The following is a 72,089-nucleotide window of genomic DNA, read 5'->3' as shown; positions in this document are numbered from 1 at the left end:
AGGTCTTCCTGTAAGTTTTCTGATCCCCACAGTGAGATATGATTATATTCATCTTTGAACTACAATAATGCATCGATTACACTTTTGGGGATCCTTATTCTGCCTGCAATTAATAGCTATTTATGCGCAAATCTTTTAGCATCTTAATGAGAGGAACTGTGTCTTTCTTATCCTGGTGTTCCTTTTGTATGTAGCACAATAATGGGAAGATCCTAAACTCTGAATGCTGGGATATGTGAAGGCCCGTTTCAATTTTGTAACTATGCTATAGATAGATACTGTGGGAGTAGAAGACAGGTTAACTGTTTTTGCTTAGAGTCGTTGTGGAGGTCACAACAAAAGATATGGACTCTGAGCAGGGACATGACAAAGGAGCATGTGTCTTGCCACCAGGAGCAAAGAAGTCTATTTTATTCCTACCAGGGATGATGGTACAGATGAAGGTACGGTGAAGTTCTGAAGGGAAAGGATCGTTTTAGTTGGAAGCTAGATTTTGTGAGAAAGATGTGAATTATGGGAGGTGAGGTTGGATGGCAAGTTGAGGTCAGCTGTGAAAGACTGTATATGGTATGTTGAGTTTGGAATTCATCCTTAAGGCAACAGGAAGGAGATGGAGCATTAAAAGTGGGTATGTATGGAAGCAGCCTAAGTGTCCATTAATAGATGAATAGATAAAGAAGATGTGGCATAAGAGAACTGACTGACGGTCGCCAGAGGGGAAGAGGGTCAGAGAGATGGGCAAAGTGGGAGGAGGGGAGTGGGAGATCCTGGCTTCCAGGTATGGCATGAGTAAGTCATGGGCATAAAAAGTACCGCATAGGGAATATAGGTAACGGAACTGTATGAGTGTTGTGTGGTTACAGACGGTATCTACACTTGTGGGGGCACAGCATCAGGTACAGACTTGTCGAATCACCATGTAGTCCACCTGAAACTCACGTAACATTGTGTCAACTCTGCTTCAGTAGAAAGGGGGAAGGAAGAACACAAAAAGGCAAAAAAACCAAAAAACCAAAAAACAAAAAAACCCAAAAGATGTGACAATGGAATATTACTCAGCCATACAAGGAATGAAATCTTGCCATTTGTGACAACACGGATAAGCCTAGGGGGTATTATGCTAAGTGAAATAAATAAGACAGAAAAAGACAAGTATCATATGATTTCACTTATATGTGGAATCTAAAAAGCAAAGCAAAACAAAGCAAACAAACAACAAGAAGAGAACCAGACTCAAAAATATAAAGAACAAACTAGTGGTTGCCAGAGGGGAAGGGGCTGGGGGGATAGCCAAAAGAGGTGAAGAAGATTAAGATGTACAAAGTTATAAGATAAATAAGTTATAAAATAAATAAGTCATGGGATAAAAAGTACAAGATAAGGAATATAGTCAATAATATTGTAGCAACTTTCCAGGGACAGGTGATAATTCAACTTATATGGGTGACGATATTGTAATGCATGTAATTGTCAAATCACTATGTTGTACACTTGAAACTAATATTATATTACATCCAACTATACTTCAATTTAAAAAACAAAACAAAACATGGAAGTGGGTATGGGATGACATCGGATTTGTTTTTTGGTGAGATGGGAAGTCTGGCAGCTGTGTGGCAGGGAAACCAGTGTGTAGGGGGCTGGCTCCCCAGTCAGAATCTAGAGTTGACAATTTCCATCCAATCTACCTAGCCTGGCAACAGGAAGTGCCAGAGCAGCTAATTAAATTCGTACCTGTAAGCACCTGGAAGGCCACACCCACTGACCACTTGATTTTAGAAGACCTTCACAGAAGGGCAAAGCACACAAGGAGTGTAGTGTGCATACTTTGAAACTTTACATTTATTTATTTATTGAAGATTTTATTTGTTTATTTGACAGAGAGAGACACAGCCAGAGAGGGAACACAAGCAGGTGGAGTGTGAGAGGGAGAAGCCGACTCCCCACTGAGCAGGGAGCCCCATGCAGGGCTCGATCCTAGGACCCTGGGATCACGACCTGAGCCGAAGGCAGACGCTTAACGACTGAGGCACCCAGGCACCCAAAACTTTACATTTAATGTATTATTTATATTTCTAAAATGAAGAAATGCCTATATTTGCACACAATTCCATATTTAAAAAAGGATGTGAGATCTTAATGCTCATAAAAGGGGTGGAGGAGAGTGTGTCTTCTGAAAGTCCGAGGAGGCGGCTGGTTTCAGATCGCTTTCAGAGCTCCCAGGCTGAAAGCCAAAGCAAGGTCTGTCTTTCTCAGGCAACTTCCTCATCTATGATGGGCTAGTTCAGTGTGTGCTGTTGTTTATCTAGATAATGTGAGTTTTTGGTTACATCCTGACTCTGCTGCCTTAATCTGCCATCAACCTTCGATATCACTTCTCCTTTCTTCTGTCACCATTCATCAATGTTCAGCTTTCTAGTTCTTAAAATATATGGATCACACACACTTCCCGTTGAAAAGAATGGTCATCTTCCCCAGAAAGAGTGATAACGTTATTCATTCTTTATGATTTATAACTTCTTTTGGCCAAGGATGCCCCTAAACATTGCTTGACAGATCATTATCTGGACAATTTTTTATTCCAGTAAAAAAGAGTTGAAATGATTATTGCCACGGGGGAGACGGCAAAGGTGCTAGAACACGGAACAGGGTGGATCTCACCTTGTGTGAGCTAGAGTTGACAGCAATGGGTCCCGGGTCAATAGAAGGTCCTTATGTGATCCCCAAGTCCTTCATTGCACCAACTACTAGCCAAACGACCTTTAAATTCCTCTACTTATAAATTAAATTCCTGAAATTCCTGACTACTTATAAAATGGGTCAGTTCATAGGAATAGTGAGGGGTTTTGCTCCAGGTTATAACTAGGACTTATTAAAGGTTTTTCATGTAGCGATTAGGAAACCCAACTTGAGTCTGATTAACAGAGAGGAGGAAAGGATCCAACTCCACTGTGGGCTCACATGGAAAGAGGCCATTTTGTTACTTTCTCTTTGGAACATTTTTATTTATAGCCATACCTTCCAGTGAAAGTTTGTCCTGTCTGAACATCTACATCACTGCCAAGCAAACGAGACTCAGATACAGCTCCAAGCCTTTAGTTTCTATTTTTACAACAAAATCTGTGCAGAGCTGCCTGTTTACATTACTTTCATCCTATCTAGGCTTGACAAATGTTGTAAATTAGGATTAAAAAAAAAGAGAGATAAGAGGTAGGGATAAGAAGAGTGAAGTATGTCTACAACTTCGGGTCTCAGAAGAATTTCTGAGGATGTGTGTTTTCAAAGACCACAAGAATTTTCAGAACTCTAGACCCGTGTTCCAAAGTGAGTTTATTTTCATATGCTTTGGAAAGTTTATTTTTTCTAAGTATTGCTCCCTTTTCATTAAAATGTAAATCAGTAGATTTCTATATGCAGGGGATTATTTCATGTGACTTTTATTAACTTCAAATTTCATGAGAACTTAAAAGAGTTTAGTTTTATGATCATGTCCAAATGTTACTTTTTACTCAGTAGTTGGAGCTTTGATCTGTAGGAATTTGTGATTTGGGGGATATAAAAAGTTAATTTTATATAGACACAATAACTATGTGCTTTTTCTGCTGTGCACTAATCCTTTGAAATACAAGTAAATATCAAGTGATAACAATAGAAAAAAAATTGTTAGGTGGCAATTTTTACTGTGAAGGAAAATACATTCTCCTTGCTATGAACAATTCAGTTGTTACTGTGCTGAGGGTTCCAGGGTACTAAACTAGTAAGTTGGAAAGTTCTGAGTCAATAATTTTTATGATTTTTATTTCTGATTATTTTCTGACACTAGCCAAGAAAAAAATACACATGTGCGTGTGTGCGCATGTGCATGAATACCCACTCACCAGCCTAGACACAGACACACGCAGACACGTGCGTACACACACACACACACACACACACACACACACACTGCCTATACCCAAAATCTCAAGCAAATAAACACCATTTTTGTGAAATTTTGACTTGGAAGATAGTGATAGATAGAAATTTTGTGCTTGGAAGATAGTGCCAAAAGCCAGTTTCTAGGAACCAGTAGCTAGGAAACTAGAACCAGCTATTCTTGTCCTCAAACTTATGTAACACAAAGCTCTTTCCTGGTCACCAGCTGTGAATTTATAATATTTCCTTTGATATTCCATAGGGATTTCATAACAAAATCTCTATTTCAAGTTGTTAAAAAAATATTGCCTTCTAATCCTTCCAAACTCGAGAATGACCTGAGTTCAAGGCCTTACCGTTCTTTGAGTTTCATTGAGGAGAAACTCTAATGTTGACTTCCATTTCCCCAACTTCTCCTGTAGGGCTCAGATTATTTTCACTCTCCTCTGCCACTGCATGGTCCAGCCCTTCATGCATGTCTCCTACCTACACAACGAATAAGTTTGTAACTGGGGGTCCAGGTGCCTACTATAAGCTAAATGTTTGTGTCCCCCTCAGAATTCATATGTCAAAAGCTAATTCCCAGTGTACTAGGAGGTGGGGCGTTTGGGAGGTGATTATGGTCATGAGGGCAGAACTCTCATAAATGGCATTCATATTCTTGGAAGCCTATGAGAGCTACCTCACCCCTTCTACCATGTGACGACACAGTGAGCAGATGCCATTTCTGAATGAGGAAGTATGTTCTCACTAGACACTGAATCTGCCAGAACCTTATCTTGGATTTCCAGCTTCCAGAACTGTGAGAAATAAATTGCTATTGTTTCTAAGCCACCCAGTCCATGGTATTCTGTTAGAGCAGCCCAAACGACTAAGATGGTACTTGAATTATAATCCTTTTATTTTTCCAAATCATACTCCAGTTATCTTCCAAAAACACATCTTAGATAAGCTGAATCTCCATGAAGTCTTTAGTGTTTCTGCATTTTTTCAGCTTTACTGGGGTACTACTGACATGTAAAATATGTTAACTTTATGGTATACAAAGTGATGACTTGATACACGTATTTATTGTGAAATGATTACCACAATAGTTTCACCCTCAGTCCCTCACATCATTAGTTTCCCCATTCTTTCCAAAGGCATGGCGTGGAATTTCATGGTTACATGCCCTTCACATTATTATCAGCCCATTAGCTTCCTCTTCCAAACCTATCCCAACAGCTTTATGGTACCTTACTTGGTCCTTTCAGTTACAATTAATGTTAAAAAATGTGATGTATATTGAAAAGATATCTAAAGCTACGTCTGAAACAAAAAGAACAAGCTGTCTTTTTGTAAAACACACACACACAAAACCACTTTTCAAGTCCTATTTTCTTTTGCCTTTTCTACTAAGAAGAATGATCTCCATCCTAGAAAGGATAGCACAGGCAGGTTAAAAGAGAAATGAAAATGATGTACAAGACATCAATAACAGAGATAATTTAAATCTTTTTCATGAGAAGATCTTATCCCACACATAAATGACCTTTGTTCTGATAGATGATTTTAACATACCATTGAGGGCCCATTGTTTAATCTTTATGTTGGATCATATGGGCAGGATGATATTTCTTCTTCTTCTTCTTTTTTCTAAGATTTATTTATTTGAGAGAGAGAGAGAAAGGGAGGGGCAGAGGGATAGGGAGATAAAATCTCAAGCAGACTCCCCACTGAGCACAGAGCCCGGCATGGGGCTCCATTTCAAGACCCTGAGGTCATGACCTGGGCTGAAATCAAGAGTCCAATGATGCTTAACGGACTGAGCCACCCAGGCACACCAAGATGATATTTCTAAAGTCTTGTCATGCCATTCTTTTATTAAAATCCTTCAGTGGTTTCCATTGTCACATATAGTGTCTTTTCCCCATTTGCAGTTTTATTTCTCTAACCTCATCTTTGGCCATTCTCCATTGTTTTAATGCCATAGTCTTCTCCCATAGTACCTAATGTATATCCTAACTGCAGTAATTAGGATAGCATATTTTTTACTTAGTTTATTTGTTCTCCTCCCACAAGGTCTTTACGGCAGGCATTCCTCTTTCCTCTAGGCATAATGGAGAGAGCATGTGTTCTAGAATGATGTAGATCTAGGCTCTGGTTCTGGCTTTTCCCCTTACTAGTGTTGGCAAAGATGATTAGCCAAGCTAGGTTTCGGGGGGGAGGAGGCAAAGAGGGATGGGATGGCTGTCCAGTCAGTGACTAAGAATATTTCCTAAACCTGCTCATGTTTGTTTGTGGTTATGTGATTACTGATTATGGGTTGTCATTGGAAGTGATGTGTATCACTTCCTCTGAGGCTTTTAAGAAGTAGGGTGTCTTCACGTTTTCCTTTCTTCCTTTTGCTAGATAAAAATGATTGTGAGCCAGTAAATTGTAAAAGGCTTTGGTGGCTGAATTATTGCATGGAGGGGAGCTGCCTGATGGCCAGGAACCCTTCACTTCCAATTGTCATTTAGGTGAGGAATAATTTGTATTATGTTTATTTCTTGCTTATATATTCTTATGAATTACTGTGTGATAGTTTGCTCCAAAGATGGCCGCCAATAATTTCTTCACTCTTGGTACACATTTGTCACTCCTTACCTCCAGAGGTAGAGCTTATTTGTCCTCTCCTTGAACCTGGCTGGCTGGCTTTGACTTACAGAATGCAATGGAAAAGATGTGCTAGCTCAGGTCCGGCACATTTTACTTCCTGCTACTTGGGACCCAGTTGCCCTACCGTGAGCAGTTCATGTAGCATGGAGACTCCACAAATGGAGAACTGAGGCTCTCTGGTTGACGGCTCCAGTTGACCTCCCAGGCAATAGCCAGGGCACATTTTCAGCAGGTGAAGGAGCTGGCCCGGTCAAGTCCTCAGACATTCAACCTCAGTGATGATCATGGGAAGAGGGAGAAACTGCCAGTCAACTCATAAAATTATGAGAGAATATAAATTGGTTTTTAATATGCACCAAAGGGCTTTTGAGTCTTTTTTCTTTCTTTTTCTTTTTTTTTTTTTTTTTTTTTGATCAGTGAGCATTAGTCTAAGTCCTACACTTGCTTTGTGACATTGGTACAGTTACCTCAGCTTCCCTCAGCTTTTATTTCATGATTTGTTCAGTGGGGAAAAAATACTACCGATTTCATATGGCTGCAGTGACTCAATAAGACCGTGATGGGGATTCCTTATTTTGTGTCTGACATGTGGTAGGCACTCGATTTACACTTATTTGAGTGAATATTAATCTTTGGTAAACTGTAAAGAAATGTTCATTTAGGAAGAAAAGGATCAACCTCATTTGTAATCACAAAATGCAAAATTCTGTGATAAGATACATCTCAATTCTATACCTTCTTGCCTTGAAAGTAGACCTACATTTTGTGACTGCATTTTGAGTTTCTTCAGCTAGCTTCCTCTCCATCTTTGTATTCATCTCAGCATATTTTCTTCTATGAATTCCCACTTCAGTTTTATATAACACGTCTATTCTTGCATCTTAGTGAGAACACTGAGAAGATATTCTCTTACTGATTTTTTCTCCTGCAGTGTTTTTTTTTTTTTTTAGATGTATTCTCCTTTTCTGTTAGGCGTAGGATTATTCACAGACCTCATACATAATTGTTCTATTTATTAATTCAACAAACATTTAGTGTTTACCCACTGTAGGCTAGGCCCTAAATTAAATTTAGTTTCTCTCTAGACACACCTAATTCCTCACTATCTATCAGTTCCTTTTTTCAGATCAAGGTAAATTATAGTAAGAATATAATTTATAACACACTATAGCCTATGGGTCAAATCTGGCTAACCACCTGTTTTTTTCCAATAAACTCATTGGAACATAGACATTCATTTTTTAAATATATTGACCAGGACTGCTTTTGTGTTGCAATGGCAGAGTTGATCAGCTGTAACAGAGATCATCTAGCCCACAAAATCCAAAATATTTACTATCTAAACCTTCATAAAAAAGGTTGTCAACTTGACTTGTGGCAATTTGAATAGTTTTGATTGGTATAGTTTGAGAGGTTCTGACTACAGTGGTGTGAGCTACTTTGACAATGGAAAGTCTGAAAACTATGCCATGCAGTAAAGGAAAAGGTACAGGGAATTTTTTAGTCTTTGAAAGAGAAGTTTTAGGGGGGCTGTAAAATTTAAAATTGGCAGATTTGATTGATATACATCACTTCTGCTCATAAGTGGCATACCACCGGTTGGAGAATAAACTAGGAAGATATTTAGAAAAGCAACCTGGAGTTTCTCTGAGGAAGGGAAATGTGAATACTTTTGGACTTAGCAATTACACCAGGGAATGATTGCTAGCGAAATGTTTTCCTATGTGTAAAAAGAGGCATGGTCAAGGATGTTGACTGGAGCTTTTGTTCAGAATGGCCAAAGCTGGGAAACAACCCTCAGCAATGAGGAATGGTTAAAAAGCATTGAATGGGTAGACCCATTCTACACATGGTTTTTTAATTGAACAAATGCAGCCATTAAAAAGGGTGAAGTAGGGGCACCTGGGTGGCTCAGTTGGTTAAGCGTCTACCTTCCACTCAGGTCATGATCCCAGAATCCTGGGGTCAAGCCCCGCATCAGGCTCCTTGCTCACCCGGGAGCCTGCTTCTCCCTCTCCCTCTGCCCTCCCCCCCACTGCTCATGCTCTCTCTCGCTCACTCTCTCTTTGTCATATAAATAAATGAAATCTTTTAAAAAAAAGAGTGAAGTAGTTTTGTATTTCTTGGACCGAAAAGATTGTCAAGGTATGTTATTATTCTGCAGCACAACATTTTATACTACTTCAATATTTTAAAAACATATATAAATATTCATGTATATAGTTAAGGCTAACTTCAACTGCACATGATAGAAAATCTCAAATTATAGACCAGATAGAACTTACTGTTCTGGCACATGAAGTCCAGGCAGGGAGTCCAGGGCTGCCATAATGAGACCTCTGTGGTGTGAGGGTGCCACACTCCCATCTCGTTGCTTGGGTGATTTTCACCACGATGACATCTATGTTCCAGGAGCATAATGAGGAAGCAGGTAGTGTCCAAGGAGAGGGTTGATTCTTATGTCACTTGGGAATTTGAAGATGGCCATTGTGTGAAAGAAAGGCATATCTTGGTCACTCTAGTGCTTTCAGATGAACGCAAGATAAGAAGGTAATTGGTTAGATATGAGGTGTTTTCTAACAGGAGGTGGGTCACAGAATTTGGAAATTAACAGGTAAAGAAAGGCTGTTAAAGATTCTTAGCCTAAAGACATTTAAAGCTAAGAGGAATGTCAGAAATGATCTGATTCGACTTAGTCATTTTACATCTTCAAATAGAGTCTCAAAGGGAAAAAGAGAAGCTTATATTCTAAAGCACTTGAAAGATGTTAACCTTTCATGCCAAAAATCTTTAAAAATTATGTGTACACCTATAATTTTTATTTACTTATTTCTATATTATTTCATACATCATTATTAGTGAGGAATAAGAATCTTGCATTGGTATTCAATACATGGACCCTGGAGTCTAATTGTAAGGTTTGGATCCCAGAATTTCTACTCAGAAAATCTATTTCCTGCATCAACTTAGTCATCTTTCTTTGTTTCAGTTGTTTCATGTGTAAGAAATGGACAACACCTCAGAGGGTTGTGACAAATGACCTCATAGGCCTAGAGTGTTTTAATGTTTGATTGATGGCAGTTACCCAACAAATATTGGTTAAAAATAACTCATTTAGCTGAAAACATGCCTTTGTTAAAGAGAACATGATTAAATTTATAATTCAGAATAAACGATTTTATTAGCTAGAAATCCTTTGGAGAACGGAATGCTTTTGTTCTCACGGTATGTACTTTCTCTCATTGGAGGCACACAATGCGTTCACAGTCCTGATGACATTTTTTGACTCTGGCATATATAAAGCTTACATTCAGCATCATAGAAACAAACCAACTTAGCACTGGAAGAAATTTTGGAGGCCATTTATACCATACCATACCATTATACCACAGTCCTCATTTTGCAGATTGGAAAATAGAGACTCAGGGTTCAATGACTGACCTAAACTCATGGTTGGTATCAGAACTTGAATAAAAACATGTCTTTTCAATCGCTTAACTCGGACTTTAAGTATTAGGTAATGTGGCCTCAGGGGGATTGGTGAAGAATAAGATGCTTTTGACATTCTAGACTAAAAAAAAATAAACCTAAGCTTCTACTGGAGATAAGTATTTCCATGACATTTTTTAAAAGATTTATTTAGTTATTTTGAGAGAGAGAGAGGGAGGGAGGGAGAGAATGTGCGTTTTGGGGCAGGGGCAGAAAGAGAGGGAGAAAGTATCTCAAGGAGACTCTCTGCTGAGTGCGGAGCCTGATGCAGCGCTGGATCTCATGACCCCGAGATCATGACCTGAGCCAAAATCAAGAGTCAGATGCTTAACTGACTGAGCCACCCAGGTGCCCCATCCATGACATTTTAAAAGACATTTATTTATTTATTATCTTCCCTTGTGGAACTAACTGTGGCCCATCTCTTTTGAAGGGATAAAGTGGCCAGTTTCTTACCATTTTCTTTTTCACCTCCATCCTTTTTTCCGAGTTGCTTGCTTTGTAAAGTTGCCATTAAGGGAAAATACGGGTTCTAGTATTAAGAGGGAGTCAGCATGGCAGGACCAGGACATCTAGGTGTTTAGGAAGCCAAGTTTTAATCAACTGGGAAAATCAAAACACATTTGAACTTACAGATGTCTGAATTTTCTGGCTCATTGATTTAATTTTAAGAAGTTTGAAGAACTAGAGATAGAATATGAAGAACGACAACTGGCTAAATGCCCAGAAAGTGCCTGTGCCCTGTAGGAGTGCACGTGGCCCTTCGGGACGATGTTCTTGAAGGTGCAGGCAAGACCTTTACAGATGAGTAGGAAAAAAAAAAAGAATGCACACATAGTTCACTGCATTTGGGTAGAACAGTTTTTATTTGTTGTCTGAGATCATTTCCCTCTCACTGAAATTGTTTTTATCTCTAGAAAATCTACACAGGAAAGAAAGAAGTTGGCTATGTAGTATCATTTGAGCTAGTCTACAAATTAACACCTGTATCTCTCAGGATGATTGTTGCAGCTAACAATTCCCAGTCTAACTAGTTAAAGCAGAAAGGGATTTGCTAGGGGGTGTAGGGCTGCTTATATAATTTCCAGGAGTGCCAGATAACCAAGCTCATATGCAACACGCAGACACTGGACTCTTCAGTAGAAATCTACTGCCACTGACGTCACTGCTTCTCAGCCCCCATGGCACTAGGGACTGAACCTTTAAAGATCTCTGCGGCTACCTCCACAGAAGACCACGCGTGGGCAAGCCTGAGGCTCTTGGTGCTGACGTCCACCTTCCAAGTCTCAGTGGCTGTGTCTGCTTAGTTGAAGATTCATGTGCAGAGTCCTCACTTCAGGAGAAGCTATGAAATTCTCAGGCTCTAATCTACAGAAGGAGGTCAGAATGGGGATGACCTCAGCGTAGTCTCTGAGAGGTTAGACAGTAATCCGAACATGTCTGGGAGGGAGATGGGGCTCTAGGAATCCTTTTTATCCTTTTTTTATGAGTTGTTAGTAGGGACAAGTTCATTAGAATGTATATAATTTCCAAAGAGGAAAGTGACAGAGAAACTAAGAAAATATACTTTGTGTAAAATATACTTTGAATGGGAATAGGAGAAAAGTCTACTAAATTCAGCCACAAAACTTGGCTCATATACAGACAATTCTATTTTAATCCTAGGAGGAGGACTAAGGGAGGGATTAGAATAAGGACAGTCCTCACTTTGCATTGTTCCAGTATGCATGCCTTTTACGTACCACCGTCCAGTTAGATAAGACAATATGGTTTAAATTTCAGTTACCACAGTATATTAACTGTGTGTGATTGCATAAAGTAGAAACTTCACTGCCTGCTGTTTCCTGCACAAATCATTATATAAATCAATAACCGATGGGTGTCATGATCAACGACCGATCATGTCACTTCTCACAGAGTCTTTTGGTGACTGGCCACGGGACACTGGTTATTCACACACCAGGAGTGAAGCATGTAGTAGTGTTGCTCTTTGACTTCAGTAATAAACCCACATGAGGTTTCACAAAACTAGATAGCAGGAAGAGGAAATTGGCCAATAAAGAAGAAAGCTTAGTGGAGAAACACAAAGTGATAATATTGACAGCGAAATTCATATGGGAAGTTACATTGTAAGGACCGGCTGTAGGACCGGCTGACCGTGGGAACACGGGTGCTGCCATGGTTGAGAGACCCTGGGTGTGCGCGAGAACAATTTAGTGATGCAGAATTACTCACCTAAATGAGGAAAGCAGTTGAGGTGAAAAGGATGATGTCTCAGAGGAAGTGACGCTAGCAAAACCTTCATAGCAGAGGAACTCAGAGGTATCTCACGACATGAAAAACGTAAAGGAAAAAATGTTGCAGACAGATCCAGACAGAAAAGAGTATGATGGTTCGCCGAAACAGAAAAAAATACTCACGCCATATTGTAAGTTACATGATGAGGAGAAAGCAGGTGCTGTTCCAACTACTCTTGATAAGTTTTTTTTTTAACAAAGAAATAAACATATTTTAATTCTCCATGTTCCAATCTTTTAAATTACAGTATATTAAATAAATACTAATTTTCCTCTATTTTTTTCATTTCTATATGGTTATAACCAACAGCAGGAAACTTTTAATCTTATGACAGAAATTTATGAAAGTTACGGAAGAACTGTTACTCTGCCCACGAATTGGTAAGATCACTTTGCGTGGTTGCACGCTGCAGAGTTATTTGTATGATCCATACTAGCATGCAGGAAGAGGATCTGCCTGCACTTGAAACGTGGGTAAACAAACATCCCCTATGTTCATACTGAAAGAAGCTTTCTGGTTGAAAGGTTGAAGGTGCCTGACCATTTAAGACTCAATGTTAAAAGCTCTGGAGTCAGCGCCATATTAGGAAAAAGAAGTGTCCTTATCTATCTTGGCTATGATGAAAATGGAGTCCCATTAGATATGGCCCCGCTGTGTGCTACACAGTCTGATGATGTATGGGTGGCCCAGGCTGGTTCCAGGGAATCTCAGTCCAGCTTACAAAGACAACAACACATGTAGCTGGACTATAGAAGCTGAGCAGAGAGTTCTCACTCTCAACAGAGCAGGCGGGAAAAGCTTCAAGGTGGACATACCCATGTCCATCAGTATCTTGAAGGATAAGAATCAGGGCTGGGATGAGGGGGAGGCAAATGGGGCCAGATCATTAAAATGCGGGGTCAGATCCTGTCTTCACTTAAATTTTTGAGATTTTATTCATCATGAAATTTTTGCATTAGTTTTGATTTTTAAAAGTGATTCAGTAAAAAGTTATGTAATTTGATTAGTGAGTTTTTTGGTACCTTCCCCTAAATTTTTGTGCGCAGATGACTGCTCCACTTACCTTATCATGTTCCCCGCCTTACAACTTTATGAGGAAACTTTATACTGCCTTGCTGACCCACTATTAAAAGCAAGGGAAACAGCATGACCAGGACTTCAGGCACTGGAGGGAGAGAAGAACTGTGATTCTTTTTAAAATGCTCTTTGTTTTTATGATTTTAAAATACTGGCCATGTTCATGGTTCAGTTTTGGCTACAAATGACAGGAAAACATACTAGCCTCTGAATATCTGACAGAATGGGAGCATTTGACTGAAATTTTTTGACAAGCTATGTGATATTTTTGTTGTGTTTAGAAATTCAAGTATATAGGGGTGCCTGGGTGGCTCAGTCGTTAAGCATCTGCCTGCGGCTAGGGTCATGATCCCAGTGTCCTGGGATTGAGTCCCTGCTTGGCAGGGAGCCTGCTTCTCCCTCTCCTCCCTGCTTGTGCTCTCTCTTGCTATCTCTATCTCTCTCAAATAAATAAATAAAATCTTAAAAAAGAAAAAAAGAAATTCAGGTATAACTTTACACAGGTAGGGTGGCCTCATTTAGGGAATAAAAACATGGAACACACAATTACATTTGAATTTCAGATACACAACAAATAATTTCTTAGAATAGGAATACTCCATGAAATATTTAAATAGACTTATCCTAAAAAAAGCATTCCCTCTCTGAAATTCGAAATTAGTGTCCCGAATTTTATCTGACACGTCTACACTCTGTGAAGCTGTGATGGTTTAGGGAGGGTTAATTCCCATCTCCTTAGTTGGCCTGGCCGCCATGTTTAGGCCTGGACACATTAATGAAAATCACATATTAATGCCTTGAATTGGAGGTGGTTTTGCAAACAGTAAATTTCTTTAAATGATAATTCTTATGTCTTTGAATAAAACAGCTTTTTATAATTGGGTATGTGCCTCTTTTTTCTGTCCTTTTGATATTATGCTTCCTTTCCTTCTTTGGACTTTTAGCACATCAAAATTAGGCTAACAGGGGTCAGCCTTCATCTTTTTATCTCATTCCTTTGACAGCTAAGGACTGAAAAGGAAACCATGTGAGACCAAAATATTAAATCAGGCCTCCACATCACAGCTGGATGTAGCTTGTTCCCTTGTTCATGATCCATTAAAGTGTGTAATTTCAAGCAACTTTCCTCTCCTCGTCCATGTAATGATTCTTTTTTTTTTTAAGTTTTTATTTAAATTCCAGTTAGTTAACACAAAGTGTAATATTAGTTTCAGGTGTACAATATGGTGATTCAACACTTCCATACATCACCCAAGGCTCATCACAAGTGCCCTCCTTAATCCCCATCACCTCACCCATCCCCCTGCCCACCACCCCTCTGGTAACCAGCAGTTTGTTCTCTATAGTTAAGAGTTTGTTTCTTGGTTTGCTCCTTGCTCTCTTTTTCTCCCCTTTGCTCATTTGCTTTGTTTCTTAAATTCCACATATGAGAAAAATCATGGTATTCATCTTTCTCTGACTACCTCACTTAGCATGATATTCTCTAGACTTTAGCACATGTTTTGAAGTCATGGTAGATTATCTATCTATCATCTATCTATCTATCTATCTATCATCTATCATCTATCATATTTCCTATTTGTAGTATGATTAATCGGATGGCTAATAGCGAATCTAACATTCAAATAGTGGCAGGGTTAGGAAAATTGGCCTGTATTAACCATAATGATTTACACTTTCTGTTTAGATCAGGGAAATCTTATTTTGTTAAATTTTTCACTTGCCATTTTGTTTTTGAAATTGGTTCTTTATTTCTTTTGCTTTCAAGTTTTTCCTAATGATACCTTCATGCTGGAGCCAACGTAAAACATTATGTCACATTTAGTGAAGCCTGTCTTGGTGCCATTCCTCCTCTTATTGGTTCCCTTGCTCTAAATTGCCAGGCACCTTTCTTAACCTGGCAGCAAACTCATGCCATTTCTAGTCTACCTAGGCTTGTTCTTGCCCTTTCAATACAGAACACTGGAAATACCCATCCCTTTTGTTCTGCTCATCTTCTCTGGTATTTAAATCCTAGAGAGAGAAGCCACTTTTTTCCTGCTCCTGATGAATTTATCCCATTGCTTGGATATTATATCCTTAGGGCCTGTGGAGTCACTGGGTAAATCTGTTGGACTGAGGACTTGCTAGCAGGGATGGGAATAAGTGCATAATGTTTAAAGACCCCTGGGCCCATCAAGGGTTCTGACAACATGCCAGGCATAGTGCTAAGTGTTAAGGATACAATCATGAATCTTTCGGTTTTAAAGAGTTTGTGTGCTTGTTGGAGAGATAAGCATACATGAGCAACTTGAAAATTTCATTTATTATTGTTATTTAATGCTAGTGTTCTGTATAGAGAATGATGTGAGCTGAAGTAGGGCTAAAGGTGATCATTTCAAGCAAGGTAGGGAAGAAACTATGTCAGCATAAACTGGCAGTGTGGTTAAAGATTCCCAAAGCACTGTTAGGTGATCCTTGTCTCACACCTGAATATTGACAGTTACACCAAACACCATGCACTGTGAATGTTCATGTTGAAATTAAATTGCTTTTGCTGCTAAATACCAAGAGGATGGGGGTGAATTTAATCTCTTTTCCTTCTGACCATGAACAGCTAAAGAAGCTTCTGTCTCCAACCACAGCCCTTCTCAATAGTCAGGTATGAGAAATAGAGCCCCAACTAAGAAGAGGTTGGTTGTAAAATTGATTAGACCTGGCAGGAAACATTCAAGTTTGGCAGGCTTCCTAGGAGTCACATAGTTTGGGACCAGGGCAGAAATGTCCCACTAAGCTAAACACTAAGGACCTGTCACCATTCATTTGTCTGCCTGCAGTAAAAGTCAATGAGCTTGGGAAGGAAGTTGTTTCAGATTCTTGAACATCTTTATAGCAAAAGCTGTCAAATGTGAATAGTTTTTTTTTTTTCTTCTTTGAAAACATATTTTTTTCTTAGCAGGATCCTAGCAATTTTTTAAAACTTTTTTTTTTTTTTTTAAGGAGCAGAGAAAAAAATAAGACAGAAGGAATATATGGTATCTGAAGCTTTATAAACATAAAATATCTGATGGCATTTTTCTGAAAATGAAATCCTATTTAAAGGAAAGTCTGAGCCCTGGGATAAAGGCTCTGGGGTCTTGGCCTTGGCAATAAACTATATCAACAATAAATTAGTCTCCATGCTGTTGTTGGTTGTTTTGGTGTTGGAGCCTAAGGAGTATGAGAAGACTCTGTTCTTCCTAAGTCAGTTCAATTCAATTCAATTCAATTCAATTCAGTAAATGCTTGTTGATTATTCCTTTGTAGCATTTGCAGTAATTAGGCTGGTGGATTTTAGGGGGAGGGGACTAATTCAATGACCCTTAATTCACATCTCTCAGGTCAGATCTAGGACAACGTACAGAAAATCCATAATTTATGCTGAGTGAGTGATTCATTCTGAATCCCTGAAAAATTACTATATTGAATGTGGTTTATTTTGAGATACTTTGGCATAGTCAGTGGGGTGCATACAAACACATACAGAATATACTCTATCTCTTGGACCAATTAATTAACATTTATAGTATTCTAGCCAGAAATATATATTCCAGAAGTGGTTAGTTAGCACTTGAAAAACTAAAGCCTGATGTCTCCAGAGGTGGCTGAATAAAAGTGTTCCAGCTAACTTTTTTCTCATCAATCCTAGAAAGGTAAAAAATTTGCACAGTGGACATTGGTGAAATAATTATGCTCAAAATATGTGAATTGGCTGGAAATATTTTTTCCAGCTCTGTTGAAATATAGTTGACATACAACATTGTGTAAGTTTAAGGTGTATAATGCATTAATTTAATATAATTATATATTGTAATGTGATTACCATTATAGTGTTAGCTAATACCACATACATTATGTCATATAATTACCATTTCTCTTTTGTGGTGAGGACATTTAAGATCACTCTCTTAGCAACTTTCAAGTATATAATATGGTATATTGTTAACTATAATCACAACGCTATGCATTAGGTCCCCAGAACTGATTCATCTTATAACTGGAAGTTTGTACCCTTTCAACAATATCTCTGCATTCCTGCCCCTTCCCCCCACAAGTCCCAGCCCCTGATAATCACTATTGTACTCTGCTTCTATGAAATCAGCCCACATATAAGGGCTATCATACAGTATTTATCTTTCTCTATCTGACTTATTTCATTTAGCACAATGCCTCAAGGTCCATTCCTGTTGTCACAAATGACAGGATTTCCTTCTTTCTCATGGATGAATAATATCCCATTGTGTATATATATATATATATATATATATATATACCACATTTTCTTTATCCATTCATCTATTGATGCACACTTATTTTGTATCCATATCTTGACTGTTGTGAATAATTCTGCAATAAACATGGGAGTGCAGATATCTCTTCAATATCCTGTTTTCATTTCCTTTGGATATATACCCAGGAATGGGATTCCTGGATGAAATGGTAGTTTTATTTATAAATTTTTTGAGGAATTCCCATACTGTTTGGAATGGTGGCTGCATCAATTTACGTTCCCACCAACAGTACACAGGGTTTTCTCCACATCCCCGCCAACACTTGTTACCACTTGTCTTTTGATATCAGCCATTCTAACAGGTATGAGATGATATATCATTGTGATTTTGATTTGCATTTTCCTAATGATTAGAGACGTTGAATATCTTTTCATGTACCTGTTGGTCATTCTTTGAAAAAATAATGTTTATTCATTTTTTTAAAAAGATTTTATTTATTTGAGAGAGAGAGAATAAGAGAGAAAGAGAGCACATGAGAGGGGAGAGGGTCAGAGGGAGAAGAAGACTCCCCACTGAGCAGGGAGCCTGATGCAGGACTTGATCCTGGGACTCCAGGATCATGACCTGATCCAAAGGCAGTCACTTATCCAACTGAGCCACCCAGGTACCACTAAAATAATGTTTATTCAATTCTGCTGTCCATTTTTTTTTTTTTTAAGAGAGAGGAAGAGAGCAGGGGAGGGGCAGAGAGAATCTTAAGTAGGCTCCACTCCCAGCGTGGAGGTTGAGGCAGGGCTTTCGGGGGGGAGGGGGAGGATGGCTTGATGCCAGGCTAGATCTCAGGACCCTGAGATCATGATCTCAGCCCAAATCAAGAGCTGGTCACTTAACCAACCAGGCCACCCAGGTTCCCATGTCCATTTTTAAATTGGTTTTTGAAAAAAATTTTTTTTTGCTACTGAATTGTATTAGTTCTTTATATTTTTTGGATATTAACCCCTTACCAGATATATGGCCTGCAAGTATTTTGTCCCATCCTGTAGGTTGTCTTTTCATTTTATTGGTTGTTTCTTTTGCAGTGCAGAAGCTTTTTAGTTTGATGTAATTCCACTTATTTATTTTTTTCTTTGTTGTTTGTGCTTTTGGTGTCGTATCTAAAAAATCATTGATAAGACCAATGTCAAAGAGCTGTCCTCTTGATTTTCTTCTAGGAGTTTTATGATGTCAGGTCTTATGTTTGGTCTTTAGTCCATTTTGAATTTATTTTTGTGAGTGGTGTAAGATAGGAGTCCACTTTCATTTCTCTGCATGTGGTTGTCCAGGTTTCCCAACACCACATCTTGAAGAGACTATCCTTTCCCTACTGAATATTCTTGGCTTATTGGTCAAATATTAGTTGGCTGTATATGCAGGGGTTTACTTCTTGTATCTTAATTCTCTTCCATTGGTCCATGTGTCTATTTTTATGCCAGCACCATACTGTTTTGATTATTATAGGTTTGTAGTATAGTTTGAAATCAGGAAATGTGATGCTTCCAGTTTTGTTCTTTTTCCTGAGGATTGCTTTGGCTATTCAGGGTCTTTTGTGTTGCAACACAAATTTTAGGATTTTTTAAAAAAAATTTCTGTAAAGAATGCCATTGGAATTTTGGTAGGAATATTAAGCAATGATGATCTCCCTTGTGTGAACAGGGTGTAAGAATCTAGTGAGGCTGCTAGATAGTGCTCTATAGGCTTAGGATTCCCATCATTTCTGTTGCTGCTACATGCAGAGGATCTTGGAGTTTGATTCTGCCTAGCTCGTTAGCCAAATCCTGCTGCCTGGATACTGTCACATCTGCTTTGAATTAACTAATTAGACAAAGTGGGGTCTATGTGCCTCTAAGGTCAGAGAGTAAAGACTTGATTTGGTTTTTAGAACAGGTACATGACTGTACGTGTGAATGGATATGTAACTATTTTTACCTTCCAGTCAGCGTGGTTGAATTCCATCAGAGGCCTTTTTCACTGTAAGCAAACTTATGACTGTGCTATTGCAGGAGAGAAACACAGTAGCCCTCATCTACCTCTTTCTGTTGGTGACCAGAAATGTCTTAAAAAAATCTGATATTCCTGATATTCATGAATGACTTCTGATCAGCACCCACCAGTGTAGGCTGTGTCAATAAATACTTTCTAGAGCTTTTTCTTTTAGTAGCACCAGAGGGGAAAGGACTTTGTTAATTAGAAGCATGATTGGAGAAAATGATGTATTATACCTCTAATTATTTTTCTTTACCTTTAGATGAAATTTCTAAGAGGTATTTGGTGTTTGAAGAATTTTCAAAAGAATTTTTCTTTTTATGCTTCATCTACCATGACACCTTTTTCTTTGAGAGCAAAGTCAGAGAAGGGCATTTGGAAAGAAAAGTCTGTTGCCATCATTAAAAGAAACAGTCACAACTTTTTAAAAGCAGTTATGTGTGGAAGAAGCCTAGTGCAGAAAGTGAGGTCAAGCAAAGGGTGGGTGGGAACTCGATTTTTCCAAACCCGTCTAAAGGATGGGTTCAAAAATCTTATCCAGAAACCTCTCGGGATCTAAACATGCAGAGTAGGCATTTATTTGGTGACAAAATATAAGGAGACGTTGCAGACTTACATGAAAACCTGAACATTTTGCTTAAAGTCCCTCTAAAATTAACACTGCAGGAACACTAAAGAACCAATCCAGAAAAATAAACTTATTAGTTAAGTAATGAAGACACTGCAGAAGGAACAGAGGAAAATCACTTGGTTGAAATATATTTGTCTTTTTAGAACTCTTGCTCTTTTGCTTATATTTTGGAGGAAGCACTCTGAGTTTCCAGGAAATTATTTGCGTTACTACTTTGCCTTCTCTGCCCTCGCTTGAGTATGCGGCTCATGCTCTAATACCAGTAGGGAAATGATGACTTATTAGATGTGCTTTCATTCCTTCCAGAAAATGAATTTTATTAGCACCTACGGCTTGCACATAACACATTTGCAACCACTTCATTTGTTGGACCCAGGTAATAAAAATGAGATTTCCTTTAACACAATGATATTCTGATATTCATAAAAATGAAGTAGTAGGATCAGTCAGCCAGCTTAGAAGGCTGCATGCCAAAAAGGTTAACAGTTTAAATAACATAAAGTACAATGTCAAAGTAGTTCAAGTAATAATATGTAAATTTCTACTAAAGAATAAGGAGAAAAAGGCAATTCTTTTTACTTCAATGTACCATAAAGAGCCCACATTCTGTATGACTAGTTTGGATATGGCCAATGAAAACCAACAGCTGGCATAAACGAACTTGATTTCAATACCTGTAACAAAATGAGACTTAGAGAACAAATGATCCTACAGAAACCATTATGAAAGTGGAAAAACTCACCTTTGTTCTTTAAATGGTGCAAATTTAAATAAATTCTGTGACCTCAGGACAGAAAATGAGTAGATTAACATATTGGTTACATAATAAATCAAGTTCAAATAAATGGATCTGATATCTAATTTTCTTCTACCTAAAGTGATGTCACATTTATCTTTACTTTATGATCTTGAAACTATACGTTTAGATTGAATTTGTGGGAAGTTAAAAATATTACATATTTCTTTTTATATGAAAACCTTTAATCAATTGCCTTCATCTCCACTTCATTGCTAATGAAGCAATGATGGCAAGGTGCTTCAAGAAATAGTGGCTTATTTATAAACGGATGAATTTTTATCAACATGGAATGGGCAACATCTAAAGGTCAATGGCTCAAGATAAAGGAGCTCATAATTTATGGATTTTTGTAATGACTTATGAGAAGGGTGTGATACAAACACAGATTTGTTTATTCTTTTTAGTTTCTCTTACTCATTTGCCTCTGGGTCACCTATTGTCTTTTTCAATTCATCCTTGATGTGAAATTGCTAATTCAAAAAATAATGTATTTAAAACATAATAGAAAGTTATTGCCATAAATGCCATCATACCATGATGGCTAAAGCTCATTTTAGATGATTATTTTTAATCTTATAGTTCACTATTTTCCTTTACTAACCAACATAGTTGAGAGTTTTTATATGCAAATGAGTAAAAGGAAGTTATTTGTATAAAACTGTTGAATTTTAGGATTAAAAAGATTTACAATTCATCTAGTCTCACTTTCTTACTTAACTGGTGAGAAAATGAGCATTGTGTAGGTTAAATCATCTGCCTATGGTGATACAGGTGTCATGCTTCTATTCTATTGCTTATTTTTCTAATGTTGTGTTCAATTAGCTTATTGTGTCCAAGAAACCCCAAAGTCCTTTGAATACTTTGGTCACTGGTTGTCCCCTCTTCTTCCATCTGTGTGGGCATCTGTTCTGCATGGTTTGTGCTCCTTCCCAGGGATCTGACTCCTTATTTCCCATCTGACTCACTATCGCTAAGCTGGCCAATCCACCCACTGACTCAAGGGACTGAGTCCTAAGAATCACCTGGCTCAGGGGAGAGCAGAAGGTTTGCAATGGCCGTGATTTCTGCTGGTACTACTAATTATTCTAGTCCTATGGCTCATGCACACATGAATATACATTAGTTCTATTATTTAACTACTGAAAAAATTATTAAAAAATATTCTAAATGGTGTCATTTTAGCTAATTTCAGCAAAATGAGGCCCTTCCATATTCATTCTTAGATTGATGTATTTTTATAATCACATTGAAAGAATCCAAAACATGGCATAAATCCAAACCTTAATTTTGGTAAAAGCTGATCAAAGATATAATCTGAAAAATAGAAAGATTTTTTAATTAAGGATTTTTTGGCCTCAGATGTTATGTTAAATTTTAATCTTTTTCCTCTTAGGAACAGGCATTTCAAAGAACAGGAACATATATCATCACATATTATATTTGATTATCTTTAGCTTTTTATTTGCAAGGAAATGGTAATCCAAAATTATGCTCATTTAACCAAAGACAATAAACATGGGGGGGCCTATTATTTTTTATATTTCCTCTCCTTTTCTCTCTCCTTTTGGTGTGCTCTCTTTCTAGAGTTCTATATTACAGGATGCCAGCTTCATTAAGTAAATTTGTATATTCCACCTTAATGAGGGGAACATAGGTAAGAATGAAAAATTCCAGGTTCTAGGAAATATACCAACTTTAAACTATGTTATTATTATAATGCATTTAACCCTTGCTATTCAGATCCATTCAGTCTCTAAGGTGGGATAGTGAGAGTTCCAGAAGTGAGTTCAGATAATGAGGACCAACATGAATTATCTGAATCTATTCATGTCCTGAAGTTTGGATACCAAGTAGTAAGAGTTTGAAATTGAAGTATACCTTTCTTCTGAATTGACCCATTTTGCCAGTTTTATCTGAATCTATTCTAAATTTGCAGAGTTTTAATAGAAAATGTTACTTGCATTTTTGAGTTTATAGGGTTAGACCATTCTGCTATCAGGCTTCCCATGGACATTCAATGTTTTTATTGTCAATCATTTTTTTAAAGATTTTTAAAATTATTATTTATGTGTGAGAGAGAGATAGAGATAGTGGAGATAGAGATAGTGAAAGAGAGCATGAGCGGGAAGGAGAGGAAGATGCAGGCTCCCCGCTGAGTGGCGAACCCAACACAGGGGCTGGATCCCAGACCTTGGGATCATGACCTGAGCTGAAAACAGACGCTTAACCAACTGAGCCACCCAGGTGCCCCTATTGTCAGTCATTTTGAAAGAGGGATTTGGAAGAACATAAAACAGAGGGGAAGTAAAAAGCATCTCTTCATTTGGGGGTTAGGAGTGAGTCTGCTTTTAGATTCTAAAGCATGAAGACTTCTGGAGTAGATCCAGGGAAGGGAGTGTTGGGCATGTGATGGGAGCAATGATATCACTGTTCAGATGGAAGAGGCTGCCAGGTCTGTAAGTTATAAATTGTTCTGCTCACTCTGTACCTCATATATGGTCTCTGACCTCCAGCAGAGCCTATTAAAATCTGTCACCTTGATGCCACTTGTAAATAGGGAATAGAAAAGGAGCCTGTTTCCACATTCAGAAAGAAACCAACATGGAAAATGTCCTATTCCCAGATTAGAGAGTGATTCCTCTAGCATTCACTGGATATGGACAACGACATCTGAAGAGCATGATATTGTAAGTGGTATCTGCAGCAGAGGCAAAAGTCTTGCAGCAAGATATGATGTCTTGAATGGAGAACAGGAATGCTAACGTGGTTGATAATAATGCTGTTACTATTACTACTACCTTTACTACTACCACCACCACTACTCCTACCACTACTATCACTAACATAGGATGAAATACTATGTGCCTGGCCATGTTCTAAGCACTTTTCCCAAATCACTCACTTGATCCTCATGACAACCTATGAAATGCTATTATTATCCCCATCTGGCAGATAAAAGAACTAAGATGCAGAAGATTAAGGAAAGTCCAAGATCACACAGCTCAGAAACGTCAGAGAAGTCTTGGAAGGTGGGTAGCCTTTTGCAGAGCCCCTGTTCTAATAGCCAGATTATCTACAGAATGATTCCACAAGGCCGGGAGATAGATACATGAAAGCTAATATCTGACAATAAAGCTGGCAGAGCCTTATTTAAAAAAAAAAGAAAAATAGTTTTTATTTATAATCGTATTTCCAAACAAATAAAGTTTAAGATATTTGTATTAAACTATATGTTTCCTATTATAAATTGGTATCAGTATTTAATTTCTTTAAGAAAATATCATGTTTTTCTTTTAAGAAATGCTTCAAGATATTTCAACCTATCTTATAGGTATACGATCTGATATGATATAGAAGGATAATGAGGAGGTTAATCATACTGCATTCATCTCTGACATAGTTTCCAAATTATGTTGATGCTTACCTTGACATTTACATGATGTAGTTATAAATTTTAAGGCATGGAAGAATTATTTTGCTTTCTTTTGTTTTTAGTGGAGGTATGTGCACCCAGGGAACTAGGGACTCATTCTATCTATCTTCAGACACTTCTCTGGGAGCCCAGTTTTAGTAGGTACTTGCTAATGGTCTAAGTAGTTGCAGGTATTAACTTACCATAATGGCACCTTGGGACAAACCCTGCCATTGGGGATGAGGTTGGAGAAACTGAGACTCAGGACCAAGGACAGCGGTGGTACCATTGGTATCTCAACAGCAGTTCGGTATTGGATGTGAGGCCTGAGAATCGGAAGTCAATGTGATGCACTATCTCTTTGAGCTTCAGTCACAGTGTTGGTCATTTGGATTGTATGTACTGAGAGAAAAAAATTGGGGGTTGGAATAAAAGAGGTTGCTTCTGGGTTAGGAGAGGAATCTTATTTTTCCACTGAGCTTTGCTTTCCTCTCTCTTGCTTTTCAGGGCTAAAGCTGGGAAATATTTTCATTCCTCTCTCTTCACCTTACAATTTTCCCCCCTTCATCTTGGAGTCCTTATTGAATGTTTTGGTGTTTGTTCTCATGTTTTAGAAAGAAACAATAATTTTCCCACTTGAATTTCATTTCAATTTGCCTGATTGAAATTTGATATCATGTATCAAGTGATTCATCTGTAGCATTTGTATCTAGTCATTTGGGCAAAAAGCCCTGCATGAGAGCAATTACATTGGGTAATTCCCAATTATTCACATGCAACTCAGATGGATATGTGTCCTTTAAAATCTCCAGATGCCAATTCAGGGAAAAGCACAAAGCAAAACAGAAATACACTGTTCTCAGCCAAAAGTGTCTTTTGGACCAAAGTTCTACATAACAACAGTGTTTTCATTCTTTCAAACTCTTTCAGCCAAGGGATTCTCAAACTTGTCACTATTGAAGCTTAAAAAAATATTTTAATTAATTTATTTATTTGAGAGAGAGCGAGAGAGAGCGAGCGAGCATGAGTGGGGAGAGGGGCAGAGGGAGAGAGAGAAGCCGAATCCTACTGAGCAGGAAGCCCAACGCAGGGCTTGATCCCAGGACCCTGAAGTCATGACCTGAGCCAAAGTCAGAGGCTTAACTGACTGAACCACCCAGGTACCCCTCTACTGACATTTTGTGCAAGATAGTTCTTTGTTGTGAGAGCTGTACTATGCATTCTGGAACATTCTAGCTCTCTAAAATGCACTCAGTGCTGTTTCATAAACAGGTCTTGTCCATGCATACATTTCTTTTAGATACCCCAACCTGACAACAATAAACAATGCAGCAAAGCCTTTCAAAGTTCTAAACATAGAGGTTAAAAAAATCTAATAACTGTTCACACAAATAGCATTTTTCAAAACACTTGAAAATCACACCTTATTTTTCTTTCATAAAAGCCTTGTATGTTATCTTAGTTGTGGCTAATATTATTTCCATCTCACAGGTGAAGGAAATAAGTTACAACTGAAGTCACATAGCTAGTTCATCCAAGTGTAGGTTTAGAGCTTGAGTCTCCACAGTGGCAAAGCTCCTGTCTGAGAGTCCATGATGGCCAGTGGGTGTGTATGGGTGGGGGTGGGGACTGCTTGCGTTCAGATCTTGGTTTTACCAATTCCTAGCATGGTAAATTGGGCCAGTCATTTAATCTTATTATTTTTCAGTTTTCTTATGTGTAACATAAGGATTATACATGATAAGATTAGAAGGTATACAAAATTGTGAAGAATAAATCATCAGCACTTTTATATAGTAAGTGCAGAATAAATATCAGGTATTAATAATAATGATTATATTATTATTATTATTATTATTGAGAATGAATAATATAAAGACAGGTTGCCTAGATTTGGAGCTAAGCTCTAGCCTTATGTGCCATGTGACCCTACACCACTGATTTATCCTTTCTCTGTCTTCATTTTCTTACCCACAGAAGATGATAATGAGGGAACTGCCTCATCTCAAAGGGCTTCTGTGAGGATTCAATGCACATAGTGAAGGGTTACTATGTATAAACTACAACAATAATAATAATAATTAACTATAATAATAAAATGAAATGAAATAATAAATAATTACTACTAAAATTATTAATATTGTTCACTAAATACACTGACATTTTTCCAAATTCAGCTCAATTTAAGCTTAGTCCTGCATAGTCTTATCTGGTACCACCTTTATCAGTCAAGACTTTTGTTTGTGAGCCAGAGAAAGCAACACTTGTCAGCTTAGGAATTTTTTGGATGAAGATTGCTAGAGAGTCAGAGCAAGGCTGCAAGGCCAGATCTGGGAATGGCCAGGAACCAAGAGAAAGCACAATTCGGGGATCAGAAGTTGCACCTGGAGTCACTTAGCAGAAGCAGCCTGGACACTGTCACCATGGCCAATAGTGTCCAACTATCCTCAAATCCTGTGCTTCTCCCCGTAGAGTCAAGGGTCCAGGAGAGGGGTCTGCCCAGTTTCAGCTGGTTGCATGGGGCTGGGGGCAGACGATCTGGCCTGTGTGGTGGATGGCACAGCCTCTCCCCAGATACACAACACATGAGAGGGCAGAAGTTCCTAACCAGCCCTGGGTGGTATATGAAAGGGTTGTGGATGTCTCAGGCTTGCCTACCAATGTACAATGTATTTACCAGGGGAAGGGATTTGGGAGGTGGGGGAGAGAGAGAGAACACTCTGATTTCCCCTCTAACGGTTAATCACTATGATACTATAAGTAGTATTTTAATCTTTTAATGATAAATTACTTCGATGAAATACATCAGTTTTTTTTCCATTTTATAGCTACATATTTGCTTTGAGTAGGGTTGTAATCAATATCTCACTAGTGGGAATGATAATGAGGAATGACTGTCTATTGAAAGAAATATTTAAAATTGTAAAAGAGAAAAAAGTTAAATCACTTCACCTACTTTTTACTGTGTACTTACTATGCACCTGACACTGGGCTGGTGTTGAGAACCAAAGATGCAAAGAATATGGGTCCTCCTCTGAAAAGCGAATCATCCAACTAAGGATACAGACAAATTAAAAATGCAACACAGCAAAAAGTAGCTGTAGTATCATGTGACAAGTGTTTCCATAAGGACACATGCAATATGCTTTGATGTAACAGACAAAAGACATCATTATGGCAGTGATGTAAGCTCTGACCTGAAGTAGCACTTGGCTGGGACGGAAAGAGAGGAGGACATCCAAAGGGGAGATAATAACTATGAAGAGAAAAGACACAAACCCCACGTCTGTTCTATATGTTTCATCACATCTGGTTTGTTTTGTTGCCATTTTTTGTCCCTTGTGTTTTTTTTTTTTTTTTTTAAGGAGATGGAGTTGCTCTGTGACAGTCTGCTGTCCCATTAGATCATGTGCAATGTGAGGAGCCATGTTTCTGGAATAAGTTCACGCTAGTAGTATTTCTGAAAGTTCCCTCAGTCTAGGACTGCCTAGCCCTTGAGTGGATACTATTTTGGAAAGGGGAAACATGCCGGTGTTTAGAGGGGAAGAAAATATCTCCTCTGCCAATCTAATTCCATTTTAACATGTCCTTAAGCTCATTTTGATAAGACTTCAATCAGCAGGTCTGGCTCAGGTATCAGGATGTATCAGATAAAGGGCTGCAGAAGGTTGGCACAATTGTGGGATCAATTAGCATCTTAATTACCCATTAAAATTAATTAAGGTAAAGGCAGGCATTAGAACAAATGACCCATGTGGGCAATTAGAATAGTTCTAGATACGTAAGATAAATCTGCTTTTCTTTTCTTACCTAATCACAGTAAAGCCGTTCAGGATTTATCTCCTTTGAAAAATTGTTAAGACTCAAATAGATTTTATTTATTTATTTATTTATATTTTTTTTAAGATTTATTTATTTATTTATTTGAGAGAGAGAGAGCACGAGAGGGAAGAGGGTCAGAGGGAGAAGCAGACTCCCCGCTGAGCAGGGACCCCGATGTGGGACTCAATCCTGGGACTCCAGGACCATGACCCGAGCCGAAGGCAGTCGCTTAACCAACTGAGCCACCCAGGCGCCCAAGACTCAAATAGATTTTAAAAAGGCAAGTGTAGCCTGACTGAAAATGAGAGGTGAAAAATCATGAGCTCGGATTTTAGCCTGCTTAGATTGGGAGTCAGCATGCTTTTTCAGTAAGAAGCCACAGAGAAATAATTTAGGCTTGGGGGCCATCAGTGTGTGTTACAACAGTTCACCTCTGCCATGATAGTGTGAACACATTCATAGACATCGTGTAAAGTAATGGGCATGGCTGTGTTCAAGAAAATTTTATTAATGGACGCTAGTAAATTTGAATTTTATATAATTTTTACATATCATGACGTATTTTCTTTTGATTTTTTTCCCCAAGCCATTAAAAAATGTGAAAACCACTCTTAGTTTGCAGGTCATATAAACACAAGTGGCAGAACAGCATTGGCCCGCAGGCTGGTTTGTCAAATCCTGGTTTAAATCACCAGGAACTGAGGAAGTGAGATGACAAAGCTCTGTGGTTCCAAAGTAGATAACACATACACTTGCCTAGCATCTCAGAGTAGAGAATGACATAGTAGAGCAAAACGTATTTTTAAAATATTTCATCAAGTTATGTGACCATTCTCCAAGATGTGACTCAATCACATGTTAATGAAACTCTTTCAGAAATTCACCAAAAAGTGCCACTTATCTATACAAGAATGTGACTTCCAATATCACTGGGAGCCAACAGGCTCAAATATCTTTTAAATGCACTTGAAATATCTTTTAAATCTGACCAATTTTTTTGATAAGAACTGATATTCACTGGAAAATGAGAGACAGGTGTTGGACATTGACTTTGGCCCATACAAATGCTTCAGGGAACTATGGTGTGATACTCTGATTGAAATATTCTTAGATTAGTGTTAAATACCTCTGAGTAGAATGTCTAGGATAAGATATTTGTGCAGATTTTTGACTGAGCTGTTTTTTGTTGTTGTTTTGCTTGTTTCACTCATCTGCTGATACACTTTGACTAGGTGTGTGTCCTATATTAATCTGGTAGATTCCTGGTACTATTGATGCCAGGTTGAGAGCAACCTATTTTTTTCTTGGGTTCCACTGACACAAAGGATGAGTCTTCTCTCCCACCTACTTCCATCATCCCTCCCTTTGATACAGTTGTTCACTAACTGTTTTTATACTGCTCCATTTTTGTTTTTATTTGCCAATTCAAAATCCCGTGGAACACTGGGAGTGTCATTCTTCTCGAATGTGACATATTCTCCCCTGAGAACTGCTCTCAAAAAAACCCACAACAATTAGGGCAGAATGCTTCTCCCAAATGTGTGTAAGTGCTCTGAAATATTGTGGTGGCGAGGGGTTTGCAAATGTCTTGAATTTTGATGGGAGAAGAGGTTTGGGTTGAAGTGTGCCTGGAAAACTTGTATTCTTGTATAGAACTCTTGTCCCAGGGGCATGGGCCCCCAAACCTTATCATCATACCTACTCATAGTCTCACATGTATATATGTATGCACATATATAATTATTGTATATATAAAATCATAAATTATATGCATGCATTACTCTGTACATTCCAAACACACAGGTAACAGAATTTTAAAAAGGTCAAGATAAAAAATAAAAATAGATATTCTAGTGTTTTTCTCTTCCAGTCCCATAAATGGCTTTGTGCACTCTGGGATGCACCCCCCAATCTGGAGATCAAACATCCTATTGGCTCTGAGAGCTGAGATTAAAGGCCATCTGTTTTCTGCTTCACTAAGGTTTTAATGTTTAATGGCTTCACACTTACAGTGGTGCATGGAACACTGGATCATATTGTTGTCCATTTGGGCATGAGGATACAGAATTAAGCATATAGAATATTCTTTTCATCGGTGGCCTATGGTGAACTTGATGAGTCTGGCGATTTCCATGATGAAACAGGTTATTCTGAGCACAGTCAAGCTGATGCAGCTTGTACACGAACAGCGGGCCTTGGGGTTGGGTATTATAGTGGCAAATGCCGTAAGACCATGTCCATTTATCTTGGTTCAATTTGAATGTTATATGCATTCTGAGGGCCAACTTTAGTCCAAACCAGTCAGTTTTGAAGGAGTTCACAATTTTTCTAAATGCTACCTGAAAGCAGTACCCAGCCCCTTTGTGGTGGGTGCACTTTATTTTATACCACAGTAGTGGAACCTAGCACCACGTGTATATGGACACATATAATAATCTCTCTCCTATGAGTTTCAGACACTACGCTATTCCTTTCCAGCAGAGTGAAATCTGTGCTCTTATCTAAATGTTGAATAAAGGCTTTTTCCTTTATTATGTAATTGCAGACATTAGTGATTAGAAAGTGATAGAAGTAGAAAGCTCCCTCCCCCCCAACTCACCATATTTGTTGACATACTTACCTATTCTTAGCTTCTAAATATTTTCTCAGTTATTTGAAACAAGACATAGGGCTACTAAACCAAATTTCATTTCTGAGAGAGTACTGTCACAAAATGTAATGTTGTCAAGAAAACCAGAGTACTGTATGATTTCTGTTTAGAAGTGCTAAGGATGCTATGGCCAGCAAAAGGGGAAAAGTAATACCAGAGAAGGATCAATGTCTCTTTTGCACTGATAGACAAAGGAAATTGTAATTTGCAGGAAAATTATCTGCCAAATTGCATTCTGTAATCCTGATCTTGAACTTCATATCTACATTCATTTTAATGATGAAATGAAGAAGTAAATAGCATTAATAAGGACATTTTGAAATGGTACCAAAGTAGAGAATATTTTAAAATCAAATTAATAACAGAATGAACAGAAATGGGCATAAATAAGTGAGTAAAGCAGTAATGTTCATTACAAGTATACAAATAATAATATAGTACACAGATGGGCTGATATTTAGTACTGGATTCATGGTCTGGAAAAAGTAGAGTTTCTTTTTTGTTTTTTTTTGTGGGTTTTTTGTTGTTGTTGTTGCTGTTTTGTTTTGTTGTTTTTAAATTGGGGGAAATGGCATTTCACTGGCAAGCAGAAAACATTATAATTTGTTACTGGGGACATTTCCTAATCGAGGGCTTAATAGACTCTGGGTGTTCTTGCACTTTTGAGGTTTGATTTGATTGTATGAAACTAATAACTTTCATTTAAAAAAATTACATTAGTGATAGATTGAAATGTTTGAAGTAAAACTTAGTGCTGGTTTCTAAAACAGTTATGGAGCTTACTAAGTAGATTGGAAATATCGACAATATATTAGTAGTTGTGAATGTGTGTTTTGAGATGAACAAAATATGGGGATATCAGGATTTGATTAAACAGCCAGGCTAGGAACCATATGTTTACATTTGGATTTAGGCTGTCAACAGTATATTAACATGGCCAGAAAACTTCATCTGGACTAACAGAATCAGGGCAGGCACAAACGTTGATATTCAGCATGTTTTAATAGGGCATATGGCTCCAACACCACAGACCAAATTCAATATCTACTCTACAGTAAATTTTTGCCCAATACATATTAATATTTATTATCCCCTTTGAAGCATTTTGGACGTTAATATTCAAGGCAGAGATGGACACTTTGCCAACTTCAAGGCCATTTTGAGATGGAAAGACCTGGTGCTAAGTTTAGACTGTAGGTCTGTGGTATTTATAGATTTGGCATCACACTACTCCATGGGTTCTAACAATAAATATTCTTTAAAGAGCCTCACAAATCTTCTTAGGCATCAAACATCTCTTCACAAATAACATTTTAGTGAGTTGAATGTAAATAAGCCCAAACCATAAATAATAGATCGTTCTGGACTTATAAACGAAGGGAGAAAGAAAGCATGCGGTTAACTGTGACCAGAAATTGTAACTATAGCTTTTGTTAAATGTTTGAAGATGAAAACATTTGGTTCAAGAAACAATTTATTGAGTGCCTCTTTTCTGCTGGACACTTTCCTGGGGTTGGGTCAACTGCTCATTAGGTGGGACTTGACCTGGTCCTGAAGCTTTATTTATTTTCTTGTGGCAAATTTGCTTTATTTCCTCTTTCTGTGGCCTCAGCTCCTTATTTCTCAAATTCTATATATTTTAAAATGACTATACACTCATATGTACATATTATATATATGTGTGTGTGTGTATGTACATATACACTTTTTGTAATATCTTCCATAGTTACCTTTTTCAGAGACTATACTCAAATGTTATTGGAAAAGTCCCCAGTGAGGCTGGAGGTCATCCTAGCTGCCTGTGAGGAAATCAAAACTCAGAAAGTTGACTTGGGTTTTAGTGAGGAATTTGCTTCTAGAGCCCGTGTCTCCTGATACTCAGTTCTCTGCCTTGACCACTACTCCACACGACCTCTCCTTGGTCAGGCCACATTGCCTTCTACTGGGACATCTGCAAAAGGCCTCTGGATTCTGATAGCCTCCCTTTTCAATTTCCTGTGCACAATTTATTGAGAAAATACCTGTTCTTTCATTTAACAAATCTGTAACTATATGTACCAGGTGTTTTGCTAGGGGCTGGGCACCAGTCTGTCTCCAGCAAGAAGAGCTACATATTTGAGGGATTTAGTGTGAAATGAAAATGCAGGTCCCCAAGTTCAAAAATAATTAAGAATTTCAACCTGGCAAGAACAGGGCATTAGAGCATGTGTGGCGCTCTCTGAGCCCAGGGCCTGGGAGCTGACTGCATAGGTGGCATACCCATGATATACTGACTACAGACCCTGGAGTAATTTCCATAAAACACTTTTCTTCATGTGACTCTGCTTATACATTTCTAAATGGTCCTTAGTAGTGTTTGAATTCCAAGAACCCTCTACCTTTTGGCCAAAATCTGACTTTCCATCCTTGTTTTTCATGCTTCCACTAAGTGAATGCTCTTTCTGTCTAATCAATGGAAATGTAGATGGTGGGGGGTGGGGAGTCCATTTTCTTAACATTGGAAAGCAGAATGGCAGACTGCTTGAAGAAGAGGTGTTGGTGAGTCCCCCTAAAAGAGAGAAGTGATCCTTAGGAAGGCACTCAGATAGGGAGAGAAATAGGGAAGTTCTTCCACAGAACAAAGAAAAGATAAAGGAGGAGGTGCCACAGCGCAGAGCCCCAGGGGTACAGTCTCAGGAGGAAAGACTCTTGGCTTCTCCCGCAGTAAAATTTCCCAGAGAAGAAACCATTTGCATGGAGGTCTATATATGTGTAATGGTGGTTGTATCATGGAAACCATTACGCCCCACCCCTATCTTCCCTGCAAAACCTCCTGCTAACTTTACCTTGCTCAGTAATGCATTTGGGAAGAATGGAGTCTTTTCAACAATGCATTGAAATTCTGAGTCTGTGATTTTTGCAAATGCACTGATTTGCAAAAATCAGTGAATTCATGGGGAGACGACCAACGAATGGATTCTGCCAGTTACTTTACCACATCCCGTATGTGTCTGACATAGACCATTTCCCTGCCACCCCTCTTAACCTCCTCTTTATCCTTTATTTATCTAAAACCTACACATCCTTTGAGGTGCAAATGACCTTGCTTTTTTCTAAGAAATTTTAAGAGCCATTCTTCCTCAAAATGATCTCTTTTGTTACAGATGCATTTTATTTATTACTAATCCCTTGGCACTGACTTAGTTCCTCTTTCTAGATAGAATTGTTTTCTATGCCTCTGCTTGATATCCCTATAGAGTGGAAGCTCACTGAGGGCAACTTTCTACTTCTTCTTACCATTGTACCTAGCCCAGCAGAAGGGACGCTAATCCCAAAGGGGAAACTTGATTGGGTTGGAGAAAACCTTAATCTCAAAGAGAATGAAAAGAAGAGCAGGAAATACTTGGGTTTTAGAGACAAAGCTAACACTGGGTGCTCGTGTTTGAGAGAAGCAAAGTGTTTCATTAAAGTTTGTTGGTAAACATTCCCTTCTAAAAAATAGTATTTTGATCAGGTACATTAGTAAGTCTAAGACTTTTTAATAAGCTTCCTGAAGCAAGTAACAGGTAGTCCAATGCAGGAGTCACAGGACAAGTGTAATAAGGGACACACTGAAAACATCTAAGCTGTTCCAGAACACTTTTGTTATCTATAACAGGCTGAGAATAATCACCAGTCGTTTGGGAGGAACTTGAATCTGAAATACATACTCAGTGTACATTCCATCGCCATATTCATTCTGTTTAATGAACTCTTGATTGTTTTCATGGTAGTGTATGGGATCAACTTTTCCCATTTTATTGTCACATTCATAATGTTCTATAGGTACTGTTTGTACAGACACCTGGCGGGGTACCGACTATGGTTAGTAGAGTCAATATTTTCCACTAGAATGGGCTACCGGTAGGTAGGCAACACATCTTAGAGCATTTTGTCTTAAAGCTACTTATTGCTGTGTGTACACCCTATGTACAGTTTTGCCAAAAGAAGAGGGTTGGGAATCAGGCAAAGAAACAAGAATTGACTCTGTTGCAAGTGACAATCTCAAGTAGGAATACATTTTTGTAATATCAATGAATATGGTAAGTTTACATTTGATTTCAGAAGATACTGGTAACCAAGAAGCCAAACATGGTGATAGTGGTAGTGATAGTGAGTAGATGTCTATACAGCAGAAAGTGTATGAAGTCAGAGGAGTAGGTTGCATGATGGATCCAACAAATGAGCTGGTTGGAATTTAGAAATCTCAACAGGAAATGACTCACTCCTTCAAAAAAGTTTATGTCTGCACACTTCTGCCCTAGATACCTGCCAGGGAAGCATCACCCTCGCGAGTTATTAAGCTATTTAAGCTTACAGGCTTGGAAGCTTGGTTTTGTCAGGCAATTGTGAGTCATCTATCTCTAAGGCTCAGGTTCATAGTAATTGACCTTGAGGCTGATATATGGACATAGAAAGTAAATTTACGCATTTGCCATGAAGGATGTAATTGTCATAGGAACCAGAGTACTCAAGATCTCAGCACTTTTTCCCTGTATGTCAGTGTGTAAGGAGAGCTAAATTCTGATCAGGATACTTCCATCAGAACATAGAACATTGGTTTGATGTACTGCAGTGTTTCCTGTCAAAAGGCTAAATTAGTCTATTGTTTTCATCACTGTAGGAAAGATCTTGACAACGGACTATAGTATTCTGGTTCTGCTGGCTAAGCCTGTTGCTTGTTCAAAATGCTTTGATGAGTAGTTTATATATACCTTCCTGTCTCTTCTTTGCAGCTTCCATATTTCACCAAGCCCACCTTGGAGCATCATATTATTTCTTTGGATTTATGAATGAATTCCATCTGATCCTTATTAGATCCTTTAGGGTTAGGCCTTTAATGTGATTTTGAAAAATGTGATGACTTCTTAGAAATAGTCTTATTTTCTTCTTTTTCTACTTCATTGATGGCTACTTAATTTTTGCTTGTGGACAATAAGGAGACAAATCCTAGTCATTGTTGGTGGGGCAGTGTATGGTGGCAGTTACTGAGTACTCTGGTTGGAAGTGGTAAGGTCTTCAGAAAAGAAATTGGAAATCAAGAGAAGTTTCTAGTGACAGGAAAAACGAGCCTGAGTTTGGATTGGGAACACTTAGGGAGAAGATCACTGGTGTGGATTCAGCTAGGGTGGCTGTAGTATACTGAACTATTGGTATAAAGAATTTACCTTGATACACATTATGTGCAAATCCATGGCAGTGGGCAAATACAAATGCAGGTGACTGATAGTTCTGTTCTGGTGAGAACAAGATGGTGTGAGTTAGACCTGATATAAACTAAGGACACGGATGCCTGAGGCTTGGTGAAAAGGCCTGACACATGAGTGTGGTTAATTCTTTTTGGAAAACCCAGTCCTGTCCTGGTTGATGGAACCAGCAGAGAAAGTGAAATTTTCACTTTGCTTCTTATTGTCTAGTCTACCCTTCTTTCTAATGGGAAGGGAGCAAATTGGAGCACAGAAACGTTTTTCTTATAAAGGTTTAATGACAATCTTAATTGACAGGCATGCCTGTATTTTTCTTTTTCTGTCATATTCTGACTGAATTAAAACAAAATTTTATTTTTAAAAGCACTACACCCCTCCCTGAAGAAAAATAAAACTACAAATAGCTATCAGAATGGTTATATCCCTGGTTTCGGGTAGATTTTGTTAACAAGTACAACTTTTGTCATTAGAGTAATATTAAACCATTGCCTTATAAATTCAAACCAAGACATTATTACATTCTTAGTAAGACAAGGAATAGACCAGTTGTTTAATTGCCAGGTTTTTTCTCTCATACCCAAGATAAAGAAGCAGAAAACCAAAACCAAAACCCAAACCAAAAAACCTCCTAAAACATTACAGTGAAATAAGCTGCTCGAGGACATAAGCCCTTGGATGGTGCTGTGTTGCATAAACTGTGACTTTAGGAACTAAATTCTGCAAATACAGGAAAATGGGCTGTTTGCAAATGGCTCTGTTCTGGTCAGTAATCAAAAGTGAATCAAAGTGTTTAATTTCATTTTTGTGGCACCAAATTGATTTTAAGCCTTTGTTTTCACCAATCTACACATCTGCTCCTATCCTGATGTTTACAAATTATTTCTCAAGGAGGTTCTTCAGAAAAGTAAAAGAATTCTCTGAATCATGAAAAACACAGTGACATTTAGGGTTACATTTGAGTCCCGCTCTAATACGTGTCTGGGCTCAGGCTGTGGATCTAACTTACGTATGATCATTGTGGAACAAGATCTCTCAGTGAAATAAGTGAGTGGTCCCCGACTGCTTCAAGAAGAGACCTTATGCCACCCAGCACCCTAGAGCATGTCGTTGGGTTGTTCGATGTTTTTTATTTTGATAAACTCTCCTTAAATATGAAAAGTACAGGTACAGTCAGTTCTGCTGCAACATGACATACATATTCCTGAAAGTCACCCTCCTGTGCAAAGTCACTCAAAATAAAAGACAAAGAGTTTGTGGGGAAAATGAGGTTTAGGTGTATAACCCTCAAAACCTTCATCACTGACACATAAAAAGATGGAAAGTGGATAAAACAGGCAGTATGATCCCATACATAATAAAGGGTTCAGAAATACACAAAAACATATATGATGCATAAATACAATAAATATGGCACTTTAATCTTAAGTTTGCTTGTAGACTTGTTACAGCTTGTGTACCTGTGAAGTGGTAGAAGGACAGTTATTCTGAAGTCAGGGGAAGGTTAACTCCACATGTGGATGGGCCTGGCTCTGAACCCGCGCCTAGACTGAGGTAGCTGGTAGACACTCTTGTTTGGGATTTTTCTGTATTTCTACTCAGCTCAGTTCAGTTTAGATTTTCTGCTTTCACCCAGTGTTTCTTGCAGATGAAACTACAAACAACTGAGAAATTCAAGACCCTTGTTATGCTCAAATTTTGCCCTAACATATCAATTGTGGCAGAACAAAATTTGCATTTCAAGACAAGCATTCAAAAAAGGAATTGACTGTATCTTGTTCTAAGTCGCTGTCTTACCATCATTGTCATTGTTGTTGCTTTAACATGTTCATGAGTTGATTTTTGTAATAACTTCTTGGGTAAAATTTTTCTCTTTCAGAGTAATGTTTTATTAAAACAGAATTTTTTTAAAGATTTTATTTATTTATTTGAGAGAGAGAATGAGAGAGAGAGAGAGAGCACAAGACGGGGGAGGTCAGAGGGAGAAGCAGACTCCCCACTGAGGGCCTCATTCCTGGGGCTGTGAGATCATGACCTGAGCCGAAGGCAGACCTTTAATGGCCTGAACGACCCAGGCACCCTATTAAACAGAATTTAATGGCAAATCTGGGAAACAATTTTTGTCTTTCAGAAGAACGGTAAAATGTATTCTATTAGAGAGAGAATCTACACAATGATCTTTTGGTCCCTAGGAAGGTTTTGTTTTTAGCTTGCAGAGTCTCCTCAAAGTGAGGCTCCTTTTGCTCTCTCCACACAGATGCCTAACACATGTGTTAGTTTGATTTGACAGAGTAAGTAGTGAGTACTAGCCAAGTAAGGTTGATTGGCCAGAGCTCTTATCCATCAGTATTTTCAGAAAAATAGCTGAAGGTGAGGTGATGGGTGTGCTAATGAGATGGGAGAAATCCTTTCACAATATATAAATGTGTCAAATCACCATGATGTACACTTGAAATATTTTACAATTTTGTCAGTCATACCTCAGTCTCACTGAAACTTAAAACAAGATAAACAAAATGAAAACACTGGAAGTTACTGTTTTTGATAACCTTTTAAAAATTGTTGATAAAAAAACTGTTGCATTATTTCACTGATTTCCTATGAAGTGTGTGTATGTTCCTTCCCATAAGGATGATGGCACCGCATTCAGGGATGAGGGAGGTAGATAGAATTTGAGGAGAAAACACATGGAAGTGTTACAAAAAGATGCATGTGCTTGAATCTATCTGTTTGGCCTGCAGGTTTCTTTTTTCTTCAGCAGTAAAACCACCCCACTGTCTGAGGCAAGGAGCACTGAGGAGATGCCCACTCTGTTTATGGTCTCCACGTGCTCTTTGGCCCTTTGGGAGTCTGGTAGATATTCAGTTTCTCATATGATTTGAGAGTATTCAACTCTCAAAGCATAATTTATTGAGGTGTCTGTGACATTGATTGGATTACTCTCCTATAAATATATATAACATGAATGAATCATTTAGAACCTTGATACCAAACAAAGCTTGGATATTTTAGTCCATTTTCTTTCCTTCCTTCTCTAATTTCTTACTTCAGAAAAGCTAGTAAAGAAGCTAATAAAGTGATTTCCCCTAAGAATAGTAAAAGATCTGCATTATTTTTCCCTAGAAATTAAAATTTCAGGGGTGGGCATATAGTGATTGGTAGGCTTCTTGATGGTTTTCTGCAAAGTTAGATCACTGAGAAGTGAGTAGGAAGTTTGGGGTGGTGGAGGCCATGAAGAGTAAGCTTGAGGAGTGTATTTGTTAACTTAAATCACATGAGTAAAACTCTTCTTGATGGGGTTTTGGAACGTAGGTGAGGTTCAGTGAGGTGGAGTGGGGAGCTGACAACCAAGAAAGAATTCTTGAGGTGTCTTTGGTGCAAAATGGTGGTGTATTAAAGCCCAGGCACAGTACCCATGGGCAGAAAGAGCTACTGCACCAGGGTTGTGAAGGGTGGCTGATTATATACTACGGGGTTGGGGGAAGTAAGGGAAAAGGGAAGTTTCAAAAGAACTTTCATGTGCTAAAGAGGACCTACAAGATGGAGGCCTTGCCATTGTCAAGTTAAGGTTGTTTTTCCTTCTAGTAAGGCATTAACAGTAAGATAGTTGGGAGCTTCCTGGAGGCACATTACACTTTGCCCACTTCAAGTATCTGTCAATGGCCTGCAGATTATAAGTATATTTAATTGTATCTACATTCCCTTTTGGGAGCTAGGCCATTGATAGAAATGCTTTGTTCTTGTAAATTGCTAAGACTTTTGTAGACTGAGGGAGACTCATATCTTGCAGGATTGTAGTCTCTATATCTCTATAAATTAACTATTTGTTTTTTCTTTAGGGCAGCCAGGAGTGCCTGAGGAATGTCACATATATCCCATGGCAGGGGCGGGGGGGATTGTGGGGTATCAACTTCTGCCTGTCCTCAGCTAGCCTTCTGCTCCCTCATCATTCTTGTGATCATGATTGCCAGTATAGTTTCATTAGAATACAGAAGCTCGAGAATACAACCAATTCAACACCAATACCAAGTCAACACTAATTTCAACACAAATCTCCAAAGGTCCTATTGACTTAAATTTAACTCGAGACTCATCGACAAAAAGAGAAACCAGATTATGGGCATAATACAAAGTCTATTTTACTACTGAAAATATGAACAGAAAAAAAATGATCTTATCTTTATTTTTAATGATTTCTTGGTTTGTAATGATAGAAAAAAGAATCATTATGTCATGCTGAAATCTCACATTCTCTAAATAAGCTTTTCAGTTAAAAAGTAAATCCATATTATATTATTCTGTAAAAATAAAAAATACAATATTATAGAAAAATAAATATTATTTACTTATCATATGCAAAGTTAACAAGATTTAAAGTATTCAACTTATCCTTTTTTTAAAGATTTATTTATTTATTTATTTATTTGAGAGTGAGAGAGTGAGCGAGCTCGTGCACATGAATAGGGGGAGAGGGAGAGAGAGTCCTCAAACAGACTCCCTGCTGAGTGGAGCTTGATCTCACAACCCTGAGATCCTGACCTTAGCCAAAATCAAAAGCCAGCTGCTTAACTGACTGAGCCACCCAGGTGCCCCTAAAGCATTCAGCTTATAATCAAACCTTTGATGCCAAGAAATTTCATGCTCTTGTATCAAAAGGGCAAGAGGGCATAAAACACGAGTAGAATCCAGTGTATAAGAATAGGTCTTGTTTTTGTATTAACTAGCATAATATCAGACAAGGGCAATGACATAAAATGTATTGCATACATCACTGGAAGTCTGAAGTGAGGTACCAGGCAAATACTCTGAGTCATCCCAGCCAAACTTGATAAAGCAATCCCTAGTATTCAGAGTTGGCATCGGAGGTTTGTTACTTAAACCCGTATTGGGAAGTAAGCAGAAAGAAGCTGGACTCAGGAGCTGTCAGGGGCTATGTCTCTTGCTGTGTGAAGGCAGCCAGTCTGCAGTGAAGAAGAACGAGGCTAATGAACACAGAGATGCAGAAATCAGGAGTAGGTATAACCCTGCACTGTACAAGCCCATGGAACTACCACCCACAGCCCCAGCCCCAATTCTACTCCAAGGTTGCTGTTTTATCTGTTCCATCAATTCCATGAATCGATATATTTCTGTCTTTGTTTAAGCTATTTAAGTTCCTGCCAATGTCAACCATACCACTGTAAGTACCAATTTGTTTACCCCACACTTAGGGCATTGTGTGGCTCTGTAGCCTGATATTCCTCCCCAAACACTAAAATGTTCTCTTAGCACGACCCTGAGTGATTCATCTTGTGCTTCTCCTGGTTAGATCTCCATAGAAAGTAGAATCACTAAGTCATAGAAGACACTGCCTCCTTGAGTGGCAGAAAATAAAATTGCTCTCTGAAGGACAAAAATGGATACTGACTAGCTCCTCGTGAGTCCAGGGAGAGACAAACTCCTTCCCGAGGCAAAAGCGGGGTGCCCTGAAACTATTCATTGTTGGGGCTTTTTGCTGACTAAAGAGAGCATTGAGAATATGCCAGGCCAGTCTACTTAGGCAAGATTGAGCAAGGGGAAGCTAAATTGCTCTGCTGGAAAAGAGATGAAAGGAGTATTAAAATGGACAAAAGTCAGAGTAAGGCCACACGGTTTAACAGTATGTCTATCTGTAACAGAATCACTACCCTGAATGTGTGAATGTGCAGACAGCTACCTTCTTCCCACACAGAGGGTTCTTGTTTTCTGAGTGACAAATCTGTGGTTAACAGAAATTTTGTGTCATGTTCAGGGTTGGGAAGTTAAACTTCTTTGTACTGGTTTTGACACTTTCATGATATTCACGGGTTAAGCTTTTTAGGGTCAGGCTTATTAATTTTGGCTCAGGACTTTCTTGGACACATAGGCTCCACTTTGTAGACCATCCCTCCTTTTGGGATCAATCTTGTTACTTCCTGAAAAACTATTTCTGCTCCTACTCATTATCCATTTTATCGAATGAGGGCTCTTAAAGTAAAATTAAAAGTCACTCTCATTATTTAAATGTTGTAGTTCTAGGTTGAGATATAGCAAAGTGAGGGGATAAGAACACATTTTAGCTTATGGGCTTTGAATCTTATGATTCCCTCAAGGAAGTTTTTGACATCTGACCTGAATACATGAATTTTGTTGAATGTGTATTCATTTTTTTTTCAGTTACTTTAAGATTTAAGATCCTTGAGGGTATAGACACATTATCTCTAAATTATAGCAATAAACTACTATTATTTTAGAAATCATACATGAAATATATCAGAGAAGACCACAGAGCAGACTAAGAGTCTTGAGTACCAGGCAGACAACTCCTGAGTCAAAGAAAGAATCAGAAGGACTTTTTTGTAGTTTTAAAGTGGGGTGACTGAGTTGGGAATAAAGTTAATATAGAACAAATAATATCATATCATTGATTAAGAAATGATCTATAACATTCTATATTTCCATTTCTTTCTTTACTGAAAAATAATTACTTGGAGTTGCAACCTGTTAGTTTGGTTATTATTAATAAATATTAGCTAATTTTGCTTCTATGGTATTACAAAATCAAGTTTGTAACTTTCATGATTTTAAGGAGCTTAAATTTTAAACTAAAGAAACATTACATATTCCCAGGGATGGTTCCTTATAACAGTAAGTGATATTTACTTAATTTTGGCACATTAGATTAAGTTTTTGGCTGAAGACCAATATTTTTTTTTTCCAATGATGGGTTAATCCTAAAAATAAATCTGTGTTTTAATTTAATCCTTCAATGCACTCTCATCCTGTGAATAATGTCATTTTAATGAATTTTACATTAGTTCCAAAAATCCTGAGCCACCTAGTACATTCCTATAAATTCCAGACTTTGGGGGTTTCAGTGCCAAGCTTTTAAATCCATTTAGTAATAGAAAAAAAAAATGTTAGCCTAAGTGTTTTTGTGATGGTTTCTGAACTTATATAGTTTACAAACAGTTAAAGTCACTATTGATTTTAGGACAAGTCGATGTCTTTCTCTCTCTCTTTTTTTTAATCAATAATTTTTCCGATTTGCTTGTTTCGTTCTTAGTGTACAAACATGGAGCAAATATATTTTTAGCAGTTCTTAAAGATAGTCATTGTAGGGGGAGATCAACTTTGCTGCAAGGATACTTTCCAAGTCCAGCTTTCAAGGGAAGAAGAGGGCTCATTGCCATAATAAAGGAGGGTGAGGGTGCAGGAAGGGGTGCAGTGGTGCAGGGGCATGAGGGAGGGGCAGCAAATGGCTGGGAATGGAAAGCATGCACTTAAGACGAGACAGTCCAATGAAGATTTCTTTTTAGTGGCATCCTAAGGATCCTGTTGAAGCAAACTTTCAACAATCCTACCCCAATTTTACCATATTCTAGGTGCAGTTGGATTTCTTACAGAAGCTGGTGAAAGAGCTGAAATCTGAGTTAAGGGTACACAGAGGTCCAACAGAATTAAGCTTTGCAACAAGGGTAAATTTATATTTCTTTTAATGATATACACAAAGGTAAACATTTACAATCAGATTTTATTTAATTAAAAAACCTGGTCTTAAGTGGTATGCTGTCTGCATAGATCACATTAACAGAAATGCAGTCCAGTCATAAAAATTAATTAAAAGAAATTAAATTGATATTAAAAATGGTGGAGGGGAACTAATTTGCAAACTTACAGTAACACATCTTAAAATCCTCTCCTCCACTCTTTTCTCTACCAATATCTCCCATATCCTGTAGCTGCTTCTCTGTATCCCTCACTCTCCAACCCCCAAACTGGTCTCCTTTCCCATCTCAATCTCCACCCAAATCTTCTCTAAACTTAATAAATATCAACAGATATTTGGTGAACATAAACAACCTCTGAAGCAACTTGATGAATGATAAAGATATACTGGTGGATAAACCTGAAAAGCCGTCTTGTTCTGATGATCCTCTGCTATTCATTCTAGTGGGGGAAAGAGACAATAAAAAAGATGCATAAGTAAAATACATACAATTATATAGTTATAAATAATAGATGGTAATAAATAATAAGAACCAAAAACAGTGATAGTGAGTCTACAATGTCTGTTGGAGGGAGTGGTGGCCAGTGCAGTTCTTGCTGAGAAAGGGACTGCCAAGAAAAAGCAAGCAAATATACTAGGTGAAAACATTTCAAGTTGAGGGAACAATACTACAAAAAATCTGTGTGTAGAGTAACTCTGACATGTACAAGGATGGGAAAGGAGGCCTTTGTGGCTGAAGGGGAAGGTTAGTAAGAAAAGGATCAGAGAATGCATGTGACTTTACGTGTAATAGACAGACTTTTCTCTTTATTCTGCATGAGATGGAAGCCACTGGGAATTTCTGAGTAAAGGAGTGACACTATCCTCTTACGTTTTAATAGGCTCTGAGTTGAGAAAAGAAGCACTAGAGTGAAGGGAGGCAAGGGTAGACACAAGAAACTCAATCAGGAGACTTTTACAATAATTTAGGAAATAATGGTGTTTTGGACCAGGGTGATGATGGGGGGGTCATATGAAGCAGCAGGATCTTGAATATATTTTAAAGGCATCACAATGGGATTATTTTTGATAGACAATTTGGGAGTTGAGAGAGAGATAATGGAGTTGTTTTTATTTACGATGGCAAGGACTGAGGATGAGTTGGTTTGGGGAGAAATACCAAGAACTCAGTTTGGGATATAAATAAGTTTGAGATGCTTACTGTATACTCAGATGGATAGGTAGGCAGCTGGATACACGGGTTTGGGTCGGGATTGTGAAGAGAAGTCTGAGCAGGAGATATGCATTTGAGAGAACCGAAGTGGTATTTCATGCCATGGAACCGAGTCAGATCCCTAGAGGAGTGAATACAGATAGTGCAGGGAGGAGCTACAAAGCCTGAACTTTGGGCACTGCAACATTTAGACATGGGGTGAAGAAAAGAATACAGAAGAGACAAGAAAGAAGAGCCAGAGAGATAAGGAGAAAACAGGTGCAGGCACTGATCTGGAGGCCAAGGGAGGAAAGCATTTCCAGAGAGCATTTCCAGAGCAAGGGTATGATCAGATGGGTTAATGCTTCTGATATGTCAGTTCTGATGAGAAATGAAAAATGATCATTGGATTTAGTGATATGGAGATCACTAGTGGCCTTGAGAAGAGCAGTTTTGGTGGAGTGAGGGAGACAAATCATGATCCAAGAATGTTAAACAAAAAGGGAAAAATTGGAGAAAGTAAGGTATAGAATGCCCTTTTCGAGGAGTTTTGCTAAAAGGGAAGAAGAGAAAGGAGAGCAATAGTTGGGAAACTAATGATGTAATGTATGGTGATTAACATAACAATAAAAAAGAAAAAAGAGAGCTTTTATTTTATCTATCTACCTTTCAATTATCTATCTATTCATTCATTCATTCATTCATTCATTCATTCATTCATAGTTAATCCTGGGAGAAATATTTATAGGCCAACGGATTGATCCATTAAGGAGGGAGAAAATGGTGACAGTAACAGATGACCTTGTAGGAGCATGAAAGGAGGCGGATCGAACACACGGGTGCAGGGTCTGTTTTGGCTGGGAGCATTGGAATGACAAAGTCAGGAGTCTGGACTCTGCTTTAGCTCCTTCTACTTTTCCTTTTTCCCCTTCTCTCCAATGGCTCCATAATCTAAATGTAAATTATCCCTTACAAGCTGGAAAACAAAGAATCTTACCCAAAAGGATCCAGTGGGGAAGAATGGTGAAGAGACCATGGAAATCTATAAAGAGAGGTGGTCAAGCATAGAGCAGTAGCAATGTTGGCATACTTCACATTTAATATCTTTTTTTAATCTCTTAGAAATCATTTATATTTGCAAGCTGGAGTGATTAATGATTACATTTCAATAACATAATTTTGTCTCTGTCTGCTGTATGGACAATGAGTTGAAAACTGAGAAAAATCTATATATTCACTAATTGTTTAGATAATGCAATGCCCATCAACAACTTCACCCTTTTCCCACAGCTGAACTGACTGACAGTTTTCTCCCACTGGAAGGACACCAATATGGATTTGAACGCTTGTACAGGACCCCAGATAGTTGGATACCATGTCAAGGGGCCCTATTGTTCTACATTAAACATTTCCTTTTGTTTAAAGTTTTCTCAGAAGGCCATTACTAAATAAGAGGAGGGGGAGGAAAACTGGACTCTTTTGGAAAAGTTAAAGATAGATCAGGAAGCTGCTGAATGTGGAGATCCTTCAAATATGTCAATTCATCTGAAGAGTAGTGAACAAACAAAGGCAGGTAGCTTTGATCACCATTACTAGCTAAACATTCCGGATTGAGATAATTACCAGTCATCTGTGACAACAGATGAGGATTTGATCCAGAATATCTAACCACAAAATGAAGACAGCTTAACAGGTTAAGCTAATGAACTTGTATTTGACTTAAGAGACTGTTATTTTAAAATTATATATTCATATATATAATTATGTACATGTATGTATATGTTTTATATCTAATATGTATTAGAGGTAATACATATTAGATATAAAATACATGTGTATATAAAATATATTTAATATATGTATGTATAAAATATATAATTATACAGATGTATATATTATATATATTATCTCTAGAAATATCTCTAGACATAATATATATTATACATATAAAATATATGTGTGTATAAAATACATATTTAACACAAATTTTATGGTAAAAAGATGTCCTACAAAGCAACTTCATTTCTGGGACAGAATCCTTGTACTAGAAGCAATAGAGAAGATTCTTGCTCTCCTGAACTGGGAGAATGTTTCATGGTCTTCTACTTGCATAAGCCTCCCTAAGTCTCTGTTTCTGATTTTGCAATCACATTTTTTTTTTTTAAGATTTATTTATTTATTTACTTGTCAGAGAGCGAGAGCACGAATAGGGGGAGCGGCAGGCAGAGGGAGAAGCAGGCTCCCTGCTGAGCACGGAGCCCGATATGGGGCTCGATCCCAGGACCCTGGAATCATGACCTGAGCCGAAGGCAGACGCTTAACTGACTAAGCCACCCAGGCGTCCCAAGTTTGTTGTTTTTTGATTGAAGGAGGTTTCCAAACTCCAGGACTAAAAACACCTGAATCCATCCCTGCCTTTGATTAATTTAAGTGTTCAGTCCAGAATGACACTTGCATAATGCTGGTGTAGCCTGATATAATATAAAATCCCAGACTCATTATAAAGTCTCTCCTCCCCCAGCTCGGTTCCAATTCAGATTTGAAAGTTTCAGAGTGTTTGGTGTTGGGGGGGAAGGTACTACAGGCTTCTCTCGTCTTTGCTTCCCTTTTGCTCTGGTTCGCTTCCGCTCTTGACCTCTTTAGGATTGGCCTCAGGGGGAATAATCACAAGTGGCTGGTGCAGCAGCAATGAGTGTCGGCTGACATAGCAAATCATCCCAATCTGACCCCTTTACTCTTACACAGTGAGTGTTTTTGTGTATTTCTTGGCAATATTTTCTTCTGAAGCTTCTCTGATGCTCCCCTGACGAAGACAATATCTTCCCTGGGCTGGCCACCTGTGACTACTCCTCTGCCCCTAGGTTCGTTCTAGTACCCCCCCTCTGTTTTGGTGTCCCTTTGCCCGTTCAGATAGAACCCTTCAAGGGATCTCTTTGTAAGGGCTTCCCACGGCAAGGTCCATGTTTGGATTTTGAGAAACTTATCTGGGTGTGGAAATGCAGCTTGACCTAATGCACTCCCTTCTCCTTTTGTCTAGGACTTGAATTTCTCAAGTCCCTTTCATTGGCTGGAGGTTAAGGGGAAACATCACCTCTGCTTCCCTATCGGTGTGTGTGGGTCAACACAGCTCACTGATAACTTGCGCTGAAGAGATTGTCTCAGTCCTTTAATCTTTTTCGGCTGAGGTCAGTAACCAGGTCACGAAGCAGGACCAGTGTGGGACTGCTGTCCCCTCTCCTCCACCCCATTTAAAACATCCTGAAGGAATGGTTTAGCATCTGTCTTCAAATGTAGGTGTATTTAGAGCTTATTGTTCTGTGCTTTACCTTAGCAAGATTACGATGAAGCAGGAAGAACGGCGTTTAATAACATGTCACACTCCCAAATTGGAAGACACAGGAAAATGGAGATGAAACAAGTCTGAAAGAACATTTTGGCAAATGGAACCAATGTACAAAAATGGCAGGATAATCCTGTAATGTGAGAAGGTGGCCACCAAATCTGGAGGGCAGTGTGCTCAGAATAAAATCTTTCCATTTCTGACTTGGCAAATCAGACACATCTTTAAAGTGGTCTATAATTTCCTAATATAGGTTTTGACTTCTAGATATTACACTTAAAGACAGAAAGGGTAGCTGCAAGAAATGTAAAGTCTAAGAACCAATGGATATTTTTTCATGTTGTAAATGGGCCCACAAGAAAGAATCTATCTTGGTTTCCCATGATTTGATAATCTAGTGATTTCCTTGGTCATAGGGATTCAATTCCATAGCATAATCTCCAGGCCTCTACAATAGGTTAGAAAAATTTACCATCCAAACACCCCGCAGGTTAACTTCTAGCCTAAACTGGTCCTCATAAAGAAGTAAGATTTTACGGAGACAAGAATCTCCATTCATAATGTGTCTGGAATGGCAACAGAAGCTTATTAGTTTAAAAGATTGTATTGAGTTACTGGGATAAATTATTAAAATGTTAAATTCTTTTAAACACAGATGATCCTTGGTTATCTGTGTCATATTGGGCCATTTGTGAATTATCTCAGTTTGCACACACTCCTTTGGCAGGTAGGGCAACAAAGGACTCATACTTGTAGATACTGATGTGCTTTCTTAAACTGGATTCATCTGCCATAAATCCTACATTGAAAGTAATAATCTGTTAGAAATTTTTTACCATGGACTGCCTCGTAGTGAGTTTGAGTGTGCCAGGCAAGCCAGTTAAAACGTCTCGCAATAGACGTGCTAAGCTGTCAGCGGGTATGATGAAAGTGTGGTGAACACTCTCTCGAGACCCGAAGATACGGAGGAGAGGAGGACCGGAAGACCGTCATCTTGAGATCAGGCCCGGTGCTGATAGGGCGCTGACTTTCCCTGTGGGAAACCGTTTTCCAGGAAACCGGAAGCCAGCTACCTGGGTGGAAGTCCCGCCTCCTTGAACGCTCCCACTCTTCCTGTTTTCCTGTCGTTTGTGTTTGCCTTTGCTTCCTTTCCTTGTTTTATCCTTATAGTAGAAAAGAATACTTTTAGTGTCTCCCCCACTACCTCTGCTGAGCCGGTTGGATATCTCATTCCCCGAGTTGGGGTTCCCGACCCACGCCCCTATGTAGCTGGGATGTTTGGACTCCTCGGACACTGAAGGAAGGGCGGAGAGAAGCACAGAATCCGGCTTCTGCATCTGCTACCGGACGCGGCCTCCCCGCCTCTCCCCTCCCGCTGCCATGCACCCTGCAGCCTTCCTGCTTTGCATGCCTGTGGCCACTGTGCTTTGGGGAGCGGCCCCCATCCGGGGGCTCATTCGAGCGACTTCTGACCACAATAACAGCATGGACTTTGCAGACCTTCCAGCTCTCTTTGGGTCTTCCTTGAGCCATGAGGGACTTCAGGGATTCCTTGTGGAGGCTCAGCCAGCCAACGCCTGTAGTCCCGTTGCCCCGCCACCCCCCGCCGAGGCCAACGGGTCAGTCTTTATTGCACTTCTTCGGAGATTCGACTGCAACTTTGACCTCAAGGTCCTAAACGTTCAGAAGGCTGGGTATGGTGCAGCTGTGGTACACAATGTAAATTCCAATGAACTTATGAATATGGTGTGGAACAGTGAGGAAATCCAGCAGCAGATCTGGATCCCGTCTGTGTTTATTGGGGAAAGGAGCTCCAAGTACCTGCGTGCTCTCTTTGTCTATGAGAAGGGAGCTCATGTGCTTCTGGTCCCAGACAATAACTTCCTCCTGGGCTATTGCCTCATCCCTTTCACAGGGGTTGTGGGACTGCTGATTTTGGCCGTAGGAGCGGGGCTGATAGTTCGTTTTATCCAGCACCAGAAACAGCTCCAGCGGAATCGACTGACCAAAGAGCAACTGAAGCGGATTCCTATACATGACTATCAGAAGGGAGACCGGTACGATGTCTGTGCCATCTGCCTGGATGAATATGAGGATGGAGACAAGCTGAGGGTCCTTCCCTGTGCTCATGCTTATCACAGCCGCTGTGTGGACCCCTGGCTCACTCAGACCCGGAAGACCTGCCCCATCTGCAAGCAGCCTGTTCATAGGAGTCCCGGAGAAGGGGAACAGGAGGAAGAAACTCGGGGGCAAGAGGGTGATGAGGAAAGGGAGCCAAGGGACCACCCCGCCACAGAACGGACCCCCCTTCTGGCCTCCAGCCTCACACTTCCCACATCCTTTGGCTCCCTAGCCCCAGCCCCGCTTGTTTTTCCTGGGTCTTCAATAGTTCCATCACCCTCCCCATCTTCTTCTTCCTCTTCTGCTGTCGCCCTGGTCTGATACTCCCCTCTAGCTCCCCTACCTAGTTGCACAGTCCCTCTTCCTCCTTCCAGTCTTCCTCTTTGAGGGATAGGGGACATTTCCACCCCAGGTTTCTTTCTCCCTTCCCTAACCTTATCCTTTTGAGGGGGATGAGAGTGGAAAGGGACAGGGTCTTCACTTACTGGGTTAATAAAATTGTATTTGTGGAATAAAAAAACGTATTCAGATAAGTATTCAGAAAGCTGTCAAAAGCAATTTGAAAGAGCGTATTTTTGTAGTTTGTGTCAAGAATAAAAAAATGAGAGACATTATTTTAAATCACTCAGAGTGTCTTAAATTTACTTGGGGATATTAACATTTTACATTTGGCCTCAGTGCAATTTCTACTATCTGTAAACATTTCAGTTTATTTGTTTTAACCATTTTTGAGAGGGGTGCATATAAATTGAGTAATCTACACTTACCTAAATGTTTAATTGTCATCAGTTAATGCCTAGAGAGTGCAAAACTGTTGAAATGTCTATGTGGTCATGACAAAAAAATAACTAGGTTGTAGGTCACCTATCCTGTGCTCTTCTTCTGTGTTAAGTGGCGACGTGAATATAACAGATTTAATTGCTTTATAACATGCAGTCAGGTAGCTTTCAAATATGGCTAACTGGGGTGGAATTTTAAGAGAATGCCTTTTAGCTTTGTCTTTTCACATCTTGGAACTAAAAACCTCTGTAAATGAAGGAACCATGCTATCTGAAATGCTTTTCACCTGAGAATGGTGATTGTTCAGCCATATTTTCTGTCTGGAGCTGCCTGTGTGTAATTGTATAGGACAAGAGTTTGCTAGTAAGGGATCATTAACTATACCCTTTCTTTTTAGGAATTAAGGTCATTTTTGCCTTTTAATGATTGTTAATGTTAGCTAAGCAAGTTCTTATTTGTATGCCCAATTTCAACTCACCTCAATCTTCCCAACCCTGCACTGGTAATGAAAATGATTAAATACTCTCAGTATAACTCTGTTATTTGAATTAGAGTGTTCTCTTTCATGCAAGCCTTGAAATAACTCTTACACTGAAAGAATTCTATATTGGAAAACAGAATCAAGAGTTAAAGGAAGATGTAGTATTTAAGCTAATACATAGTTTTATTTCTATAAAGATGCATTTAAAATCACAATTTTAGAACTGAGATGGTTCTATTAAGTCAGTTGTAAATTCTACCGCAATTATTTGATCTTTTTTTTAAAATTTTACTTTATTATGTTAATCACCATACATTACATCATTAGTTTTTGATGTAGTGTTCCATGGTTCATTGTTTGGGTATAACACCCAGTGCCCCATTCAATATGTGCCCTCTTTAATACCCATCCCCGGGCTAACCCATCCCCCAACCCCCCTCCCCTCTAGAACCCTCAGTTTGCTTCTCAGAGTCCATAGTCTCTCATGGTTCGTCTCCCCCTCCAATTTCCCCCCTTCATTTTTCCCTTCCTACTATCTTTTTTTTTTTTTTAACATATAATGTATTATTTGTTTCAGAGGTACAGGTCTGTGATTCATCAGTCTTACACAATTCACAGCACTCACCATAGCACATACCCTTCCCCATGTCTATCACCCAGCCACCCCATCTCTCCCACCCCCACCACTCCAGCAACCCTCAGTTTATATCCTGAGATTAAGAATTCCTCATATCAGTGAGATCATATGATACATGTCTTTCTCTGATTGACTTATTTCGCTTAGCATAATACCCTCTAGTTCCATCCACGTCATTGCAAATGGCAAGATTTCATGTTTTTTGATGGCTGCATAATATTCCATTGCATATATATACCACATCTTCTTTATCCATTCGTCTGTTGGTGGACTTCTTGGCTCTTTCCATAGTTTGGCTATTGTGGACATTGCTGCTATAAACATCGGGGAGGCACATACCCCTTTGGATCCTTACAATTGTATCTTTGGGGTAAATACCCAGTAGTGCAATTGCTGGGTCATATGGTAGCTTTATTTTCAACTTTTTGAGGAACCTCCATACTGTCTTTCAGAGTGGCTGCACCAGCTTGCATTCCCACCAACACTGTAGGAGGGTTCCCCTTTCTCTGCATCCTCACCAACATCTGTCATTTCCTGACTTGTTAGTTTTAGCCATTCTGACTGGTGTGAGGTGGTATCTCATTGAGGTTTTGATTTGGACTTCCCTGATGCCGAGTGATGTTGAGCACTTTTTCATGTGTCTGTTGGCCATTTGGATGTCTTCTTTGGAAAACTGTCTGTTCATGTCTTCTGCCCATTTCTTGATTGAATTATTCTTTGGGTGTTGATTTTGATAAGTTCTTTATAGATTTTGGATACTAGCCCTTTATCTGATATGTCATTTGCAAATACCTTCTCCCATCCTGTCCGTTGTCTTTTGGTTTTGTTGACTGTTTCCTTTGCTGTGCAAAAGCTTTTTATCTTGATGAAGTCTCAATAGTTCCTTTTTGCCCTTGCTTCCCTTGCCTTTGGCGATGTTTCTAGGAAGAACTTGCTGCGGCTGAGGTCGAAGAGGTTGCTGCCTGTGTTCGCCTTTAGGATTTTGATGGAATCCTGTCTCACATTTAGGTCTTTCAACCATTTTGAGTTTATTTTTGTGTGTGGTGTAAGGAAATGGTCCAGTTTCATTCTTCTGCTTGTGGCTGTCCAAGTTTCCCAACACCATTTGTTGATGAGACTGTCTTTTTTCCACTGGACATTCTTTCCTGCTTGTCGAAGATTAGTTGACCATAAAGTTGAGGGTCCATTTCTGGGCTCTCGATTCTGTTCCATTGATCTATGTGTCTGTTTTTGTGCCAGTACCATACTGTCTTGATGATGACAGCTTTGTAATAGAGCTTGAAGTCCAGAATTGTGATGCCGCCAGCTTTGCTTTTCTTCTTCAACATTCCTCTGGCTATTCAGGGTCTTTTCTGGTTCCACAAAAATTTTAGGATTATTTGTTCCATTTCTTTGAAAAAAGTTGATGGTTTTTTGGTAGGGATTGCCTTAAATGTGTAGATTGCCCTAGGTAGCATTGACATCTTCACAATATTTGTCCTTCCAATCCATGAGCATGGAAAGTTTTTCCATTTCTTTGTGTCTTCCTCAATTTCTTTCATCAATATTTTATAGTTTTCTGAGTACAGATTCTTTGCCTCTTTGGTTAGATTTATTCCTAGGTATCTTACGGTTTTGGGTGCAATTGTAAATGGGATTGACTCCTTAATTTCTCTTTCTTCTGTCTTGTCATTGGTGTATATAAATGCAACTGATTTCCGTGCATTGATTTTATATCCTGCCACTTTACTGAATTCCTGTATGAGTTCTAGGTAGGGATAGAGGGTACATGCCTCAATATCATAAATGCCATCTATGAAAAACCCGCAGCAAATATCATTCTCAATGGGGAAGAACTGAGAGCTTTCCTCCTAAGGTCAGGAACACGGCAGGGATGTCCACTCTCACCACTGCTATTCAACATAGTACTAGAAGTCCTGGCCACAGCAATCAACAACAAAAAGAAATAAAAGGCATCTGAATCAGCAAAGAAGAAGTCTAACTCTCACTCTTTGCAGATGATATGATTCTGTATGTGGAAAACCCAAAAGACTCGACCCCAAAACTGCAATTATTTGTTCTATTCATTAATGTTATGCTCCAGGTTTTTATCTCAATATTTTTCACAATATGCGTCCTTTGGCATGAGATTGTATTAAAATGTATGCATTGATAAGCATTATGCAGTATTGAGGGCCGCAGAACACGGGGTTCTCAAGGAACAGATCCTGAGGTAAAATTTTGTGTTTATAAGTTGATTGAGGAGTTAATGAAGCAGAACTGGGCAGAGGGAAAAGACTGGTTCACCAGAGAGCACTGTAGCTGGGATGGCCCTGTAGAGGTGTCCCAAATCACAGCAAGAGGGCAGGTCCTCATGCCCTTGAAGTGACCAGTCATTTCTCACAGACTGACACAAGGGCAGAGGAGTGATCCTGGTCTGGGTAGCTTTGTTCAGACAAGGAGAGTTTCTGGAGAGAAACTCACCTGAGAACCTTTGGTTACTAATGCCCTCAGTAGCTAGAGGAATGAGTGCTTCAGTCTTGAAGAGGGGGAGGTCGGGCCAGTTTCTATAAAGATTTACTAAGGGTGGGGGAATCTGAAGAATAACCAGTGTGAGAAACTTCACTAGCTTACTTTGTGCAGGGGTCCTTTCTGTTATGATACAATACTCTGAGGTTAGTACCAGATGTGAGCAACATACAGAAAGTGCCTAATTAATATTTGTATGAGCTTCCTCTAATGGGAAGCAATATGGAGAGAGTGGCCTTTGTTAAGCTGAGTTGAGGATGAGAGAGAAATAAGAAACAAAGTCTGGGAAGTGTTTGCAACAGCATTTCCCCAGCTTCTGGGCCAGCAGAACTGTTGAGAGTTCCAGGTATTCATTTTGTGTCTACTGAGCATCTGCCAAGGCTCGATGACATTCCAGGCTCTGCAAGGACCTGTGACACAGAGAAAGAAGATCCCATTCCCAATTCTCTGATATTCAGGAGAAAACAAACAAGTAAACAGTCACTACACAGCGTGATGCTTGTGACAAGTCATAAGAGAGGGCATGGTGATCCAGGAGGGATTATCCACTGGTGTGCTGGAGTGGCTCATACTGGCTCAATAGAGTCAGTCTTTTTGGAAGCCTTGCCACATTGTTGCTTAGCACAAGTGATATTAAAAATTATATCATATAAATCATCAGGATTAGATTTATTGTTTTGTTGATTATCTAGACTTAAAGAAGTAATAGAGAAAGTTAATAATGCAGATTAAACTTAAATATATGATGTCATGTCTCCAGCCATTACATTATAAATAGCACCAAAAATATCCTTCCAGGGTTTGAAAACTAGTGTCTGGCAAATAAGTCCTCATGCCATTGATGAATGAGTGAAGTTGTCAATACATCCACACTTTCCCCCCTTTTGTTTTACTCATTAAGATAAATGGAAATATCAACTAATATTTATATCAGAACTATATTAGTTTGTCAATGGCATGAACAACTTCTGAATTGGGAAGTAATCAAGCATTTATTCATAGTCTAATTTTGTGAAATCATGGTTGAATTGCAATCATAGTTTGGCTACGAATGCAAGAGTTCAGCAAAAACCAGCCTCAGTATTCTGGGAGGATAAATGAGCTATGTCATATATACAATAAAGAGTATTGTGTATTTTATTATTTTCCTAAGCTATGTACTAACACCCTTTTGCATCAGTAGAGATTATAATAGAATTATGTACATATATGCATCCCTGCATTTTTCCCTGCAAGAGCAGGTTGTTTAACCTTTTCCAGCAAACCACTGGATAAAGCAGAGCCAGCACAGTAGCTTGCAGTTACGGTAGGAGCACAGGTAAGGGCATGTAACTCAATCAGAAAGCATGGCATGAGGGGAGAAAGAAGAGGAACATGAAGGTTTCGCCAAGATTGCTAGTTGAATTCAGATTCCTCCCCTTTCTCTCAGACTGTGTTCTGCTTTGTAGCAGGTTATGATGAAGGTAAAATTCACAGACTCTCTTTCATTCTGTGGTCAGTACTGCTGATCACAAATGCACTGACTGTCATTTGGACTGGATGAAGGTACTCAAGTGCAGCACTTCTTATTGTCCTTCCTGTTTTTGCTACAGCCCCATTTTTGTGATAACCTAGTAAGCACTGTTGAAATCACCCCCTTTCCCTTGTGAGATGCTTCTAGGCCGTCTGCTCTGTGTGGATTCTCTGTTCAGTGCTCACTGTTCCTTGAGTTATTCTGGGAAACCTAAGCCTCCCCCACATCATTGGAAAGCACCATCTATCCATCACCCAAAATGGCGGGGCTACTTTGTCTAGGTCCTGGTTTCCATATTGGACGAGATAGGGTTCATCACCTTCAATAGACTGTGAGGGAATATTTTACTTAACACACCACTTACCATGAGGTAAGATTCAGCTCTCAACCCTTCCAGATCATCTTTTCTAGGTCCCAGTTCTCATATCTCCCCCCGCTCCAGGTTTATTTTGCTCTTTTCCCCACCATAGATATGCTTTAGTTGATTTTCATAGAATTCATAAGATTGAATATTTGACAAATCAGAAATATCTTTGAGTTTAAATTTAAAAGTTCATGTTTTTTCCAGTCAAAACCACTTTTAGTATTCTTTAAGACTATAAAAAAGTGATTAATAATATTGTTTTTTTTTGATGAATGTAGAATTATTTGGCTTAATTTTTTTTCTTTAAAAAGACAGTTTTTCTTTAAAAAGTTCATTGTATAGCACATCCCTAGGCTGTAAGTTTCTTAGGGAAAGAAACAATGAATTTTATCTAATTATCATGAGGTACTAGCTCAATCAATGTCATATACCTAAAATGAACACATAAATATTTTTAAATCACTTCTTTAAAACTTGATTATATAAATGAGGTTGTAAACTTTTTTTTTGTAATAAATATGTCTTATATCAAAGCAATGTGTGGTGGAATGTTTTTAAAGATGCAACTACAAGTTCTGCCGTCTCTGATTTTTCTCAGTCATCCTAACTCCATACATTAAAAAATATCTATTCATCCATCATCCATCCTTTCCACCAGCTGATGAACCAGTCATTCACTCAGTGAATACTAGCCTCTGTTCTAGTTATATAGCAGTGTGCAAGATAGATAAGGCCCTGCTCTCATGTGAAGGAGAGAACATGAAGCCCTTCAAATAAAAGGTGACAGAAAAATATGTCTCTAGTACTTCTCAGAGTAGAGGCCTTTAGGCCTTTCAGTGGGGAAGAAAGATCTAGAAAAGCATGGGGGAGGACATGCAAATGTGCACAGGTGTAAAAGGACCGGGCCCAGGAATGTGGAGGGGTGGTAGTGTTTAGGAAGATTGAAGCACAATGCCTGCAAAAGTACAGGGAAGAGAATGTGACATGTTCTAGGAACAAAAAGAATGGCAGTATTTCTAGGGCTTGGATTATGAAGCGGGAGGAAGATTTGATGAGGCTGCCAGTGTGAGAAGAGGCTAGAATGTGAAAGGCTCAATGAACTGGTTAGAGCGTTTGGGGTTCTCATCATGACTGAAGTGCAAAGAATGGGTTAGAGTGGAGGAGCGGACAAGCCTAGGGCTTGGGAGGCCAGTCAGAAGGTGGTACAACAATCCAGGTGAGAGGAAGGTCACCTGACCTTAGGTGGTGGCTCAGGGATTGGGGAAAAAAATCAGTGTCATTCAGGTAAACTCTGTTACACGGGTCTGGGAGAACAAGAAAAGATCCAAATGAATATGTCTTTACAGTCAAAAGACAACAGATAAAAATCCACAGGTGAGTAGTATCACCCTTGTAAAGGTAATAATTTTTGATAATTTATTTTTTAGAGTTATTGTTTAGTTTTTCCTTTTAGCAAAATTGATTAACCTTTGTTACAACTGAGGAGACAGAAATAACAAGGAAATGTAAATAGAAGGGATACTTTTCTGGTAACTTGTAAGTTTGCTATTTCACTTGGGAACAAAATCAAAACAAGATGCCAGACTGTGCTTAATGTATGTGCCCTCTGAGCCTGTGAATATAGCATTGCTGGGCAGACCACAGGCAGGGGTGGGGTCTGTTTTGCTCTCCTTTGAAGGGGCTGAAGACCCTGGATAAGGACCAAAAGGCTGAGAGGGCACCTCAGGTCTGGAGCTTCCACCCACTTGACTGAAAAAGGGATTCAACCATTCGGAACACAAATACAGTCAATAATAATTGTTGCATAAAGACGTGGCACCATTGGTTTACAAAAGCCCATTCAAAGTTTTAAAGATCATAGATAGGTTTCTATGAGATTTCTTTCAGTACCACATAGATATGATGCTTACAGGATCTTCATTAGTTACATGTGATCTTTATTCAACATTTGACCATAATTAGTGATTATTTGTGGCTGATTTGTTCCTTTTATCCCTGTAAGTTATTGTTTTTGTGAATTCCAAATTGCTTATTAAAAAAAAAAACGTTACTTACTTAAAGATGAAGAGGAACTTTGGCTGTCTGAGATTTCTTACAGTGGCCTGAGTAGTCAAAGAGATGGTTTACTTTGCCTGGAAAAGGAAATGTGACCCTAGGATTACACCCTGGAGAGATGATACTTCAATTCAAATTGGAATTCACAGAGTAATTGCAGCCTGTGGTAATGCATCTTCAACATCTTAAAATAGCTATTAGATGGGTAGAGCTTTCCCCTAGAGGAATAGCAGTGTTCACTAGGGGATGTCTTTTGTCTCTTTCAAACCACCAGAGCAGCCTCTGAACAATGCACAAAGAAATACCATATTGGACATTTTCTGGAGTGATCGGAAAATTGAGAACGAATATATTTTCATCTCTTTTGGATCATGTTACAAATAAAAAACAGATAAAAAATAAAATCAACAATTGCTCCCATTTGAGTTAATTTTTGTGCTTCCAGTAAGTGGGCATAAAATTTGGACTTCTTAGAGCTGTTCCTTAATGTACTAGCAAGTACCTGAACAACATCTTCATTTCATGGGTCATTAAATCCATTTTATCCATACTCTTTACAGAAAAAGACGTAAACAATAAAAATATGTCATCACTTTTTTCCTGCCCTTTTATAGGCAAATAATGACTGACAGCAAACAGTGAGGTATTTCTTTATTTTTAATTGCACACATCGAGCCACTGGTTTTCTTAAATATTTGGTGAAACTGACTAGTTTTTTTCTTGGTTAGAATTTGGACAGGGAATAACAAGATCTGAACAGTAAAAACAAAACAAAACAAAACAACAACAAAACCTTGAAGTGGAATCCTCCACTCATAGAGGATTGTAAAGCACCATGAACGGTGCAGGTGGAATGGAACATGGCAGGTGGGAGATTAAACCACACCTACAAGATAAGAGGTTGCAGAAGGTCGATGCCGGTTCTGTTCTCCTGTCCGTAACTGACGAATGACAACGGCAAATGCTTCCAGGGCATTCCGTAGGAAGGGGACGAACTGGGTTGAGATGAGAAAGCCTGGCTGTGAGAATGGTTATAAAAATATCAAGCTCAGAAGAAAAGACAAAAACCAAATCAGGAAAGCAAGGAAAAAGGCCGAGAGAGTCCAGAGAGGCTGGATGTCTGTCAAACTGGCCAAGCAGGGAAGTGAAGGAGAGACGGGTGGCAAGGGGGGGGGATCCAGAAGACTGCGACAATGTGAGGAGGTCTGCTGCAGGGGGATCCAATAGGTTCAGGAGTTCAATCTGCAAAGGCAGAGAGGCAGCGAGGCAGTTCCTTCAGAAATCCTTGAGGACAGTGGTCATGCTTAAAGGAAACCGAATGGGTTTGACAAAGAACAGGGAGGGGCTTGACATCAAGAATACAATGTCAGGGGTTTCTGCTCCACAGAGTCTGTGGAGAGTTGAACCGACAGAGGTGCGAGCCAGGCCGTGTCAATGGACAGCACAGGTCTAGAAGCTGGGCAGCAGGGCAGGCTCCTCAAATACTGGACATTTGCAACTATTTTCTCTTCTGCTGATAAGGAATGTCTCTTACTTTTCTATGATGGACCCGGAGGGTCCATTTTTAGTACTCAAGTACTCGAATGTGCTCTCCAGAACCTTTAAGGGCACAATATTGGGATACATAGGGCCGAGTCTACAGTAAAGGTCAGGAAACTGCATGCCTCGAGCTAAATCAGGCCATTGACCATTTTTATAGATAAAGTTTTATTGGAACACAGCTACACTCATTCATTTACATATTGTCTCCAGCCATTTTCCTGTTATAAGAGCAAAGCTGAATAGTTATATTTGTCCCACAAAACCAGAACTACTTATTATGTGGTCCTTGAAGAAAAAGTTTGCTGATGCCTAATCTACAGGCAGCAAATTGTGCAGTGGTTAGAAGTGCCTAGGTTTAAATCCCCACCATTTTCATTTGCTAGCTTTGTGGCCTTGGGCAATTTAACTTTGCTTTTCAGTTTCTTTATCTGTAATATGGGGATAATAATGGCTCCTACTTCATGAGCTTGATATGAGGATTAGATTAAATAAATTATGAAAAGTGCTTACAGTGGTACCCATAATGCTGTCGGTTCTCAATAAATATTCGCTATTGTTATCATTAACTATCATAGTGCATTATTTCATTTAGAAAAATGTATTGGCTATCTACAAAGGGCTAAGCAGTTAGTCTAGGCATTGGGGATGAATTAAGGTCCATTCTTTCCTGTGAAAGATTTATAATATAGTGGGAAAGACAGACATATAAATCACTGATTATAATATCATGTGATAAATAGACATATGTCCAATGTCAGTGGAGGCATGGAAAAAGGTCAGTTTGAGGGATGAGTTGTGGCCTGCATCTTGAAATATGAGTAGACTTTCGTAAGGAAGATCCTGTGTAGAATGACCTATGGGAAAAAGGAAGAGACGGTGTAATGTTAGTGTAGTGGCAAGATGGGAGGTTAGGTAAGGAAACCTAAGAAGGTTTTAGGTCCACATGGAAAAGTAGCAGAAGAGCAAATAGAAACTTAGGAAATGGGAAGAAAAGGGTTTTAAGGCAGGGCAGAGAAAAATTGTATATTTGATCTGACTTGGTGTGAAGGGTGGATCTGAGAACAATGAGATTGAAGCCAGTGTGGAGAGGCAGGTCTCTTGGCATGTCTGTTGATGGGGCACGGAAAACAGGATTGAATCACAGAAGGGGCTTGAAATAGAGGACTTCAAGGGGTCTTATTCATCTCCGTGCTCTCCAGACCTGACATTGTATGTGTTACCTAGAGGAAACATCAAATTGCTTACCATCAATATTGACAGTTAAATTAAAGGCATAAGATGAATTGTTCGAAGGAATTGCTTTAAAAAGAAGGATGTATGTATTTGAGGAGCCTTAGGTTCATTGACATTTGAAGTAGTCTTCTTTTTTTTTTTAATTTTTTAATTTTTATTGTTATGTTAATCACCATATATTACATCATTTGTTTTGGTGTAGTGTTCCATGATTGATTGTTTGTGCATAACACCCAGTGCTCCATGCAGAATGTGTCCTCTTTAATACCCATCACCAGGCTAACCCATCCCCCTACCCTCCTCCCCTCTAGAACCCTCAGTTTGTTTTTCAGAGTCCATCAACTCTCCTGGTTCGTCTCCCCCTCTGACTTACTCCCCTTCATTCTTCCTCTCCTGCTATCTTCTTCTTTTTCTTTTTTCTTAAAATATGTTGCGTTATTTATTTCAGAAGTACAGATCTGTGATTCAACAGTCTTACACAATTCACAGCGCTCACCATAGCACATACCCTCCCCAAAGTCTATCACCCAGCCACCCCATCCCTTCCACCCCCGACCACTCCAGCAACCCTCAGTTTGTTCCTGAGATTAAGAATTCCTCATATCAGTGAGGTCATATGATACATGTCTTTCTCTGATTGACTTATTTCACTAAGCATAACACCCTCCAGTTCCATCCACGTCGTTGCAAATGGCAAGATCTCATTCCTTTTGATGGCTGCATAATATTCCATTGTGTATATATACCACATCTTCTTTATCCATTCATCTGTCGATGGACATCTTGGCTCTTTCCACAGTTTGGCTATTGTGGACAAGTTCTAGCTCTCTGTGAGTGCCTTAGAAACTTAAATCTGGGAATCAGGAAGCCTGTGTTATTCCAGGGTTTTTTTTTCCCCCCCTTCACTATATGGCTTTAGGCAAGTCACCTAATCTCTTTGTGTTTGAGCAGCTTGTCTATAGCTGTATCCTGGGATGAAACATACATGCATATAGTTCCAGAGCTGGCATATTTTCAGGGGAATAGGCAGCTCACCATGGGCCCATCAGGACTAAATCTGGAATCATTGCTCCCTTTTCTACTTCAGTGTTCCAGCCTTGTTCTTTCCTATTCTCCATCTCCCTCTCTTCATGCTCCTCCTGTTTCTTCCTTGTCTTGCCCCTCCCCCTCCTCCTCCTTCCTTCTTCTCTGTTGCTCTGTCTCCCTCCCTCCTTCCCTCTCTCTCCCTCTTCCTCTCTCTTTGCCTCTCTACCCTGGAAAAAATGAAACCATTGGGAATGATTATAAGAAGCAGTCTAATTTTTTTTTTTTTCTGAAGGGATATAATGTGAAAGTCAGGAAAAATGTGTTCCCTGGTTATTGGGTTAAAGTTCACTTTTACTGGAATACACAAAAGAATTGTCACAGAGATTGGATGAGTGCACATGTTCCGTACAAAATGGAGGATGTCCAACGCTTTTAGTTATCTGCCAAGGTTACCGGTCTGATGACATTAAGTCTGAGTGATGGGAGAAGCTCAGGGTCTATGGGGTATTTCTTCCTGCAGGTCTTAACTGTCTTTGGGAGATTCTATTCCCAATGAGGAAAACAAACCCAAGATAGGACCTGGTGTACAGGGAGTGGGTGGGACAGACGAGAGAAAGAAGCATGAAGGGAAAGTGGGCCAATTCCCAAGTGAAATCGTATTCTGCTGAGGGCAAAGATGGTATCAGTTGCGTTGGTTGAGAAGTAATCTGGGTTAATTATTACACTTGGCGAAGAAAAAATGTATTGTTTAGTAGTAACTATGACCTGTTTAAGTTTTGTTTATTTGGTATTTGGCTACACAGTGTTAGCCTAAGACAATACCTTGAGTGAATCAGGGAGGCTCATGAAATATGTCAATGCATTACCCTGTTTAACCTGTTGGGTTCTTAGTGGGTGTAGGGAGATTGGGTGCTGTAAGTCAAATTATTCATAAGTCAACGAATTTAAAGAGTACAGCAATTTATTATTGGAGTATATATTAAAAATGTATAATCAGCTTCCTAATATCCTTGAGAAAGCAATTCATTTTCTCTCTTCATTAGCTTCTTTTCTCAAGACAATGAAAGTATTTCCAGTTTTTAAAGAAAACAGGAATGGTAAGGGCATGTTAAATCTACTGGTGAATATGAGAAACTGGGGCACAAACTTAGGAAGATAGTATCACATTTTTAGTAATTAATAATGGCAACTTCAGCACTTCCTTGACTTATGATGGGGTAGTCTTCCTAAGCCTGTTATAAGTTGACTATATTGTAAGTCAAAAATGCAACCTACCAAACATCACGACTTAAGCCCTACCTTAAACATGTTCAGAACACTTCCATGAGCCTACAGTTGGGCAAAATCATCTAACACCAATAAATGACATTATCTCACGTCATTTATTGACTACTGTGCTGAAAGTGAGAAACAGCATGGTTGATGGGGACAGATGGTTGTCAGTGTATCAATGGCTGACCCTTGTGATTATGAGGCTGACTGAGAGCTGCCCCACTACAGCATCATGAGAGAGCATCAGACCACATGCCGCTGGCCTGGAAAAAGATCTAAATGCAAACTTCAAATTGTGGTTTCTACTGCGTGTGCATTACTTTCTCACAATCTTAAGTCAAAAATTCATGAACTGAACCATCATCGTAATGCAGGGACCATCTATATTTTTGATGACTCCCCCCTTCTCTACAGCCCTTAAACTGTGACTTCTATTTTAACATATTAAAAGTGTGGAAGTTCTAGATTTTTCTAAGCATCAACACTATGAAGTGACTTTGATAATTAGATAAGTGTTAAAGGAGATGTAGGGAGAAGGAAAAGAGAAAGTGCGAGGAAACATGAAGTATACTTCTTGGAAGATTTTCTAGGGAAATCTTTCTGTGGGGACCTGTCCATCACCAATTCTAGCTTTCTTGTGAGAGTTTTTGTCTCTTTCTCTCCCCCTCCATGTCCAACCCATCAGCAAATACCATAGGCTCTATCTTTAAAACAGATCTCCAATTTGGTGGTGTCTCACTGTCTTCTCAACTCAGTCACTTGAGCAGTTGTAATAGCTTCTTACGTTGTCGCTCTTTCCACCGCTAGCCTGCTACATCTCTTCTCCAAATGACAGTCAGTCCGGAACTGAAGATCAGATTCTATCAGTGTCCCTATTGAAGCTCCCCAATGCCTCCAATCACTCCTAACAAAAAATTCCAATTCCTTACCCTGGTTCACGAGACCTGTGTTGGGCAAACTTCTAAAATGTGCCTCAGTGATGCCTGACTCTTGCTCTTACATAATTTTGTCTCTTCCTGTGTTGGCTAGACCTGATTTGCTCTGACAAATAGAATAAGGCAAAAGAAATGGGACCTGACTTCTGTAATTAGATTATAAAAGCCTGTGACTTCCATCAGAGTAGCCTGATGACCAAGAACTTCTGAGAAACTGAAGACCACAGAAAACTGAATTTTGGCAACAACTGTGTAAATGAGCTTGACATGGATCCTTCTTGAGACTTCAACATCTGAATTTCAGCCTGTGAGAGATTCTGAAGCAGAGTATCCAGCCCAGTTTTACCCAGATTTCTGACCTAAAGCAACTGTGGAATAATAATAAATGCTGTTTCAATCTACTACGTCTTGGGTTAATTGTTACACAGCAATAGATAATGAAGACATGGCCCTAGAGGATCGTCCTTGACTGCTGTTCAGACCTCAGCTCCCTTCACTTTCCCCTTGCTTACTTTTCTCCAGAAACTCTGCCCTTATTTATTCTTCTTGGACACATCAAGCTTATTCCAATCCTTGGACTTGGTGCTTGCTATTTCCTGTGTTTGGAATGCTCTTACCCTCGACCTTCACATGGCTTGTCCTTTCACATTTTCAGGTCTTGTTTCAATTATCACCTTTACAGAGACGCTCTCTCTGGCCTCCTTCCATGGAGGAGCTACAGCTACTCTCTCCACTCCTCTTCTTTTTGCCCCCATCTCCCTCTGTCCTTTTGTCCTGCATTAACTTCCTTCCTAGACTTACACTTTTTTTTTGTTGTTTGTTTTCTTTTTATTGTCTGTCCTGTGCATTCAATTTTAAGCTCTGTGAGGGTCAGGATTTGGTCTCTCCTAAGTGCTTGGAATATATAGACACTAATTAAATATTTATTGAATTAATGGATATATTTTACTACAACAGGCAGGCATTTCCTGTTATGGTATATATGGTATATATACCATGTATAAAATAATGGTATTGGAACAAATGCGATTAAATTCATAACTATATCTAAATTTTTTATGCTATGACTAATATGGCAAAGAGATTAAAGATAACACATCAAAATTAGACCAGAATGAGATGTGGGGCAAGGAGATTTTTGGAGTGAAAAACATGTGGCATGTGAGAGACTGGATAGAGAAGATGTGAGATTTATGTCATTGCACAAATGCCATCTGGTCCAGTCATGTCCCACAGAACTTTCTGGGCTGTGGAAACGTTCTATTATATGCTGCACAATGCAAGAGCAATGAACTACCTGTGGGTACTGAGCTCTTGCAATACAGCTAGTATGACTGGGGAACTAAATTTTCATTTTTATTTTATTAATTTAAATTCAAAATCAAACAGGGCTTTAGATTCTAAAGTATGTGATTCCTCTTTGACACTATGATTTTACCATCACAATCTGCTCCCACATGAAAGATAAGGTTATATTAGAGCTACAAAGTCATATGGGTAGGTTGACTTCAGAGATGGCTAGTTGACAGGAGAAGGTGTATCTTCTATGTATGTGCCTTAGATTTATGTCTAAAAATCAGATTAGAAAAAAAAAAAAGCTGCGTACCACCAAAATGATACCATGGAATAGTACTGCCTTGCTGTACTAATGACAATTTTCTATGTCTTTGAATTCTTTTCTTTCTCCTCATTTTATTTTTTTCTCTTTTCTCAGTCTCATCTCTACGGTTTTGAGCCCTGGTGAAAGTAAACAAAAAGTCAGTGCTCAGTAATTCCGCCTCATTGAATACAAATGTCGATTACCACTGACACTGAAGTATGTCTTTGTGGATGATTCTGAACTTCAAATGATCCAAATTGTTCCCATGTTCTTTGGATCTATGATGTCCTCTTGTCATCTGAAATTTAAATTTCTGCGCTCCTGTATTTCTGCCCTTTTTTTCTTAATTATTATCTCTTTTGCCTCCACAGAGAGCATCCAAACTGTTTTTTCACAAGTGACAAATGCAATGAATTGTCAGCTGCCTGAGCTACTCTATACGCCAGGGGAGTCCTCCTTAGGCCGGGTGCTCAGCTGTAACACCTGGTTTCTTAAAGAAACCACTACCTTATTTTTTCTTTCTTTGATAACGATATCCAAGATACGTCAAAGGACATATTTATTATTTTGGATAATAATAATAATGACTCAAAAAAGTCTTACAAATGTTCCAGTTTGTTCTCAACCCACTAGAGCTTTTACATCTATGAAAGATGATGTGTTACGTAGGATTTGAGATCAGGAGACTGAGTTTACGTTCAGGCTGTGCTGCATATGCATATGTGACCTTGAGAAAGTTGTTAAACATCGCTGTTTAGCAAAATAGGGATGATAGTATGCATGTCTCAGGGTTGCTGTGAGAACTAGCTAAATTCCTATATACGGAAGCACTTCATACCCAGGGGCGGGGGGGGCGGGGGGGGGGGGGTCGACGTGAGATTCAATTAACAATGACAAAACAATTCGGAAGGTCATTCCAGTTTCAGAAATTGTCTTTGAACTTGTTCTCTCTTGGGATATTTACCAGCCCCCACCATCATGAATGTCCCTTCTTAACATAGCTGTCACGCTTTGAAAGTACCTTTCTGACTACTCCCTGTCGGTAGGATATTATCTTCAAACATAGCTCTTTGTAGTGTCTGAGTGTGTCAGATTTATTATTCGTTTCTGTGCATATTAGCTGCCACTCTCCTCACACCCCTGAGGATATACATTTCTAAAGGATAGATATACTCACTATCTTGTTTACTTCTGTATCCCCTGTCCCAGGAACATTGTACACAGTAAGTGCTCAATAAGTAAATGTTGACTGACAAACCCCCAGGAACACTCTTAAATTTGTCAGAGGCCAGCTGCTTTTTCCATAATAGGTCATTTTTACTGAATTTATGAACTTTTCCACTTATTTTTCACTTTAACAGCTTGGCTGCTATGGAAGCTGTATTTCCTTCTAGGCTCGTTATGGGTGGCTGTGGGAAATACAGATAATTTGTCACCCTGAATCCAGGTTAAATATTTTGGAAAAGAGTTCCAGAGCTCACCACAAAGCTCTGTTAAATTCTTCACTGGTTGTCGTTACAGTCTATAGTGTGTGAAGATAGTTCTAGATATGTGGTTACACCGTAGCTTAGATTTTATTTCGTTTGTCAGTCTACCAGTTTTATCACACAACCCTCAGTGGTGGTATTTCCCTGCACTCTGCATGAAATTCATAAAGGAATTAGGATTGTATTTAGTTAATAATCAGATATTTTTATTAGGCTACTCTTGCTGCCATGAGTTGAAATTGTAGTTCATTAGCAAACATGTCAGAAAATTTCCCTTGCCATTTGCTAGTGGCCCAGCAAGGAAACTTTTTGCAGTGATGGGCCTCCAGCTTTTCAAGGCTCTGGGAAGCAAGAAGGAATGTCTGGTGCCCCTAATGGCACAGGATTGTAGAAAATGTCTGTAATTTGCTGCTTACAATGTCAAGCCAACAAAGAGAAAGATGTTCAAAGTAACAGGGATTCAATAGCAAAATTGCTCGAGTTCATCTTTCCATTTGGGGCCAGACTACTGACATCATGGCACTAACTGATAAATTCAAAAAGTTTTCTTGTGGCAGAAATGTTTATTATTCTCTTATTTTTAGTGGACCTTAAAGCTGGACCAATTCCTCCAGTTGAGTTTTAGAGCAATTCCCAAACATCTCCTGGTACTCTAAGGATGGACTCTAAGGGAGAAGTCATAAGCTTTCCCTTACATAAATTAGCTGAGAGCGTCCGGTATATTGCCTTCACAAGTTCATATTTTGGGAAACTCTGACAGTTAATTCATGAACCACCATGTTAAATAAGAGCCAGAAACCATGTTTCCCTTCGGCCACGTGTCTACATGTGACAGTGACTTCCTCACAGCAGGCACATCTATTTCTGAATTACCTGCATTTAAGAAGAAATAAGATAGAGGGGTTATATTTTAAAGATATTTTTTATAACATACTGTAACAGTATGAATTAAATTGAATTAAAATTGTCTTGGTGAATGATAATATCAGATTTTTAATTAAAAAAATCTTAGATGTAGGGGTGCCTGGCTGGCTCAGTGGGTTAAGTGTCTGACTTCACCTCAGGTCATGATCTCAGGGTCCTGGGATCGAGCCCTACATCGCTCAGCGGGGAGTCTGCTTCTCTCTCTGCCTTTGCCCCTCCCCCTGCTCATGCTTTGTCTCTCTCTCTCAAATAAATAAATAAAATCTTTAAAAAAAAATCTTAGATGTTTGGTGAAGATAATCCTGAATTGAAAGTTAGACTAGCTGGTTATGAATCTAAAACTTACTAATTATATAATATTAGGTAAGTCATAATTTCTCTAACGCTTAGTTTCTTCTTTTGTCAGTAAGACCAGGGAAGGGGGAAGGCAGGGGATGGCACATGACTTTTCATGTACGGGATCCCATTTGCTGCAGAATGAGAAGCTGATACTGTGAGCAGAATGTGTGCATGGGCTAGACCAAGGCTGGGGGCCAGGTTTCCTCACCTTCTCAGAAGTACCACAGGCTAATGGAGGCCTCCTTCTGCATCATGAGATGTTTTTGGCACTTTATTTCTAAGCTTATTTGTAGGGAGTCTGCGTGATAAAAATCTGCTCAGTAGGCAAAAGTTATTAAAAATATACTCTCATAGGAAGAAATCACAGAGGGAGACAAAGACAAACCATGAGAGACTCTTGACCCTGGGAAACAAACTGAGTGTTGCTGGAGGGGACGTTGGTGGGGGGATGGGGTAACTGGGTGATGGGCATTAAGGAGGGTGCGTGATGTGACGAGCACTGGGTGTTATAGGCAACTAATGAATCATTGAACACTGCATCAAAAACTAATGTTCTGGCTAATTGAATTTAAGTAAAAGAAAAACTATATATATATACTCTTAAATGAAGGGAGAAAAGCAAATGATAGAACTTTGGATTTGTCATCTTTGTGCCCACTGCTGCCCTTCCTATTTGGGTTGAAATTCTCACCCTCAGAGATACCCCATATCATAGGTTGGGGATTTTAATTATAGGAAAAACTATTGATTTGCACAAGTTACCTGAAAAAGAAGAGGATGAACTCAAGATAGACTTTATTAACTTGGCCTCACCCATTAGCAGGAAGATAGGACTTGATTGATAGTTCATTGACAGAAGTCAATAGTATGGCTTCTGGGAAACTGGGAGGGATTTACTGCAGAAAATCACCATGATGGGACTTAATTTTTAATCTAATAAAGAAATTTCTGCCTCTGCCTTAAAAATTGGTTTTGAAAATCCAACTACAGCCAATCAGCAGAAGGCATTCTCTTGCATAGGGATTGCTTTAGAAATGGGCCATATAATCAAATTTGGCTAAATGAAACACAACGGAAGGTTTACTGGTAGCTTGTGGGAAAAAGTGTTCTCAGTCCTAAAATAGAGCCATCCAGAGAGAGGTTGGAGACCCTGAAGGGTTGAGTCCTTCTTTCTATGAGCCTGAGGATACAGGAGAACCAAAGAACACTGGTAGAAAGATGCAGCTGGACCAGAGATTGTACTAGGTTTGACCACTGCTCTGCCTCTGTATTTGTCTTTCATTTTTAGAAGTTTGATTATGATGTTTTTTGGTGTGGATTTCTTTGGTTGTACCTTATGGTTCATTCAGCTTTTTGAATTTATGCATTATGTCTTTTGCCAGATTGGGAAATTTAAGCTGTGTTTCCTTCTTCAAGGACTCAGATGGCATGAATGCTAGATCTTTTGTTTTATAGGCCCATAGGTCCCTGAGACTTGGTTATTTTTTTCAATCTATTTGCTCTCTCTTTTTATACAGATTTTGAAAATTATGTAGATTTATCTTCAAGTTCATTGATTCTTTCCTCTGCCCCCTTCATTCTGCTGTTGAGCCCACCCACTGAGATTTTATTTCAGTTATTGTATTTTTCTGTTCTGAAATTCTTGTTTGGATAAAGGGCATTAAGAGCACACTTATCATGATGAGCACTGAGTAATGTATGGAATTGTCAAATCACTATATTATACACCCGAAACTAACATAACACTGTATGTTGACTATACTGCAATTAAAATAAAAAAAAAAAATTCCCATTTGGTTCTTCTCTATAGATTTTATCTCTTTGCTGATACTTACTATTTTTCATTTGTTCCAAGTGAGTTTATAATTGCTCACTGAAGAATATTTATGATGTCTGACTTAAAGTTTTCCTCAGATAATCCCAACATCTCTGTCATGTTGGTGTTGGGGCTCTTTGTTATAGGTGAGTTCCCCAGGAGGTCTTCGTTGATGGCTCCCTGGCTGGGAGGGTTAGGAAGAACTCATTACTACTGCCCACATGGTCACTACTGATCCCACAAAGGAGTGGGGTAGCCTCGTGACTGCTGGGTAGTGGTGAAAGTCCTAACTCCATCAGGTCTCCCCTGACACCACAGTCTCACGGAGGTATGGGGTGGCTTTTTACTGCCAGCTGTGGGTGGAAGACTGGCCTCCCCATGTTACTCCCTAAACCAGTCATGGGTGAGGTCCTTTGTTACAGCCTAGAAAGGGTGGAAGTCTATATTTTTCATATCAGTCCCCAATGAAACAAGTGGTGTGGGGAAAAAGATTTTTTTGCTGTGGTATCTGGCTGGCATAGAGTGTATTTTATCTAAAAGTTTCTGTCTCACTGGGGCGCCTGGGTGACTCATCCAGTTAGGCATCTGACTCTTAGTTTCTGCTCAGGTCACGATCTCAGGTTCATGAGATCTAGCCCCACGTCAGGCTCCCCATTTAGTGGAGAGTCTGCTTCTCTCCCTCTCCTGCCCCTCCCCCTGCTTGTGTGCTCTCTCTCTCTCTCTCAAATAAATAAATCAATAAATCCTTAAATTAAAAAAATAAACATTTCTGTCTTACTAGGTGTCCCTTTCCTGTTTTTTTTGGCTAGAGACCAGGCTTTTTTTTTTTTTTTTTGGTCTGGATCCATTAGTATTTCCAGATTGTCAGCTTTGGCTTCTTCACCTCCAAGTCTGTAATATATTAGGCAAAAAGAAATCCAAGGAACTCACCACTGAGTGATTTCACATGTCCTGTGGTTCATAGCCATCATCCTTCTACTCCACATTTCAAAGTTTTCTAATCTTTGTTTTATAGATAATGTCCAGGGTTTTAAACTCTACTTAGTAGAAGTATTAGGAAAGTGTGTTTACTCAATCTTCCTACAAATAAATCCTTCCACAATTTTATTTTTACTTTTTTTTTTTAATTTGGAGATATTTCTGAATTCTCTACTCTATACCTTGATCTGTCTATTAGGTGTCCAGTATTG

General features: G+C 39.0%; 1 protein-coding gene across 2 annotated transcripts; it reads left to right on the top strand.

Moving 5' to 3' along the window:
* The first annotated feature begins 49,646 nt into the window (after nt 1–49,646).
* Nucleotides 49,647–50,898, top strand: LOC113929747 (E3 ubiquitin-protein ligase RNF167-like). 2 transcript variants are annotated; one of them, XM_035727785.1, is made up of 2 exons: nt 49,647–49,820; nt 49,938–50,898. In XM_035727785.1, exons 1-2 carry the CDS (start codon nt 49,647–49,649, stop codon nt 50,706–50,708), a joined length of 945 nt encoding a protein of 314 aa, XP_035583678.1. In that variant the 3' UTR covers nt 50,709–50,898. The 2 variants fall into 2 exon arrangements, with proteins under 2 accessions (XP_035583678.1, XP_035583677.1); XM_035727784.1 differs by having other exon boundaries at nt 49,647–50,898.
* Nucleotides 50,899–72,089: the final 21,191 nt, after the last annotated feature.

This window comes from Zalophus californianus, chromosome 5 (assembly GCF_009762305.2).
Source record: "Zalophus californianus isolate mZalCal1 chromosome 5, mZalCal1.pri.v2, whole genome shotgun sequence".
NCBI classification, from domain to species: Eukaryota; Metazoa; Chordata; class Mammalia; order Carnivora; family Otariidae; genus Zalophus; species Zalophus californianus.
This window is presented reverse-complemented; position numbering and strand designations above follow the sequence as displayed.

Excerpts from the sequence above, each read along its gene's own strand:
- LOC113929747 (XM_035727784.1), top strand. The coding sequence starts at position 49,647 with ATGCACCCTGCAGCCTTCCTGCTTTGCATGCCTGTGGCCACTGTGCTT.